General features: G+C 39.0%; 1 protein-coding gene across 1 annotated transcript; it reads right to left on the bottom strand.

Annotated features, from left to right (window-relative positions):
• Positions 1–6707: 6707 nt before the first annotated feature.
• Positions 6708–35162, bottom strand: MTAP (methylthioadenosine phosphorylase). Its single transcript, XM_026035847.1, has 8 exons — positions 35139–35162; positions 29191–29277; positions 26083–26141; positions 22557–22724; positions 16717–16819; positions 12886–13125; positions 11312–11434; positions 6708–7270 (listed from the first exon to the last, which is right to left on the bottom strand). Exons 1-8 carry the CDS (start codon positions 35160–35162, stop codon positions 7232–7234), a joined length of 843 nt encoding a protein of 280 aa, XP_025891632.1. The 3' UTR covers positions 6708–7231.
• Between the last annotated feature and the right edge of the window lie 18387 nt (positions 35163–53549).

Raw genomic sequence — 53549 nt, 5'->3', positions numbered from 1 at the left:
GGAAAGGAAAGGAAAGGAAAGGAAAGGAAAGGAAAGGAAAGGAAAGGAAAGGAAAGGAAAGGAAAGGAAAGGAAAGGAAAGGAAAGGAAAGGAAAAAGGAACCGTTTCCCAGGGGTTTCGGCGGCCTCGCGGGGCGGGAGGGTCGGCCCCACGCGTGGGGTGCAGCTGCTGTCAGGGCACGCGGGGGGAGCCGGGGACGCGGCCTCTCCCCACGCGGGACCCCGCGGGCCTCCCCGCTGCCCGGGACGGGGCCCCGGAACGAGCAGCGCAGACCCCGGCGCGTTGAATCCCGCTCCCCTCCTCAAAATAAACAAACACATAATAACTTAGAAATCACCTTTAATCCTCTTTCCCAGGGACTGCTCTTGGCGTCGCGGGGCTCTTCTTCCTTGTACCTGTCCTGCCGTCCCTGCTGTTTATTTATTTATTTATTTATTTATTTATTTATTTATTTATTTATTTATTTACTTACTTATTTAAAAACTCGGAGAGCGGCTTTAGACTTCGGGACCCGCCCCCGAAAGGAGCGTTCCCCGCCTTTGCTCCTGTTTTCTAATCTGCATTTTCATCCCAAGGAACAAATGCCCCAGAGAAGGAAGGGTTTAAATAGACGAATTTCAGACAAACTACTTTCCATGAGTAACTGAGAGTAGTGCTCAGAATTGGACATTCTTTTGTGCATTTTGGAGCCATCAAAGCTCATATTTAGAAAGTTAGACATTAAAGGTAGATTCAGGGACCGAATTAAATGYGGTCATTTTGGAGGAGGGTGGAATAAATGAGTGAATGAATCTTGTCAAAGATATTTAACAAACTGAGCAATGCTCCTTACTGCAGGCACCATTAATAGCAAATGAATGGAAGAATTTGCATTGCTTAGGAATACTAGGAAAAGGTTTTCCTTGCAGTAGCCCTTTAAAAGTCCAGTTGGACAGACACGAAAAAACATTGACACATTTTTATCTCATAAAAAGCTGCATAAAAAGATAATTTCTTCACATGCTTTCCCTCCTGTAATAAATGATCAGTGTTTAAACAAGGGCACCAGCATCATTATGTGCTACAAAGCACGTATCCAGTTTTGTGTGAGTGGCAGCATCTCAACTATTTGACTACATGCTTTCCTTTGTGATGGAATGCATCATCTTGATTATTGTTATTATTATTAAAAAAGTTCAGCTATATAAACACTTGTGAGGGGAGAAAGGTGTTGTTGTTGTTGTTCTTTTTATTATTATTATAAATTACTCTAGAAAATAAATACTTGAAAACACAACTCCAAACTTTGGGACAAGCACCATTTCCTTAAGGCTCACCTGCACTTATAAAAGTTGGTTGTGTCTGCAGGCTACATACACCATGCTCACAAGTACTTGCATGCTTCACAGAAGTGAAAAATGTACAGTACTTTACAAAACAAAGTCATCACTTCATATTGTTTGGTCTAAGTTTTGGAAAAAGACTAGTGCAGCCATCACTAGCACATCAAATAGGTGTCAAGCACCATGTGCTGCTGGAGGAAAACAGGAGCAGGTAAGAAGAAAATTAGAAAATCAAAGTGATGAAGAAGCCACAATCCAACGGACCTTGTCCTGGGGAGAGGAGCTCTGAGGWCAAAATGATTTTGGAAAGCTAAAGACAAAGATTTCCACTGACTTGAATGCAACCAACGAAATTCAGGTTTTAGAGTCAAATTAAGAGATTTCCCAATATCAGATCCTTCCACCTTTGCAAGAGGAATGGTTTGGTGGGAAACTAACAATGCAGTGGTCTTCATGTTTCCTGCCACAGGTATTTCATTTATTGCAAGCATCACCTTTGGTTCTTTGTGCTACTAAGCCTAGAAATGGAAATTTGTGACTGAAGTTAATTATTCTCTCTTTTAGAGGTATAAGTAGAAACTTCATTCTTTTTAGCTCATTTTGTTCCTTTGAGCAATATATTATACACCACAGATGTCAAGATATCCTTCAGATTTCCACTGCCCATTTCTTTTCTGAGAGTGCATTTGAAGGTATTTTTTTCCTGGCAGCAATACAAATTGTTTCACCAAGTGTCAAGTAAGTATTGTGCAGGAAATACAATACTTTGAGGAATATTAATCTAAGACAGGATATTTGGAAGTGCTGAGAAAACTAATCACCTATTGAGAAGAGACTGGAAGTACACTAGCCAACAAGTTGAGTCACAAAAGTAATTAGCTGAAGTTGTGAGTTGACTCACACTAAATGAGTGTGAGTCAACAATATCTTCCATAAAATCTCTGTATGCAATGGCTAAAATGCATGGTGTTAATTGAAAAAGTAACATCTTCTTTAATTTATGAAATTTATTCCAAATAAATTTGAAAGAATCTAGATTTTCTAATATTATCACTGATACTGTAAGGCATTTATCTTATACTGCCCTTCTACTTGTATTCATACCTGCCTAAAGATTCTGAAAGTCAGGTACATATTCAGCAAAAGGCAGAAGAGCAATAATGTTATTCCTTGTATYTTGCCTTCACTGAAACAAGTTTGCAAAAACAAAAAGCAATAGAAAATACTGGCTTAGAAAATACTGCAATTTCTTATTTACATGCTATATTTTTTCCTCTTCAAGTGAAAGGATAAACTTAGTGTTACCTCACACAAAGTAATATATACATATATGCAGATATAGTATGAAATGTACTAAAATTATAGTAAGAATTGTAATGGTTCTGTAATAATTCTGCACTTTTTTTTTAAAAAGATGTTCCTGTAGAGACTATTAATTATTAATGAATCCAGGCTTGCTTAAAGCCCAGGCAAAACTGCCTTGCTTACTTTGCAGTTCAGAATAGCCCTTGACCTCTCACGGCAGGTTTCTCATGGCTGAGTCAACCTTCTAAATTCATGCAGCTGGGTGGTATGATGCAGAATGGAAAATGTATTGTTTCCAAGTACGGCTGATCACATATAATTTCACAAGCAATCCGAGTCAATTTAGACTAAAGATACTAAAATAATTCATACATAATTACCAAAAAAAAAAAAAAAAAACCCACTTTCATAAGTTAAGTAGTAAATGTTAATTTCATGTTGTGCCCTGTCCTAAGTACTGTGATGAAAGTGGGTCGAGGAAGCAAACACTGAGAGTTAAGTCAGTTTCCATCCCCAGAGGGCAGATCCTGTCAAGCACTGAGGCACCTCCTAAATGAATTTCTCCTCTAACTGACAAGCACTCAGCTGGTTTCGATAAACAGAATATTCTCTCACATCAGTTACAATTCTGAGAATCCCAACTGCCTTCAGATCTGTTTTGAATAGTAATGTAAATAATACAGTTTTACTGATGTCACATGCCACCTGTAGTCATGCTGAGACATGCTTCAGTTTTGTTAGCATGACTGTTAAGACGGTGGTTGTGTTTTAGTGAAAATGAGTTATGAGTTGGCAAACTTGTGCTAGCAGAGCAGATCTGTTCTAAGCAGCATGGGAAGATGATTTAAAGACAGAGGCAGGAAGAGAGGGGACAGAAAGGGAGAGAAGGGCAGATCTGACTGCCTATCTTGTCCTGTACCTGGACTCACAATGCACCACACTAAGCACACACTGGAGGGACACTCAGTGCAAGCTGAAGTGCAGAACTCCTCCAAAGCAAATGTCTTTAAATCCAAGAAGAGCTGAGGTGCATCTGAACAACAGCTGGGAAGCTGAGCCAGGCACAACAGCATCTCCACGTTAGAGAGAGCAAACCTTAGACACAAGTAAACGTGGGGTGCTGGCTTGGAACCTGGGCCAGGTATGTCTGGGATCGAGTGCTGCCAAGCGCAGAGCCCACAGCGTCTTTGGTTAAAGCGGAAAGACATCTGTTCCTGTGGTGTGTGTGCCAAGAGCAAGCAGAAGTCTGAGAGGAACAATCCACCRAGAGCTCCTGCGAGTGGGTGTACTGCTTCCTCTTGCATTTGCCATTTGCATATTGAATGGTAACCCTTCTGCCTCTGGCCTGTCTAGTTCCGGACAGTTTATTCAGGAGCAATCTACATTATTCCCTTTGGTGTCCAATGGAAAATTTTACAAGGAGTCTGCTGGATCCGAGTTTTTCATTTCCCAATCCAGTGCTACACTGTCATAACTTTTGCTATATGGAAGTGTGCTCCATACACACTCACTTTGCTCCCCTTCATGTATATAGGGAAGATATTAAGATTTTCAATTATTAATTTCTAACACCCACATTGCTTCCCAGCTGCATTCCTCTTCCTCAGCTCCATATTGCAGGTAAGCATGATGAAGTAGAGCTATTCCTCAGCAGCACCTGCTTGCTCTAGGAGTGACCTCCTCCCCTCTGGATCCCTGGAAGTACTCAAGCCCACAAAACGGAAGGATTGAAAAGTGCAATGTTAAGCTTCATTAGCTAACACTTCACTTGGCTTTTCACAGGTCTGAACCATCTCCCATGAGACAGGCAATTCACTCTCACAACAACTGCTTCAGCTGCTTCAGTTCTCACTTTTATTTATTTATTTATTTACTTATTTATTTATATACACACACACATATATAAGTAGCTGTGTTGAAGCCTTTATTGTTTAGATGAGGTTTAAAATGTAATGCTTGGGGGGAAATACACAAATATAAATCYTAAAGGTCTCAAAAGGTCTTGCTAAACCCTTCGTTTTTCAAAATGGATTAATATCTGTCTTAAAAGATATAGATGTAAAGCTACAGATGTTAAGTATATAATGGTTTAATAGAGGGAAGGCAAAAAAGTTTCTGTAAGAGGAGCAATGACATCAACCTTAATTTGCATTTATTTTGGATTCTATGTTGAAAATGAGGCAACTACAAAAATTTAACATCATATATCCTGGTAAGTCATTAAACAGGCCAATACACTCCTATAACACTCTTGATTTTGATGTTATGAAACAGAAGCAATACAAATACTATCCACCAGAAGAAAACATTCCAAATCTATCATAGCAGATGGACTGAGAAATGGTTGTAGAAGACAGGAACATCATGGCAAGACAGACAAAAGTGAAGGAAGTAATTTCCATGAATCAAGTCTTTTGTGCGTCACTATCCCTTGTCAAGACAAGGGCATTCCTAGTCTGCCCACTGCCTCAATTCTCCTGTCYGTTTACTTGAGCGTTACCTTCAATTTTCATCTTCTTTTTCCCTCTCATACATACTATATCCTATTAATAAATTCAATGCTTTTCTTACGATTGCTTAGAAAGATGATTAAAACAAAGTATCTGCCATTTCTTTACACGATTAAACACAAAGAATCTGTTTTATCTTGTCAGCTTCCATCTTCATCCTACAGATAAAAGGTAGCCATACATTCCAAGGAGTATAAAATCTATGCTGAGCTTTGTAAAATACATACCACATACTAGCACTGCGTTACTCACTATTCTATCTTCACTCCACACGAGACGCCCATTGGATGAGACAACTCAGTACGTCAGATATCTCTAGATGGTACAAGAGGGCATCACCTACCCCTGCACGTGCAGGTGAGGAATTCAGAAYAGGAAGGTTCTGAACCTTGTGCTGTACTTTCCTGTGCATTGGAAGCACTCAGCAGACAGTATAAAAACACTGATCTTTCAATTTATCTACTTATGTCACTGAAATAATTGTAAAAAGTCAATAGGGATTGAAAATGGAAGCTCAGAAACAGCTTCTTCTGAGACTACTTGACTTTGAACTTAGTAGCTTCCCTTTCAGGCTCCCTAGAATACTTTAAAGGCTGGCCAGCTATCTGTTTTAGCTAGATATTAAGGACAATAAGAATCACATTACACCTTCAGCCATGCCCTCTGCAGCTTCAAAGACTGGCTGCAACAATTTAAACTTGCTAAAAAAAAACAGAACATACATAAAACTGGCTAARCTATTTTTTTTTCTCCCAGTACCTCAAAGGCAGCTACAGTCTTTTCCTAAGTGCTCAAGCACAGAGCTTTTCAGAGTAAAAGAGTTGGGTCTCTTAACAGGGAAGGCTTGCAAGAGAAAAGGCTGTTATCTCTTTTTTTTGGTGCGTGTCACCATRTTTTAAAATCTTTCAGCCTTTTGAAATCTTCAGCACATAGGACTATGTTTACAAACTCTCATACCAATTTACTCCCAGAATGGTAAAAGAACTGCCAGATGCCAGACACCCAAAACTCAGTCAATGAATAATAATCAGGAGTAAATAAAAAATCCATTTCCACACAATTTGGAGAAGAATAAGTTTCATTTGTTTTATTTTCATTGAAGATGAATGGTATTCATGAATGAAATGCATACAAAGTGATCAAGTACATTCATCAGCTAAAAAAACTAAGGACAGAACTGTTCATTTCAACATAACAAAAAAAAAAAAAAAAAAAGAAAAAAAAAGAAAAACAACAGTCACGGTTCTTTTAGTAGGATTCCTACAAGACAGCAGAAATATTATTAATAAAAGAAAAGTATCAGCAGAAAAAAAAAAAGGCCAGCACAGCGTTCAAGAACTGACATTACCTTCAGTCACAAACACCAATTTTCAAGCACAAATTTGACTCAACTCTCACCTATTTTAATTACATTATTCATCATTACACATTTGTTGTGAAAGAACCGCTGCAATTTACTAAACCAAATTTGTTTGCACAAAACCAAAGCTCACATTCTATATAAATGAAAAAAAGTATTTGAAATAAAAAACAATGTATAAAAATATTATATTTTGGAATTTATTTCCATTCATTATATATGTACTCAATATGTTCTGAAGCGGAGAGAAGCCACCATCCTTCCTGAAGGAAAAGCACAGAGGCAGAAATAGCAAAGCAGCTAAGCATCTGCAGAGTTGCTTTCTTTGTACTTTATGAAGCTGCAGTAGAGTGTTATCTAGCCCTTTCTTTTATGAATCAATTAAAAGATATCCTGGGTAATACATACTGACCTCATGAACCATGCAGTAGCAAGATTCTAACTTGTTATGGACCACTGTCTGATCCAGTTATGCAGTAAAATCACTTCAAATTCAAAAGATGTATTTGAAAATCTAACTTTAGACATCTCATTAAKTACGTCATGGTTGTCTTACAAAAAATGTCTTTCACAATACTATCAGTCACAATTTTTTATCATTGTTTTCATTATCAGTCACAGGAAGCATTCTTCCATGCTTGTAACATTTCTTGAAGATATTTTAATCTCTATATATTCAAAAGTGGGTCCACTCTTCTTTCCGAGTGCCCAAACTTCCGAGTTCATCCAGGCTGTTAGTGCTTTGGCAGGATGACTGAACACTGCACGGTTGTCTGAAACACAGAAACAAAGCAGATGAGTGCTCCAATACAGGGCCTTTCCTGTGTGAAGGCAGGCTACATAGCTTCCATATAGGCTAAAAATAGCTACACCTGACAGCACAAGGATAGTATCTCCAACTCCTCCCAGTTCCACAGAAGTCAAGCAGGGAGCACATACCTTCCCTGCAGTACATGATGACTAACTGTTTTCAGAAATCTCTGAAAATAATGGTGTTTACAAAGGTAATTTTTGTATTTTCTTTCACCCATTTTTAAGTACAGTTGTCACAGCTGTTTCTCTAAAGTGCATTSGTCAGGAGCAAATGAAATGCTCAGAATGTGCAGCGACATGCAACATTAGAGTAGGACACATTAAAGGGTGAGACCAGATAAATTTTCATTCAGCCTTTTTGGGAGTCTCTCAGCCTGCAARGACCATGGTATATGTATAGTCCAGTTGAAGTGGATCCTTGATGAAAATCCCCTCTCCACCTGATCCAGTTCACTCTAATCACACAAACAGGTTCACTGATATCACTGAGATTGTCTCAAGGAAGAAAATTACTCAAGAATGTAAGATCAGAGCTCTGCATGCATAAATTATGAATTTACATCAGGCATGGAAAATGTTAACTTTCTACTGGAAAGTTAGTGAGGCAGGAACAAGTTAATTTTCAATATGTTAGTTACCAAATATATTACATTTGAGGTATGGAGAGGCTGAAGAGTGCTAAAACATACCCTAAGGTTAACTTAATCAGTCCAAAGCATTCACCTCACACAGCTCCATCCTAAGAGTATATCTTTATTCTTTGTACCAGAGCTCTGACAAGCATCMCTTCACTCCGGCTGGTATGCAAGGTTAAAAAAGGCAGGTGGTGACAGCAGGACYGTTCACAATGGCAAGATAGCTAAACCAACCTCCTGATATTTCTATTTGGTTTCCTGAGATGGATCATCCTTGTGTTTGGAGGATGCTATCTTCAAAAGTCTGTAAGCATGCCTTAACTCCTTTGCCCTTCCCATGAGACGCTACCTAATTCCAAATGGCTAATTTGTTTAATTCCAAATCTGCTCACCTCAAACTCAGGTTTGGCCTTTGCTGTTTGCCTTCCTCACTCCCTGCACGACTGCAAATGCCATTATCTCATGACCACWATAATCAAGACTGCCAGTGATTACAAATTCTCTAAACACTTTTCCTGGACAAGGAACAGCAGATCCAGCCATGCATCAACTATGGTTGGCCTCTCAAGAAGTTTCCCTGATACCACCTAGAAATTACCAAGGATTACCTTGGATGAGGAGATTACCCTCTGTTTCTTCAAAAGACACTCAAGCCCAACTTTGTCATGTCCTATTCTGAAAAAGCATTATAGCCTGACATACCTCAGAATGGCAGGCTGAGGGCACATGCTGAACCTTTATAGAGGATTGCTAAAAATCCTTCTTTCYTTTTTTCAAAGCTCATGCAACCCGAGCCTGGACAATGGTCTTTTTTATAAAGCAGTGATGTTACATAACACCAGGAGACCCTGACCTACAGATATTCTGGCAGTTAAAAATAGTAATACTCAAAATATACTTAAACTGGTACAATCCAGATTAAAAAAAAAAAAAAAAAAAAAAAAGAGTGAAACAGAATGGATGGCAGTCAGCCTAAATATAAAAAAAACACTCTTGGCCACTTTTGCACTGAAGATGCAAAAGGATGTCCTGAGAAATGCTGAAGGGCTACTTTTCATATATAGAAAAGTCTTTTATATGAAGGACTATATACCACTATACTAGAACTACTGTGAACTTCAGAAAGGACACTGTGCATGTGGACAAGTGCACAACTCTGAGTGATAAGAGAGATAAAACACTGCTGTGAAAAAGGCCTGGCACAAAAGGTCTGGCAGCACCTTCTCTCCTCTCTGGTCAAGTTTCTCCAGTCACAGTAGCTAGACTAAAGAGATAAAAAAYGAAAGTTCTGATCTTGAGGAACTTGAAGGTTTCACATGCTTCCCCATACAAGAAACACAGACCCTGACGGAGGCCCTTTTGAGCTGCCCAACCTCATCCTGGGCATTGTTTGGGGTGGTTTTACTTTGTCATTGCCCCAGGTATACCAGCTCCTCCTTGGAGCTCTTGCTCCTCCTCATCTCTTCTCCTGCCTACACTGTCTTAAACAGTGGCCAGGGAGATGAAGGAAGGCTTAGTCTTAATGAAAGAACAGTAATATTACAAACCCAGGGCCAGCGCTTTCCATTCAAAAGCTCTCTCAATTTCTATAATGAAGACAACAAGCATATGATAGAAAGCAAAGGGTACTGATTACTGAAGCACACACGGAAGAACTTTGGAGGTAGATCTTTCAGTCCCTACGCAGAGGGAAAAGTGCCTAAGGATATCTGAGAAAGTTCTTTTCAAGGCAGCACAACCACAGGAGGTGAGGAGTATCCAGTGCATTTTAAAAATTATTTATTTGAAGTCTGATAGTTTCCTTTCTTTTCCTTCTTTCTTTGAATACAACCAGGCATCTGTTTTAAATATAAGGTGTGGCCCAGGCCTCTGAAAAATATTTTCTGGAGATTACAGAAAGAATATGACTCTGCTGTCTCCTTTATTTGTTCATGTCTCACCTTCAGGTAAAGACTGCAAAGCCATCTGTCTCTCCCAAATAATAGCAGTGKGGACTAAAAACAACTAATTGCTGTTCCAGACAACTGTGTGAGGAAGGGTGATRAACATGCAATCCAAGGTTTTCCTAAGAAAAGTAGGTTTTCTAAAGAAAGATCAGGAAAGACATATTTCAAGGATTTTGAYTGGAAACCCATGACCTGTTCAAGTTCAAAGCTACTTAAACTGATTTGCGGTGATCTTTCCATAATGCTTCTTGGATTTCTGTACATTTCTTGGATTATTGTCTAAATTGGATGAGACAAGAGTCACTTATAAGAGAATCATACCATAAATAATATGGAAAATGTGATCAAAATCCAAAGATACAAATAAATTCAGGGACATATTTTCAGGTATATAACTGATGATATAACTTATGTCTTTCTTCATCTTTCCTAATCACTCAAGCTTCAGTAAAGAAAGTGTTTTTCAACATCTTTTATAAAGAAAAGGATAAAGAAGGAACCTGTGAGTGAAGACAGTCATCAGATATTCTTTTTTTTCTCAGTTTTCTTCCTCCTTTGTAGACTAAGAACATTCTTCTACTCACATAGCTCTTTGTGGACGACTTTTGTCTGATTTCTGTCCCTCACATTACAATTCTCTTTCTCCTTGCTTTTGCCTTTGCTGAACAAACCCAATGACATCATTAGTTCCTTTGACTCTGCCTGTTATTGTCCTCTTGGTAGTGGCTACTTGCAGCAGAAAGCTCGGAAAGAAGTGGGATAGAGATCCAAACTATTTAACATTGTTCTTTTCCTCTACACTACTGGTGAAAAGGAATCTCAGGCATTCCTGTGAAACAGAGGTGATATAAAACACATACACAAACTCTGTCTCCGAAAAAAACCTGCTGAAAAGTTCCCTCATGAAGATACTTGGTAGGAATTTTTTCTTCCCATTTTTTTTTCAGGGACCTCAGGTCTGAAAGTGACCAAGAGAACACAATTCTAAAAAAATTTAAACTGATTAATATCAGTAACTTGCAAATAGTTCTTCAACTACCATACATTCAAAGGAGCACAACGTTTTTGTCTTTTAGTCTTCTCCATTTGGCTCTACATTGTTTTAAAACACAGGCTAAGACTGAAAAGAGGAATATGTTACTGTTTCAGTTATCAGTTCATTACCCATAATACAGACGTGTTGTGTATTTGGAGTAGCTTTTTTGGAGTAGGTGTAATATTGAGGCTTGATCTCTGCAATGAAGCTTTTAAGGCCATTAATGATTTTTTTTTTTTGCCCATCTTGAATTATGGTGGATTTTTTAACACATACAGTATACTCTAAAAAGTTACATTTTAAGTAGAAACATCTTGAAACACCTGCCTATACTATGTACATACATATACTTTCCCTCAATACTAGTCATGCTCATATACTTACTTTCAGGATGTGCAGGGTGTCTGACCACTCCATGGAAGCTATCTGAGGTATAGCAGTAAGCAGTATGCTAGTAGCCTTATTTGCATTCTCTTTCAACGTCTTTAAAACCTTATCCACTGAAACCTAAAAATACAAGAAAACTGCAGTGTATCTCAAATTTGATGACCCATGTTTTAAATCCCCAATGAAATGTACATCACGGACCTAGCTGTAAATGCAAAGTTGAAGTATAAACAAAACAAGTGGGTATTTTAAACTATCACTTTTTTTTTTCTAGTAAAAACCTTTTTTTTTTTAAAAAATCTTTTCTGGTTGTGTGTTTGGTTACATTTTATTGCTAGAGTCCAATTCTGTAAATTTGTTTTCAAAAAAATCTCCATAGAACTTTTCATCTGCACACATTAGAAGAGAAGTCACTGTTTAAGAGATATCATGTCTAGCAATATGCATACATTACATAATAATAAGAAGAAACAAAACCAAACACAAATGGATATGCTGAAAAAAATCAAGAGCTGACTAAACATAAAAAATATTCTTGGAAATGCTGATCAAATTTATTCAGAATTTTAATTGCAAAGAAATCCCCCGTGCTGCTCTCAATGAGGCACAGATAGGTTTACATAAAATGCCACATGGGGCCCTTTAATACCGTGACAGTGCAGACATATGTGGATTAGTTTTAAAGAGACACTTCTTGCTCACTTTGCTTTCTTGTAAACTAATGAATATTTAGAGGATTAACTCTTTTTTTATATTGGATATTCAAAAATTCAGCTGGAGAATAATAAATAATAATAGAGCCATGCTGTATCTGGTAAAACACATTTCCATAATATCCAAGTAATTTATGGTCTGAGCAGGTCCCAAAACAATTCTTGTCACTTGTACTATTTATCTGTGTTTTTACTTTAAATCAGTGCTCTTACTTTAAATCAGTGCTCTAACAGACAAACCTGTAATGTAAAAAATTAGAGGAAAGTTTGAGACGATATCTGACTAATTGAAGGCTAATTAAATAATACCATACAGGGATGCTACAGGTGGAAAACTTTTGACAAATACCCTAAAAACTATGAGGTGAGAGTTTTATAAAGTTACTTAGGCAATTCAGCGTTTTAAGCAGCTGCCTGCCTCCATTGTCTCAAGTGCCAAAACTGCCTTGCCGTTTCCTATGACTAAGATTTAATTGGCAACTTTCATAAATATTCTGCTACTAATATGTATTTCATGAGAAAAAAAGAAAAAGAAAAAGAAAAAGAAAAAGAAAAAGAAAAAGAAAAAGAAAAAGAAAAAGAAAAAGAAAAAGAAAAAGAACTAGAAAAGGTATATGCTTCCACAAAGCTGCCAAACAATATAACTAGAACAGTTTGTAAAAATTAATGAGGTAGCAATGTCTGATTTTGTTCGTGCTTTCATAATTGTTAATCCAGAGTAATTCAGTGATACTGGTCTATGCAATACTGGTCTATGCAAGGCTAGGTTTAGTCTAACACATGATCTCCACAGACAGTTACAGGTTMTCATCCAGATCCCTCCAAACAAGACTCAGAGAAATAGCCAGTTTCACTTACTGCTTCTTCATGCTCTTTCCAGCAGTCGTAATCTGTTGCCATAGCAATACTTGCATAACTCAGTCCAGCTTCTTTCGCAAGAATCACCTCAGGAACTGTGGTCATGTTGATGACATCAGCTCCCCAGCTGCGAAACATCAGGCTTTCTGCTCGAGAACTGAAACGTGGGCCTTCAATTGTGATCATTGTTCCCTTGGAATGACATGGAAGACCAAGCTTCTTGGCAATCTCAATAAGAACCTACAAAACATGTTAAGGTCAATAAAAGCAAATCATTTTCCCTTACTGCTACAGAATTAAGAAGTAATTAATCCTCCTTGCCTAATGCATTGCTTTTGCATCCCACCAAAAAAAAAAAAAAAAAAAAAAAAAAAGCTTTTTCCTGTAGAAAATTTAACCTTATACTTATCAGTTAGGCTGCATGTCTATAGCTGTCCAAAAATAAAAAAGTTTCAATTTCCTGATCCAATAAAAGAATTAAATAGTTTCTAGTAGAAATGATGTCAAATTCATCTTATTTTGTTCATTTGGATTACTATTTTCAGCTTTCAGAGGAGACTGAAAAGCAAGCAGTGAGTACATTTTGACTTTACTTACATTAAGAGTAATTTACTAGATGTAAGCATCACCAAACACTACGTGGGCACAAAGTGGGAAATTTAGCTTCTGAAAGTCTACTAGATTGAAAACTTTACAAGTATATGCTTGAAAAAGTATTTTGGATWTTTTTTAAGAAAAAATATTATCTCCTTGTCAGCCAGGACAAAATATTATCTCCTTGTTATCAGCAACTAAGCATATACTTTACACATACCAGCTGTTTGGTATTACTCCATTCAGTCCCAACCAGGACTATGCATCTGAGTGAATCATTGTGTCTTCTCTTGGTAAACAGCTTTGGTCTTAACAGTTGATACAGTAGGAATACAATTAGTAATGGTGTGTGTGAACACAATACTGCTCTGAGAAGGTAATATCCCCAAAAACGGTAGCAAGGAAAAGGGAAGTAACAATGATGACAACTGCTTAAGGTGACCATCAGCTGGCTTCACAGTAATGACAGGACTGCTAAGACATGTTTGAGAAGTACTCCACATGAAAAACAGTATAAAAGAAGCATGAAAATTCGTAGCAGTAGAGACCTTGGTAGCATAAGCACAGTCAAAACCTATTCTGACACTGCCAAAAATTGCCTTGCCAGCACCATGAACTCCACCTGGTCCTGCTGCAGCAGCCTTGCCATCAAACACTGCAGGAAGCAGTGCTTCAGCTACTAGGTACAACATAGAGTGCAGCAAGTAATGACCAAGCCTTGGGTGTCCTATGTGATCTTGTGGGCATCAGTGGATTGTAAGCAACAGCACAGCTACCTATGATGCTGTAGCACCGACATTTCCCACAGACGTCTGTAAATGGGTAAACCTGCGCTCCTSAGAGCAGGTGGGTGTTCTCCTAACCCACCCACATTGGGCAACAGCATTTGTGCACGCAGCTGTGCAACAACACACATGGTGGTGAGAAATCTGAACTTTTCAGAGTTAATTTTAATAAGATGTTTAGAAATTTGTAGGTGTTTATAGAATGTTAGCAAGTGCCTAATGTGTTTTTTTACTGATACAAATTCTCAGTGTGTAATCTATCAATTGCCAGTCAATTCCTTATTACTAATAAAACAATACATGTCTTAAATACCCACCTGATGAAYGCTTATGGGCTGAGCCTGATCGTCCTGTCATATTTACAAAAGCTCAGCTTTACTCCCTATAAAATGTTCCAGCGGGCTCTATTTTCTTAAAGTAGTAACAACCAAAATAGCCTATTTTATTCAAAGCAATTATGATTACTAGAAAAAAAGATAAACTACTTTCAGATATACTTACAGTGTGTAAATCAAATAGAACACCTTCGCAAATTTTCATAAACATCACAAAATATGGAACTTTCAGATATTTGTCATGCAAATTCCTTAGTTATTCTGTCACAGTAATAATTTTGGCTTTGATTGCATTTATCTATGATATTTCCTTCAAGACAATCTAGACTAAAATGGTCACAGCAATTTTCAGGGTCAGGTCAGGGAAAATGTTATAATTCAGTTTTTTATCTGATACTTTCAAATGAAGTGAAAGGAAGTTTCAGYCCCTCCAGGAGCTCAACAACATATGTTGTTTAAAACATCTGTTGGGTTGATTAGAATGTACAGGCTAATGACATAATGATCACATGCGAGATTGGGAAGTACCTAAATGTTTGTTCTCTATTTTAAAATGTGCATTTCTCTGCTACTGTTACAAAAAAAAAAAAAGATTCTTGAGGAGCTCTGTCTCTAGCTACTTAATAATCAAATGAAAACCAGCTTTTGTATGCTTCATTCAACCTCAGGAAATGGCTTATGCTTGACTTGCCTTTTTTTTTTCCCCTTTTTCTTTTAAAGTAAGAGAGAAACGCCTAGTATGAAGAACAGCCAATCATTTCAGTAACAACATTCTTTTTTTAATCCTTTGCAGAAGGTGTACAGCAAGTACCTGGTAAGCTCTTTGTACTTATCGTAACATGGCATCAGGCTTATTATCAGCAAGGTAATATATGACATCTGCTTCCATGTTAACACTGTGGAGGTATTCATTGTGTAGTTTCATTGAAAAGACAAGGTATTTTGCACAGTTTGCTGTCCAATGATAGGATAGGAAAGTGCAGGCATATATAATGCAGGCATATAATATGCAGTGGTCTGTTTCCTCCTCAACTTGGCAAAACAGTATAGAATACTAGTGCACTGAAATGTCATTCTGCTTGCAGTGCTGACAGACACCTGCAAGCAAACCATGTTGTGTCTAGCTAACTAAAACAAATCATTTACAACAACAATGAACTGGTCATTAGGAGCCAAACAGCTTATGAGTACTGACATTCTTAACAGACTCTGGGTCTGTTATGTGCTTCATGATTCATCTTTTTCACCTGTTCAGTCTTGCAATCAACTGCARAGACAGGAGTTCTTTTGGATGGATAGGACTATTACTTAAAAGATTCCTGTGTCCCTTGAGAGTGTTGTACCCTACATTCCACAACAGTACAAAACACTAAATTCCATCTTCACCTTCCTTTTGCTCAGCTATAAGGATATACTGTTTCACTGAGATGGTATATTTAATTACAGATATGCTCCTCCCAAAGCTTACAAAGGTGTTGAAAAGCAGAACAGTATTTCACTCTTTTTAGTCTAAGTGTTAGTAAACCCTGAAAATCTTGAAGCAACAGAAACAGCCATAGGATTTAAGAACAAAAGATCTGCTGTAAGCTGGCTTTTTTCCATCTTTAATATCCCTTAAATAAAGCCTTCACTCCTCCAAGACCAACCACTACACAAAAGCATAAATGCAATAATGACCCTTTTGTGAATGCTTTARTATTACTTCTAATTCTTTATATTTTAAGTGTGTACAGTGCCCTGCAGTAGGTGAAATTCCATTAAAAAAAAATTATCCCTTAATTCTGTCTCCTTATTATATCCACATTGCTGTTCTCACTGCTTGCTACCTGATAAATAGAGATCTGTGGCACTTCTAAGAAGTTCCTGGAAAATCTAAGAGGATGCTAATTGCCTTCTTAGAGCCTTCTGTATATTTATTTTAAGAAGATAGCTCTTACAATCACATGATCTCTTACTTCTGAAGCCTTCAAAATGTTACATTTTTATTTAACACCATAAAGTGTCTGTGAAATATGACTGAAGGGGTGGAGAGTGCCTCTGTATTCTGACAGTTCACAGCTATAACATGGCATTTAAAAAAAAAAAACTTTTAAAATATTTCTAGAAAATTCATTTACCCCTCTGGTTCTTGTGCAGAATGGTTCTGCCATAGGAATATGACACACTCCTGAAAGAGAAGAACACTGCCCATCATAAAATGTAGAATGTCTTCTATTAGTCCTGGAAAAGAAGAACATGTGCTTAGAGACGAAGGAGAGGAGCAAAGAGAAAAGAAGGTGACAAAATCAGAGGTCAAAGAGGTGATCCTGTAAAGGAATGAAAATATGGTATGATATTAATGTACTATCCTTTATTCATTATCCTGTTTTGCCTCTGCGTAGACCTTCCAAAACTGAGGTCAAGAGCATAAAATTGTTATTCCAGTAGCATATTACCAATTTATTAGGGAATACCAACTCTTGGCTAGATGCTGAAAAACTGACATGTTCTTTAGTACCAGAAACAGACATATTATGCTGTAAATCTTTATGAAGGACAATAGATAAATGTAATCGTGGTATAAGTAATCTCTGAATAAAGAGTGCAGTGAGCTTCCAGGAAGGGAAGGAATTAAGTCTGACTAGTCCACAAAACTACTCAAAACAGAGCTACTTCATCATATTACAAACAGACAATTTGTTCATTAGTTGTTATATTATTATGTATCTGCCCAGTAAGGGACTAAGCAGTATCACGATTTAGCCTAATTGTCTGAATTGTCAATTGTCAATTTGACAATTGTCTAAATTGAAACCAAATGTACAGAGCAAAATTTCTGCTCACAAAACTTGCTCACAAAGCTCCCCATCCATGTCATCAGCAAATATTTATATGAGATTTTAAATACATGTTGCACATTAAAGTAGGTTTGGAAAAAGTAGCAATACTGTTGCCTTTGGGATGAGATTATAAAGAAGGGAAATAAACTGACAAATTAAAAATATATGCATAACGGGATAACTGWTGATAAAATCCACCAAAACACTAATATTATTTCTGCCTTCACAGGATACTGAAGAGCCGCAAATAAAATCCACCTGATACTAGATCCTTTTATACGTTAAGTGTCTGCTAATGAATTACGTAGAATTGAAGGAAATGGAAAAAGTCATAATCCATTTCCTGCTATACAATATTTCACATATTGTTAGTTAGGTGCTTTCACTTGGAAAGGTCCTGAAGAAAGATCACTCATCTATGACTTACTTTCTAGTTTTAAATTGTCTATATTCTTTGAAGAGAATTACCACAGCACTAATAAAGAAATTCTGCTATATTTAGTAGAAACTGTGCTGGAAAACAAGGATGAGACCTATAACTTCTCGTGCAGTCACCCACTTGTGCAGTCACCTCCCTTCTTCACAGAATGTTTCACTTTTGCAGAGGCCACTGTGATTTGACACGTGGCCACCTACTTTCAGAATGCTGCTAGGCCTAGGGTGGACCTAAGTGGAAGRTTTGAACCAGACTCTCCTCCTCTGGGTCTTGTCCTTTCTGTAGTCCTGTCATTTTAGTCAGGAGTGGCCACCCTGATCTGTTCTGCTGGCCTGTCAGCAAGGTAAAAGGCAACAGCACTAATCTTTTCACAACTGCTATACTGCTATTTGTCGCCAAAAGAATGAACCTTACAGAATCCACATCTGCTTTCTTTGCCTTGTGTTCAGACCAGGAGGAGACAGAGTTCTTGACGAGCTGCCTGCACCATTCAATACAGCAAAGAACCATAGGAGACCCTGTGAAGACTCCTCGTGTTGCAGGAGTTTTGAAGTCTTCTCCATGTACCCTGAATGGCTTTTTTTACAAAATCATCAGTGAACAAGAAATGTGGAGATTAACAATCACTGTTCAAAAAGAATCTGCTCTGAAAGCTTAAAGATGTGAGAAGTCATTAAGTATCTGCACAGAAACCAAGCCTGTCTGCTAGCCTGATCCTGATGGCACAGTGGAGATGAAAAAATACCTCTGGGAAAGCATGAAGTGTGCACATGTACTTTCTTTTATGCAAAAAAAGTGTATACTAAACTCAAGCAGATGGTTTATCTGTACTGTAAGTAAACTCTTGTACTGTTCCGTAGTTCTGCTACTGCTGTGTTTCCCTTATCCACTTTTCATTACAGTGAATTAAAAATTGCATGTACTAAAATTTTGAAGAAACGAGCTGTACTAAAATTTTGAAGAAACTATGTTCTCTCCTCGTGGCAAAAGACAGACTTTTTGTCAGTCTAACAGTAAGGTTACACAAGTATTCCATTATCTTACAGAATTACAAGCTTTTCTTGCCACAACAATTGTAGCTGGTGCTGGGAAACAAAATCTAGATAAAATAAGTGATCAAATAAATTCATTTCACTCTGCGATTAACAGTCCTTTGCTACAGGCATCACCCTACCCTTTCTTTCAGCAGTGCTGAAATACCAGAAGTTAATGTAGTAATATAAGGACTGCATGAAAATTCACACCTGCATTGAAAGACTGTCGATCTTTCTCCCTTCAGGGACACTGGAAGAAAATTCACCCACCTTCAGAACTCTGCTAACATAGTGTATTAATATTACAGTAACTGTAATGGTATGACAATAAATTAAAATGACAAAGCTGGCAGCTGTTATAGAATTCATCATTTTCTGTATCTTGTTCACTGAGCTGAATCTATCTTACTAGTTTAATTTTCCTAGCAAACCTCAGCAGCAAACAAAACAGAAACTTATAAAAAGCTCCCAGGCAGTTTGATACAGCCAGATGACTAACAGCACAATATGTTTACAGGAGCTCATCAATGCTCCCAGTCATTATTTTTTCTAGCAGTTTGTTTCAAAGAAGGGGATAACTGCTGTTCCCTATAATGGCACTGTGGTTACCTTGAGATTCTCAGAGTATGGTAAATACAACCCAATTGTTTTGGTACTTATTTAACAAAATAKAACCATCCATGTTTACACACAAATAGATAACTGTAAAGAATAGTAATTTAAATACAKAGATACTTTATATGTGAAATTAGACACTTGAAAGTAGTGCTAAATACATGCAAAGTTAAAACTCTCAAAAGTTTTTAAATGCTGTGATTCTAGTTTTGCATAGTTTGTGTTGCCTGATCATAAATCATATGTCATAAACTACACAGAGATGCTACAAAATTCCACATTTTTGAGATCTACATAATAAATGCTGTAGTGCACATTCCCTTCAGGAGAAATATGAGGACTACGGCGCGTCAGTTCTAGCCCTCCTCCCACTCTCATTCACTGTTTCTACCTGTTGCCTCATACCTAAGACGCATGCTCCTGCTAAGAATAAGAGTGCATGGATTCACAAAATTTACGTTGGCACCCCCAAAGCACTAATTTTAGTGTCAGCCTAAGTAAATCCTTTCCACATAGACCCACACCTCTTTCCTACACAGAGCACTGTACTGATTTAATGATTAAACGCAATACAGAAGCAAGGATATCTTTGAACAACTCATTGGTTTTGTGGGTTAACCAGCACTTTTTTTTTTTTTTTTTTTAAGGCTCCTTACCTTATATACATTGATCTGGCACTAAAACGTATTTCAGAAAAATTGCATCATCCTCAAACTTGAGTGGACAATTCATGTAACTTGTCCCATGAAAATATCCATCTCTCAGCAGTACTGTCTGCTGGATGACAACATTTTATAACGTATAATGCAATCACTTTTGCAGACAGTATACATGTGAAAGAGGAACATACAGGCCCTGACCTTGAAATACTTATCTAAAACACACTCACAAAAAACATTGGAAAAAAGATGCATCATAAAAATTGAATTGTATGAAGGAATTGACTGTTATGACTTGCTATTTTTCTGAATTACTATTTAGAAAGAACAGGGAGAGCTAGTAGAGTTCAAAATTTAGATTATCTATAATTTTCCATTTTGAAATATCCTTGCACATTTTTCTGAGAAGGTGCTTGGCTTCCTGTGAAGCTGTGAAATGAGTCCCCACATGTTCCACTCTCCTGCGTGGGAATGAGAACTTACTTGCACAAAAGAATCACTGTTCTTTTATGAACTATGTCACAGCTGCCTGTTGGCCATCTGCACACACTTTAAATGAAGACATTATGTAAATATTGCCTGTTCTTTCTATCCCTTCACTCCTCTTCACATAAATACATAACTAGTATTTTCTACAACTCTTTCTTTTTTCCTTGAAAGGCACATGTTCTTAAAACCCAAACTCAGCCCAGCTGACTATTTCCTTTCCGGCTCACAGGTTATGATGCAATCACAAGTACTGAGAAATGTAAAGGTAAGGGAGGAGACTAACTACACTCAGAAGTAATTGCTAGTTCTGACATTTTAGATGATGAGTGATACCAAATTTCACATCCATGTTCTTCTCCTGTCTCAGTCAATGCTTTTCTGCCTGAGCTTGGCAAGAGTTATTTTCTCTCAACTTCCACCCTGCATCTGCAGCAGATAAAAACTCTCCTTTCATCCCAAATGTTTTTTGTTTAAAACTGCAGACTGTTGGGGCAGAGGCTATTTTTTTAACCGAGCATAAAATCCATGGTTTAGCACAGTTAAGTTTCAATGCTATCATCCTTGGGGCCTACCATGTGACAATACTGTCAAAATAACTGACATTTTACTAACACAATTATTCAGATTATGTATCAAAATCTTTTTATTATATTTCTTTCTCCCACAGAATGCAATTGTTAATAAAATTACTAATTTACAAATACTGGTGGCAGAATAAAGACAAATATGACTGAGTCTCTAAAAACATTGATCAGAGTATTTTTAGTTTCAACAGAAGGACCACTGTCAGGAGCAAATCTACTCTCCACCCACAAATCAAGTCTAGTATAACCAACCAAGACAGGAAGCAGTTTATATGGGGCTTGTTCCTGTATGGTGCTTACTCATTTAGATACCTCTATTCAGATAGTACACTTTTACAAGAAAAACATTCGGTTTATAGAAAAAAAAAAGTAAGTAAGTAAGCAAGTCAAAACCTGAACTGTACTGCAGAAAATAACCTGGATATACAACATTCAGGGCCAATTGGCAATCAAACATTATCAGCAGAATAATGAATAATGAAATCAGAAAGAAGACTTGCAAACCATTTCAAATATTAAAAAAAGGATGAAACACCCAAAAAAGACTTCCATATATAGCATATGTATAATATYAATATTAAATCCACTTGTAAAAATTTACAACTACATTGTTGAATTATTTCATATAACTGAGTCACTTTTAATGTTATTTTTAGTAGCAGGGTTCCTGTTTGCTTGGATATTTCTAACCATTAGACAACCAAGGAGAGGGAAACAGTTGGCAGTAAACAGCACTTCTTTTGGAAAAGCTTTATGTCGTTTAGAGAATCACAAGGTTTGGCATCTCTCCTCGTTCTAAACCAACTTTCCTTCTTCCGTTACTGTGTTTCATCAGAAGATTCTTCTGCAGAGCCTCTCTATTGCTGTTTATCTCTTCTTATTTTGCTCCTTTTATACTGGGTGGTTTCCTGCAACTCTCCATTGTGTTTCAGATTCTTCTTAAAAATGTTAAGTGGCCTGTGCTTTTTACTCATGTTCCTCCTGAATCTATTAGGATGGGAGATCTCTCCCACTCTCCAGAGGACTACTCCAAAGAGTACTGCACTTTACCTTATTGCAGATGATTCTTCAACATCTGGTATTTTCCATGTATATTAGAATTGCACTACTTACAATCTCATTCATAGTACCTATTACATTTTCTCATACAAGTATTTTTTTTGCCAGAAGAATTGAGGTTATCACTTAATTACACACAAACACACAAAAAGAAATAAAAAGAGGGATGGACACTGTTACTGCATGATTTAATTCTCCCTTTTTTCTTTTTTCCTCCCCAAAGAAAAACAAGAGAGTAAAAGTTCAGATGTTGCTCACGTACCTGTCAATGAATTGGTCAATCATGACAAGATCTCCAGGTTGTATTTCTTCTCGTAATGAACCGCAGGCAGTAGTTACTAAAACATGGGAGCAATTCTCTTGTTTTAGTGCCCAGATATTGGCACGGTAATTCACATTTGATGGCATAATTGTATGATGCCTTCCATGCCTGCAGAGATAAAAGTGAAAAGAGTGCAAAATAAAACAGAATTCCAGGAAATGTGATCTCCCTAAAAACACTGGAAAAGGAACTTCAGCAACTTAAAATTTGCCTGTTTTCCCGGATATATTATGGATCTCTCAATATTTTGTTTGTAATTGATTGGCATGAACTTTTGTAATTTTCATTTTGAAGGAAAATTCAAGGATCCAAAACTTGAAATTCAAAATAAATCTGGGAAATATAACACAAATACACTTTARCACATTAAAGGCATAAAATACATTTTTCAATACATTTTTCACAGCTTCATAGATTTTGAAAACCCAGACTTGATATTAACTCTTTCACATATTATAGCAGATTTATAATCAGCTCTCTAGATTTGCTGTTCAAAAGTGCTGCTTTCTGCCCTTCTGCTTAGGAAAGACTGATACAACATAAGAAACAAAAAACAGGAAAAACCCACTGTTTTAATCTATACTCTTTCCAAAGAAAACAGTGCAATTGCAGATTTTTTTTTATTTGCTCTTAAAATGATCTAACAACACTTTCCTAAATGATAATGACAGTATCTTATGGTAGTATTCTTGTATTTTTTTTTAACAGCACAGAAAATATTCAATTACACAAGTACATTTCGATTTATCTCTGTCATCATCATTGCATCAGATGATGAACTGAAAGTCAAGCAGTATTCTGTGATTTTTTTCCACCTCTAACACCATAAAGATGAAGTAAAAAGGCCCTACACTTCTAAAATAAAATAGGAATCAGCAGTATTCTGTGAAATGGCTTGTTAAAAATCAGTCTCTCCACTCCTACAGCACTGCTGGTAGAAACACAAGTATTCAAACTTCTTCTGACCTGATTATCTTCCTCTGATCATAAATGTCAGAACACTCCTCAGACTCCCTTCTATTCTCCCAGATCAACAGAGAAATCATTTTGCTCCCTCTGCTGGAAATTACTGGTATATAGTCTTTGACAGTATCAAAATACATTGGATAAGAGCACACAGAACAGCACTACTCAGATTAGCTATAGCAATGACAGAATACAAGAGAGTTAAGATTTTGCATCTGTTGTCAAACATACATACATAAAAAAAAAAAAAAAACAGTGGTATTCTCGACTACAATATAAGTCTAGGTAATCTCTATTCACACCTCTAAGGCAACTTGTTCTGTACTAACAAAGATACAGAAGGAAGCATGATGAGACACACCCGAGTTTCATTCTTATGCTTAAGTTGTACAGGGTTATCTTGAGATCATCTGACCTAAAAATGCTGACAGAGGCCCTTTGCAAAAACTTCTGCATGAGATGCCAAAGTTAAACAACATATTTCTCCCCCTGGAGGAGAAAATTCTCAGAGGAATTTTCTTATTGGGAGCCTTGAAGTGAGAGAATGAAGAGGAGATGTCAGAGGTGATGACTTGACTATGGAGGAAGATACAGAAGAACTGTAACAACAGTTACAGAGGTGCCAGGCAAATTTAAGTTTTCCCAGACTACCATGACAAGTGATTTGAAAGCATCATCATCTCTCTTTTTGTCACATAAAAAGAAAGGTAAATCTCCTTAACAGAGCTCCATGTTGCCAATATTTTCCACCACCCTAAGTGAACCATCAGCTGTACTAAGTTTATGCCACAGCATTACCCACTACAAAAACCCTGGAAGGACAAAGTAGGAGAGGTTGGAAGCTGTGACGACTCTCCCTATGACTCAATAATATATCTCAATATGACAACTCTCCCTACAACTCAATAATAGTATGACTCAGTAATATATCTGCATTTGAGGTCTACATTCTTTGCATGGAGCCAGTACTAGAAAGAATACAGGAAAGTATTCCTTACCAGAAAGAAAATGCATGGGCCAGGAACATACAAGATAAGAAAAACAAAACAGAGAGTAGTTGCGGAGGTGGTAGCAGTCAGCAGCCTAAGGGAAAAATACTGGTATGAAAAGTAACAGAGCCCTCAGTGTAGCAGCAGCAAGTACCAGCCTCACCTTGTRTCTGCACCAAAGCACAAAAAGCCCCTGAGTCCAGGAACAACCTTTAGTCTCATGACAGCACCCTCAGTCCCTCCCTGAGCTATTCAGAAAGTGTGCTTGTTCCTGGATGCCAGCCCAGGCAGGAATAAGGCCAGCCCTGTTCCTGGATGGCCTTCAGAATTATGCCTGGGGACTCATCTCCAGGCCCACTCCAGTCCTGTCTACTGAAAAGAGCATGACTTTACAGCCTCTTCTCTGACCCTGTGTTCTTCTGTTCCTGCTTAGACTCCTTGGATGGATCTTGAACCTGTTATGTCATCAGTTTGGCTTGTCTGGAACTGTCATTATCCCTCTCACCATCACCTATCTGGATAGCCTATAATATGCAGATGCTGTGAGCTATGCCCTGGCTTGTGATGGCACTGCCGGAGCTATGGTTACCTTCAGCTCCTAGCTCATCTTTCCAACTCGAGCAGTCCTCCCTGTGCCCACACAAAATGTTATAAAACGTTATAAAAAAAAAAAGGATAAAACACAGAATCATCATATGGTGGCAACTATAAWATACAAATATCAGTCTGTTTAAGGCTGCTGTAGTGGCTAATCGTTCCCTACCTAGCTGCTGACTGCCTGATATAATGATTGCTTAATAACTCATGAAATGACCTTTCAGATATGGTGAGCATTCTCTTATTTAGTCTAGAAGCACAACAGTCCTAGACACCTCCTGTTCCATTAGCCAGTATGAAATTTTCATGCACTCTCTTGCAAATCCTGATTGGAATTGTCTCTTCAGCACACAGTTAGAGATAYCTGAACACAGATCACCCAGTGAAGCTGAATTAAAGAAATTACACAGTTACATTTTAAGACATGCAGACTTCTAAGTGATAAGAGTAGCAGCCAAAAGCCTAACTAATCAAACAGAAATGAAAGTGGCTACACTGGTGCTGTATGTAAAGTTAATGTGAAAACTGACATTTTTCAAGTTTCACAATAGAAATTAGCCATCAAAGTATGCAGGCAGATTACTGAGTTTATCAAGTGCCACCTATCTGCGACTGGAACAGGCAAACTTGTGGACTGCCACTCCTACCATAGCAACATCCTTCAATGTATTTTTTCCTTTCCAAACCTAGATGGTATAGCTAATACTGTCCGTCCCTGGAGTACTAAATTTGTTCAGGTAGTATTCCAGAATATTTCACTGTTCTTTGCCATAAACCACACAGAACAAGATATCAGAGTAAAAAAAATAAACCACTTAGTGTAAAAAGAAAACGCTTTTGAGAAAAATATTTTTTCCCGTGACATAAAGTTACAAATATATATAAAAAAATTATTCCTTAAAATATTTATTTACCTTGCCAACAGCACACAGTCCACATTTTTTATCTTTCCCAATATCAAAGCATCTGATGGCTGCAAAACAAACAAACAATGAGTTACAAGCCTTAGGCATGCTGGAAACCTTAACAGCTACATATAAATACACATTATATTCTGAAAGAAAATACTGGTTACCACTATAATCTCAACATTTTATTCATCTTAGAAGAAACCTGTGATGTGATGCGGCAGATTAATGAGAGAGTCTGAAACCAGTACATTATTTACTTGACACAAAAATGATGATCACAATTTAGCTATGTTCATTAGCTTTAAAACTGCAAACTTCAACTTAAAATAGTATTTCCAATAATGCTACATGAACATGAAAACAAAAACATGCACACATTACCTTTAAATAATTTAGCATGTCTCATTCTCTGCAGTTAATTTTAGTTGTTTCTTGCAAGATAGGTGTCATTCCTTACTGAAAGTCCCCATGACCAATATATCATGTCTATTCCCTTAGCATTTCCCATCCACTTCCACATCCCCTTTCTACCACAACTCATGTTCCAGACCCCTTCCAAATTAACCTTTTGCTTGTCCACCTAGCACTTCCTGATAAACTCCATTTTTTGCTGCAGATGGAAACCTCACTTTTATTGTTTTGGCAGTGTGAGCCCTCTGATATGACAGGGAGCAACCAGCTGCAGAAGCAGAGTGGTATTTGGCCAGCCCCAGAATGGGAAGGCAGCCTGCACACTCCTCTTATATGAGCACATGCATTGCTCCTGCAGACCTGCATAATTAATCAGCCTGGAGCAAGGGCATCGAGCCTTCAGCTGCTATGTTGGGAGATATGCTCTGACTTGGAGGATGGATACATTAAGGCGTGTACAGTCTGTGGCCTGCGTGGCAATTACAAAGTCATCAAATGCCTTGAGACCATAGATACTGTTTTGTTGGCTGTATTTTGTTCCTGAGGTAAACATATAAGGGATATGAAATATATAATGCCTCTAGCTTTTTGTCTTCAAAACTTAGTGTTAAAGAAATGCAAGTCCTCTTTAAGAAATGCTGAGCTGTGCTGGTGCTGAACACTGCTGCAGCTGGATATATTGCTTCTCCTGCCCAAATCAGAAGGCAAGCATATCACTACTTATTTCAGTGCAGAACAAACTTTGTGACAGTCTGAAGCCATTTCTGTGCCAGTCACTCCTTCCATACCAAGTAAATTTGCAAGTGACCGGAAAGACTCACACATTCACATTTAGAAAGGTCTCATTCCTTTGCTGCTTGATATAGTTTTATTTGCTTGATATAGTTTTATTTGTATTTGCTGCTTGATATAGTTTTATTTGTATTTTACTGCTAACTACAAGCTTTCGGTTGTTATTTAATTTTGCAACTGTAACTTTCATTAGGCATATTAAAATTTGCAGAAATTTGGAATAACTGAAGTGAGACTTGAGCCCACTACAGGTGCATTTTATCACTTTCCACTAACCAATGCAAGAGTTCTTTTTTGGTAGTTTTTAATGTGGTGTGTCTTTCAAGCATTATAATTACTCAACTGGGCAAGTTTAAATACTGCTAGACAGATTTTACATATACCTTCCAGGGAATTTACTTTTAGAACTATATATTGTGATTTTTTTTTTTTTGTAAAATCTCCATTTTACTGTTGACATTTAAATGTTTAATCTATTTGCCTTATTTTATGTACACAACTTTGAATCAGATGTGCCAAGACAGATCTTATGACTCAATGTTGCAAAATGGACAGTGAAACAAAGAATCAAGTATGATAACAATAAACAAATATCCTTTTTGCTTGTAACATAAAAATTAAACATTGTTTATGCAGAGGGTTAAAAAAAGCTTTGTTTGTTACCTAAAGGTATGACTAAAACAGATATTAAATAGGTCTTACTAGAATTTTCTAGAATATAAAGATTTTGCTGATTTGGGGAAAGGAATATCAGAACCTGGTTCTGCTTGCCAGAAAATAAAATATCTAATCAAAATTAGATTCTAAACATATTAAGTTTTATTAGCAGCTTCAATATTCCATGACGATGATAAATGCTCTTGCAAGCAACTTCCCTCTCCTGCAGAAGAAACAATATTTTACAGTTTTGGAGATTGAATACCAAAAGCATTTTGTTTATTTTCCACTGAATATTGACTCTTCATCCCAATTTTTGGTAGAATGTAAATGGTGGAAGGAGAGAGAGAAAAGAATGTCTTTTTTTTTTTAAATAAAGGTGATTTGCTATACTTCCATTAAAATTATCAATGTAATCCGAAAGATCATAGGAGGACTCATAAAAAGAAATGCATACATTTTTGTATTATTTTTTTCCTTAAAATTTTCCAGATTTCCATTATTCAGATAGTAATTCTAAAGGACTCGTCCTCTTCTGGCTTTATGACACGACATAATATCCGAGATCCAAGTTCTCCTATAAATATTCTGTGTTAAATAGAACCTGTCTCCACTTCGATTTCCCACCTATAGAACCATCTTTATCTTGTTCATGTTCCTACTGCAGGCTTTCTGAAGGAGAATTTGTTTTTCACTGCACATTAGGCACAGTGTTTAGAGCACATAAATCTAGTCTCTATGCCCTTTTGCCAAGGAAGAAGGCTGAAATAATGTGAAGAAGAGCTGATCAAGAACACCTGTGCCACATAAACAGCCACTGGGCTTCATCTTCAAATCATTTTCAAATGATTCATTTACAGGTACAACTTTACATACATGGATATGTAAAGAGATATGTAAAGTTTGGATATGTACATGGATATGTAAAGTTTTCTGTCACGTAAAAAGTCTCCCAGAACAGTTTGACATATATTGCAGGCTATTGAATAGCACCAGTTTGAAAGAGTGACTTATTCCACCTTAGACTTTTTACACCCAATGTAAAAAGGAAGCGAACTACAGTCTCTTTGGCACTTCATCACTCATTAGACCTTGTTTCACAAACAGGCAAGCAGAAAATGAGCATCAATAAAAGAGAAATAGTCTTGCGCATGTCAATTTAATACAAAAGACTTGCCTGCAAATTCTTGAAGGGCAAAAATGTCTTTAAAAACACAGAAAGCTTTAGTAATAAAAACAGATTATACAGACCTTGCCATATGGAGTATCAACATATTTTTCTGTTCTTCCTTCTAAAATATCTGGATCATCCAGGCCAGTTCCACCAATAATTCCAATCTTAAATGAAAAAAAAAAGTATATTAGATCTCTTGAGATTAAAATCCACTTAACAACTAAGTGAAAAAATAACTAGGCAGTAACAACATATGATTTCTACTTGTTATGCATTTAGACTACTGATCAACATAGAATCACAGAATCACAGAATATTCAAGGTTGGAAGGGACCTCTAGAGATCATCTAGTCCAATCTTCCTGCTCAAGCAGGCACACCCAGAACACGGGGCACAGGGYGGCATCCAGGCGGGTTGGGAAGATCTCCAGAGAAGGAGACTCCACAGCCTCCCTGGGCAGCCTGTGCCAGGGCTCCATCACCCTCACAGGGAAGAAGTTCTTCCACATATGCCTGTGTTGCAACTTGTACTCATTACCCCTTGTCCTGTCACTGGCCACCATCAAAAAAAGTTTGCCCCCTTCCTCCCTACATTCTCCCTTCAGGTACTAAACAGGCCCAGCTCCCTTATCTCTCCTCATATGAGAGATGCTCCAGTCCCTTAATCATCTTTGTCGCTCTCCGCTGGACCCTCTCTAGAAGCTCCACATCCCTCCTGTCCTGGGGAGCCCAGAGCTGCCCCCAGTGCTCCAGGTTTGGCCTCCCCAGAGCTGAGCAGAGGGGCAGGATCCCCTCCCTGCCCCTGCTGCCAACATCCTCCTCATGCAGCCAGGAGCCCATTGGCCTTCTTGGCCACGAGGGCACTGCTGCCTCCTGGCTAACTTGGTGTCCACCAGGACTCCCAGGTCCCTCTCCGTGGAGGTGCTCTCCAGCAGGTCAGCCCCTAATCTGTACTGATGCCTGGGGTTATTCCTCCCCAGGTGCAGGACCCTGCACTTGTCCTTATTGAACCCCAGCAGGTTCCTCTCTGCCCAACTCTCCAGCCTGTCCAGATCCCTCTGAATGGCAGCGCAGCCCTCYGGAGTGTCGGCCACTCCATCCAGCTTGGTGTCGTCCACAAACTTGCTCAGGGTGCACTCTGTGCCCTCGTCCATGTGAACAAGTTGAACARCACYRGGYCCAGCACTGACCCCTGGGGGACACCACTGGCCACAGGCCTCCAACTGGACTCRGCCCCATTTATGACCACCCTCTGAGCTCTGCCATCCARCCAGCCCTCGATCCACCGCACCGTGCACTCGTCTAGTCCACTGTCCCAGAGCTTCCGTATGAGGATGTTATGGGAGACAGTGTCAAAAGCCTTGCTGAAGTCAAGGTAGACAACATCCACGGCTCTCCCCTCGTCCAGCCAGCCTGTCATCCCATCATAGAAGGCTATGAGGTTCGTCAGACATGACTTCCCCTTGGTGAATCCATGCTGGCTGCTCTTCAACACCTTCTTCTCCTTCATATGCCTGGAGATTCTCTCTAGGATGAACCGCTCCATCACCTTTCCAGGGACAGAGGTGAGGCTGACHGGCCTGTAATTGCCCGGCTCCTCCCTCTTGCCCTTTTTGAAGACTGGAGTGACGTTGGCTCTCTTCCAGTCCTCGGGCACCTCCCCTGCTCTCCAGGACCTCTCGAAGATGATGGAGAGAGGYTGAGCAATAACCTCGGCCAATTCCTCAGCACTCTTGGGTGCATCCCATCTGGGCCCATAGATTTTTGAGTGGCCAGTTTGCCTAAGTGATCCCTAACCCAATCCTTCTCAACCCGCAGAAGGTCTTCCTCTAGCCCATTTACATCTCTTCTACTTGAACCCTGCAGTTCACGGGGAGTGGCCTTAGCAGTAAAGAGAGGCAAAGAAGGCATTTAGTAACTCTGCCTTCTCAGCATCCTCCGAGAGGGGCCTCCAAGGACCCTTCCCCATTCAGCAGTGCACTAACATTTTCCCTCATCTTCCAGTTGCTGTTGACATACTTACAGAAACCCTTCCTGTTGTCCCTGACATGCCTCGCCAACTCTAATTCCACCCGGGCTTTGGCCTTCCTCATTTCGTATCTGCATTCTCTGACGATGTGCCTGTATTCTTCCCACGTGGCCTGTCCCTTCTTCCACAAGCTGTACACTCTTTTATTCTCATTCACTTTGCCTAGCAGTTCCTTACCCATCCAGACAGGTCTTCTGTCCCCATTACTCGACTTCTTTCTTGTGGGAATGCACTGATCCTGAGCTTGCAGGAAGTGGCGCTTGAATAAGAGCCAGCTCTCCTGGACTCTCTTTCCTTCTAGGACCCTGACCCAGGGGACTGCTCCAAGGCGCTCCCTGAAGAGGTCAAAGTTGTCTCTCTTGAAGTCCAGGGTAGCTATCCTACTTCTTGCTCAGYTTCCTCCACGCAGGATCGTGAATTCTAACATCTTGTAGTCACTGCAGCCCAGACTGCCCCCAACCCTCACATTTCCCACTACATTTACCATAAACCTAGGAGTGTTTCTGAGAAAAGAAAGCCATATGCCATTTTAAATTGTCATACTTAATTTAATGTTTTACTTCACATTAGCACTACAATTCTCTTTAAGCACACCAAATTTTAAAGCACACAGAAAAGGTACCAGTAACTGCCAATTCATCACATTCCCAGTATAAAAGTAATGAGTGCTGTTTGGGAATACCTCTCTAACTAGTGAGAAACATTCACACAAGTGTCTGATATGGAGACAGTTCAGTGGTATCTTTGCACGCACAAATCAAAGGAATCTGCTGAGAAGTGCTGTAAGCATTGCAAGCTTTCTTGTCAGTATTGCAGATAGGTTCTCTTGTAAGAAGGTACAAGTGCTCTATCTGCACTAGTACCATTAATTTTCTCCTGCGTTAGATATAACTTCAGATTTTGTTCAACACATAAGCAAAGTGGGAACATGAATGGATTCTTGCTTCTGCTACTTTTTAGGAAGTCTTTCCTGGTAACTACTTCTCTTTCAAATGTTTATGAAACTGACCAACAGTTTCAAAGCAGGGGGGGAAAAAAAAAAAAAAAAAAAAAAAAAAAAAAAGGAAAAGCAGAGGGCCAAGCAAAAAGCCAGTTTAATTGCATGTATCTTATTTACTTAGAAAACTAGGCTAAAAGACCTACAGTATGCTTTGATACAACTCACACAGTCTAACCATCAAGTGAACCACAAATACCACGAATTTGTCATGCTTTAGTAATTACTGATTTCTTGTTCTTGCTCATGGCTGACCTGTTTTAGTTCTTCTGAAAAAAAAGAATCAATCATATTCTCACTGCATCTAAGCTTACTTATGACTTCATATTCCAGAAAAACAAAACAAAACAAAAAACCTGAATTTTCTTGTTTCTACGGGAAAACATATTGCTTTTGTCTTTCTACAAAATGTCTTTTCCATCTTCAGTAAGTCAATACAAAACTTTCTATGGACTTCTGTATACTTCTATCTCTTTCACCTTTTACAATCCCAAGCTTCAAAATGACATGTAAAAACAATATTATCATTCATCACACACATGGAAAACGCTACTGTTTTTTTTTTCAGTGCAACTATCTGTTGAGAAAATGTCTCCATATTAAACGAAATAATTTATGGTTTGGTTTCACTTCTGAAGCTGTTTTGACATAAGGTGCCATCACATGGTTAAAGATTTTTACTTTTATAAAAAAAATATATTGCAAGAAAAAAATTAAAAACGTAACTCCCTCCCCACATTCCTTATACTGCCTCTTAGGTTTCACTTTCATAAAGACTTCATTGGTTCCACTGATATATTTCAGTCGGCTCAYTGAACACCTAGTCTCAATGCGTAGAGGATGTGTGGCCTTATTCTCAAGCCAAATACTGCTCTATGGGAAAGCTTTCCACAGCAGAGTTACTGAAGTGCCATACACTGAGGAAGTTTTAACTGATATCCTGTTTCCTTTTGCTACCCCCCTGTGGTGCATCAGGAGTACTGCAAAGAAAAGCACCAGTTTCATATACCGAATCCTGAACTTATTCAAGCACTGCATAAGACTTTGAGAACTACTTTTTTTCTTCAGTGGTACTGATGGATCTGCCTGTTGTTCCTTGTGCTGCTTATTTATCACAACTATTCATAGACTGCCTGTGAAAAAACACGTGAAGACTCTGTAAATTTTAGGATGAACAATGATTTGTCCTGAAAATTCTACCGAAGCATGCAATGGGTATTTGTCACTTTTTCTCTTGTCTCAAAGCTATGCTAAAAGTTTTGCTGTCTGAAATACCAGCAATGGGCTTGCAAAGTATTCACATCCCCCAGGACAGAACCTATAACATCAGAATAAAAGCTAGAATCCAACTGCTAAAATAGCACCCCATTTTTTTTTCATTTTCCCCTTCCTGTAAAGCACCTCACCTGCAGCCTGCTCAGCCTTCAGGCCACTTTAGGCAACACTGACTGTGCACAGGGAATGGTACTGATGAGTACAGAAATGTCAGGCTTGCTATAATTAACAAGGGAAGAACTCCACTGGAAGAAAAGCCTGACAAGCACTGATTCACTCATTTATGCAATTGCTTCTCCAGACTGGGAAGTCTACACTTCGCCTACACTACGCCTGGAGGTGGCAGCAACAGCCACGATACTTTTTCTGTACAAGAGCCTGATTAGTTTTCCTCCTGCTTACTTACCTGATCCTCAGTAACATCAGCTGAACCTGCAGGCTGGAGTCCTAGAAAATCCAATTCTATAGTAAACTCTGCTTTATAGACCTTCTAGTGAATTATCAAAATGAAGAGTTGCTCGAGAGCCAGGGTGGCGATATCCTGCCAAGAGGACTGAGGTCTGCCCCCACAGAGCAGCACAGGCTTTGAAGGCAAGGAGAGGCTGACCAGGGAAAGAGCCTCATCCTCCCTCAACAAGCAAAGAAAAATGATGTCTCAGAGAGACCTCATGCCAGTAAGATGCAGGGCTTTGTGTTCCATCCCCAAGCATCCCACAAGGGGCACGAGAGGTTGCATCTGGGCTACAAACTCCACTGATTTTTACAGGTAATCAGGAATATGGGTTAAGTGAAGACAGGAGGTTGTGGAACTAAGGTTGCCATCATTAATACGGTGCATCTTAAATGCTGCCATGGGGAACAAATCTAAACCAGTCTGATAATTATCACATTCTGAAAAAGAAAATATTAAACTTTATCCTGTGGAAGTCTAAGTACTATTCACATCTAAGTTTATTCCTTTCTTYACCTGCTGTTGTCAAGTACAAGACACAATTCTGAGTTCACACTTGAGCTGCATCACTAAACACTCACAAAAACAGAACAGTCAGAATTATCTCAAGTCTTTGTGCTGCATTCTTCCCTTTTATTCGTGAATAACAGAAAGAGGGAGACCATGTCATTAAAAAAGCTTTTACTCAGGAGGGCACAAAAAGCAAAGTGTAATCAACTTTCAGCTGAAAGTTTACAAAACCAGAATTTGAGCATACTTGGTCTGCTCAGCCATGACTCAGCATGTGCTTTTTAACTTAAAAAAAATTGGGATTGCCAAATTCTTGTTGACTTGATCACGCAAGCGGAGTGACCTSAGGGCGGCGGGTCCGGTCGCTGCGGCGGGTTTCGCGGCAGAGCAGCAGGGCCCCGCGGGCCGCCCCGCCGCATGGCCGCGCCGCATGGCCGCATGGCTGCGGCATGGCGGCCCACGCGCGCACCGACATGGCGGCCGCGCCGCGGCGCCGGCCCAGCGGAGGGGAGGCTCTTCCCGCCCGCGGCGCCTCAGAGAGGGCAGCGCCGCCGCGGGGCGGGCCCGGAGGCGGCGCGGGGAAAAASACGGGAAGGGAAACGCGGGGAAGCGAAGGCAAAGCGCCGCGCTCGGCACGCGGCGAGCCGCGCCGCCCTCCCTCTCCCGCCGCCCGCCCCGGGCTGGGATCGGAGGCGGCGGTAGCGGACGCCGCCCCCGCAGCGCCTCGGCCCCTTGCACGGCTCTTGGTCGCGGTCCAACCTTACCTTCACCGCCGCGGCAGCGGCCATTTTAACAGCGGGGTCGGAAGCGGGAGCAGCGCGGGGCGGTGTCGGCCGCTGCCAGCCCGCCCAGCAAGGGCCGTCCCTGCGGGCGGCCGAGCCTTACCTTCACCGCCGCGGCAGCGGCCATTTTAACAGCGGGGTCGGAAGCGGGAGCAGCGCGGGGCGGCGTCGGCCGCTGCCAGCCCGCCCAGCAAGGGCCGTCCCTGCGGGCGGCCGAGCGGCGCGGGCCGCGCGGGGCGCCCCGGAGCGACGGGCGGCAGCGGCAGCCGTTGGGCGCGCGGGTGACCGTTAGCCGTTGGGCGCGCGAGGCACGGGGGACCGTTGGGGACGCAAGGGAGCGTTGGAGATGCGGGGGATCTTTGGGGATGTAGGGCGCCGTTAGGGACGTGGGGGGTTATTAACTGCCTCGGGTTCCTGGACTGACCTTCCTAAGGAGCCTAAAGCTTTCTGTAAACTTTTATAAACCACCTGTCTCTATATACACACACGTATAAGTCTATGTAAGCGTTTGCATATTCCGTATCTAGGTATTTCATATGTAAATCAGATCACAGAAAAAAAATGATCAAAAGACACTCCTTACTGTGAATTAGTAATGACAGAAATACTTTAGACTGGGAAATTTTGTGCAGAAAATTCAAAGGAAACTTTACTACATGCATTTTTAGAAGACAGCTTACCTAATCCACAGTTTTGGCACATTCAGATAGTATTTACTACTGTATGAATGTGAGATGAACCACATTCATACTCAAAACCAGAAGGACTAGAAATGTTGAATTCTTGCAGACAAGCTAAGTACATTTTCAAATTTAATATGATTCTTATTTCATTTTAGCAGTAAAAAGACCCAATAATAAAAACCTGTATCAGTTTTGCATTTATTTTTGAACTCATGTGGTTGTAAGCCAGCAGCCAGAGAAGTCCCATCATCCATGCCAGCTGGTAACCTAGCTGGCAGGATGATGACCTAACCACATATGTATTGAAGCCTTTGAAAGGATCCAAGTGTTCTGTAACGGGTAAGAATTACTGCTTTGTGAAATAAACATTTTAAAATGCTTGCTTTCTTGATGACAATGTCCTTTTGGTAAGTCATTTTTGAATACTTCACAAAGTCATAGAACTAAAAGGTGGAATCTGGTTCAGAGGCACTTATCAATAAACTAATGTGGAAGTTTTTAAGCTAGCATTTATCACTGTGGGCTGCTGCTGCTATCATTATCTGTGTTTTGAAGAATAATCATTTTTCTCCAACATTCAGGTAAAATTAGAAGCAGGCAGTCAAAAAGAAAAAAATATTGATTTCAAGATGGATATACACATACATAAAACAACACTAGTTACAGGTTACTAGAGGTGTASAGTTTTCAGTTTACATTTTCGTTTATGACATGACAGAAGTCCTTGAAATAAAACGACAGCTTTGCAGTTTCCCAGAGGGCATACTTTTTATTTCATGTTGTAAATGATGGAATGTAAATCTATTTATTTGAACAAAAATTAAGGTCATCCAGTGATGTTTAATTTCAGTTTAATAAAAATGAGAGAAATATGCAGTGAATTTGAGTCTTCATTTTCTCTCTTTTGCCGTTGTTGTGGCTCATTGGCAGTTGTTTCATGAGAGAGACATGGTAAGTGCATACATAGCAAATAACTGAAAACTCTGGCCTTGTAAAAAGTTTTGACTGCAAGGTCTGGCAATTTAAAGTCCCTGCAGCTACTGAACGGATTTGGTAGAGTTGTTTAGTCCAGGCCAAATGAACACGTAACATTCCTGTTGATGTAGTATGTACCTAAACTATACGTAGGTATGTTAGTTAAGTATCTGTAGAAAAAAAAATTGTCCTTAAGAAGATAATTCTTCACAGTGCAAACCGAGCTGTGGAGAAGCTCAGACAACATTGTGGTCAGAGAATGAAAACATAAGAAGTCCTGTATTTAACAAATTTTATCAAACTCTTTTGTGGATTTAAATAATTTGAAAACTCTCCAATATAATGATAATTGTAATGATAATCAACCTTAACTACTTTAAAGGAAGGTTCAGATGAGCTAGAGAGTATTTTGCAAATGCTTTGAAGATGAAAAACACTATATCAAGTCTAAAAGTGTTATTATTTTCCATTATAACAAAAATAGCTGTGAAGAAATAATGGTGCTGTGTACACATTTCTGAACTTTGAATTGTTCTTTATAAAGCTACTTGAAAGAAAAAAATCAATCACATTAAAGAGAGGGGAAAATAAAGACTTGATCCAAGTCAAATTTACCTTTCACACTCATTGACCTGAATCTCAGTGTCAGGAGTTCCCATTATGCTGCATTATTAGTTGACTTGGCTGTTTACTCATACCGTTTATTTCAATAGCAGTGTGGGATCACACGTCAAGGGAGACCATTCTTTATACGTGCCCATAGCAGCCGTGCCTTGAGACAAGGAAGAAGCCGGTATTCACCATGTGCAGGCCTATTCTTGCACAGTATGTGTAAATCAACTGTATGTGTAAATCAAGTATGTGTAAATCAACTGTTTTCTCCTGTATACAGAAGCATTTTGCTGGACCCAGTCCTCAAGGTGATCGTTAAAAATTTCAGCTGACTTCTGGGAAAAGGGGATGAAGAATTTTGTAGTCTAACACCAAATCACATTAGTGATTACAAATAATGATTTTTAAGCATAAAGAGCTTCAAGGATGCTCTGTGGATGCATCTAAACAGCCTGTTCAGAAATATTTGAAAAGCTTATGTTTCTAGCTCGTTGTTACTATGGGTTGTGTAGAGTTTGTTGTTCCACAGCCTGTCCTGTGGAGGCGACGTGTCCATTAACACCCTCAAAGCAACCAGTAAGGGCTGACCAGGTTATTTCAGGTTATGTTCAAGCGACCCTCGTCAGTAGCTTAAGGGAGGACAAGTGACTCTGCTGTGGGACTCCTTTTAACAACTCCTACTGCTCCATCTATTTGTAAAGTGAACAGCTGGCTTTTCCCTCATTTGCAAGTATTGTTGAGTGTCTTCAAGTGACCATTTTGGCAATTCACCATTGGCAGGAACTAACTTTCCCAGCATGGTTTTGTGTCTAGCAGAAATCATGAAATTAACTTCGTCTTTAAAGCTGTTCTGTGTTCCTTGAACACTAAATAGCCTCATGAGCTTCAGCTTGCACAGCCGGGACTGGCAGAGCACCCTATTCACGAAAGCGCTCACAGAATTTAGCTAGCTAGCTATAGCGTGGCTGCTGGAGTTTGATCAGTCCTGATTCGCAACATGCTTTTACTTCTCATCTTTTAACTGATGCATCTGCTTTAGCTTTACGCGCATCATGTGAAGGCTGCAAGGGTAGGAATGAAAAATTCATTTTCATGAAAATGAAAAATTAATGTAATTTTTCCATTGAATAGCCTAGAGGTGGAGTTCTTTGGAGCCAGGGCAGCCCGAGTTTACACACAGCTGTGCTTTGCCTGCATGCTGCCTTGCTGTGTTTCCCTTGGCTCCGCTCAGCCTGTGCTTCCTACAGGTACGTGGGCGCTCACCCCGTCAGTCCGTGACCGAGCTGCCGCRGCGGGGGCCGAGGCCTGGCGACTCACGGGGACGCTGACGCACGCGGCTCCCCTCCTTGCTGCAGGGGGGCACGGGCCTGAGCGTGAGCCCGGTGCGTCAGCGAGCTGCTCTGTGCCCTCCCACGCACTCTTGCTGCAAGCTATGGCCAGCGAGCTGCGGGACCGGGGCCAGATGCTCACCCCRTGCTTGTCTCTGCCTGCTCCCCTTACGTAGGCCCATGGCAGTTTTACTGCTGTAGAGCTAGGCCCCTCGTCCAGCAGGTCCTTTGTAGAGGTGAATATGGGAGTATTTATAAGGCTTCATTTGTGAGTGTGTTGGTACCTCTAGCCAACATCTGGCYGTGCTGTGCCAGGTAAAGCCCACATCGCACTTTCATGTGAGCTTTTTGCAGACAGAACTTATGTCCATCACCAATGTGATTTAGTTCTGGTAGGAAAATAACTCCTTTTCCATGTATGAACCATTGTTTTGCTAATGTAACCTGTGTGTCTACAACAGTTAAGCCCTGCCGKATGTACCATCTCCCAACTTATAGCTCTTAATAGCAATTAAAAATTACCCCATGCATGTTACCTGAAAAAGGGTGGTGGTGAGGGTGAGAGGCAGTTCTCTTTTAAATTGCTGTCTTCTAAAATAAKAAAACTTATGCGTGAGCTAGGAAGATGACAACTTAAAAAGAGCTTTAATTCAATAAATACTGTAAAATATTACAAAATCACAGAATGGTTGAGGTTGGAAGGGACCCCTAGACATCATCTAGTCCAGCTCCCTGCTCCAGCAGGGACACCCAGAGCACGGGGCACAGGGCGGCATCCAGGCAGGTTTTGAAGACCTCCAGAGAAGGAGACTCCACAGCCTCCCTGGGCAGCCTGTTTTAGGGCTCTGTCACCCAAAATATTGAGAGTGAGGAAAAATATTTAAAAGTTTACATTTAATTTGGCCTCATTATAGAATGACTGACACACTGCAATAAGAGGAGCAAAATAATATAAAAAAGTGTGTGCAGTTCTGGGCTCCCCAGTGCAAGAGGGATCTGGAGCTTCTAGAGAGGGTCCAGCAGTGGGCAGCAAAGAAGATTAAGGGACTGGAGCATCTCTCGTATGAGGAGAGACTGAGTGAGTTGGGCCTGTTTAGCCTGGAGAAGAGAAGGCTGAGAGGGGATCTGATTAACATGTATAAGTTCATGAAGGGGGAATGTAGGGAAGAAGGGGACAAGCTATTCTCAGCGGTGACCAGTGACAGTACAAGGGGCAATGGGTACAAACTGAAACACAGGCAGTTCCATCTGCATGTGAGGAAGAACTTCTTTACTGTGAGGGTGCCAGAGCCCTGGCACAGGCTGCCCAGGGAGGTTGTGGAGTCTCCTTCTCTGGAGATCTTCCCAACCCGCCTGGATGCCGCCCTGTGCCACGTGCTCTGGGTGTCCCTGCTGGAGCAGGGGGCTGGACTAGGTGATCTCTAGGAGTCCCTTCCAACCTCAACCATTCTGTGATTCTGTGAAAACCTCCAAACYGGACATTCCAGGTTTCAAAGGGTTTAAGTCTGCTGATACCCCTTATGTGTATGGCRTTTATCTTATTATAGCTGAGAAATACACCATATTTTTAAAGTATTTCTCCTAGGAGTACCTGGGTAAGATAGGAAAAATATTTATGGATGATAGACTAAGGGCTTGATAAAGCCCGGTGTTGAAATGCCAGAGACCTCATCTGGAACTCTGCCTTCGTGATCTTGGTGATCAGGTACATGGTGAGGGTTGTGCACCTCAGAGTGAGACCGAGAGCGTCATTATAAATGAGGCTAATGGGAAAGTTCTGTCTTGTCTCTGCTACCAAGTGAGTCCCTCAGTGAAGATAATGGGTGAATAAAGCATAAGTCCACGGAACACTTCTCCCATGTCTGCAAAGAGAAGCAGAGGATACTTCCAGAAAGCCTTTTCCAGGAAAATTTTCTTCATCCCACGCAGGAAGGGAGTACAGCGGTGCATCCTCTGAATTCCCATCCAGCCATTCCTCAGACTGAGTCACAAGGCAAGAAAATACCTGATCATAGCAGGGAATCTGTATCCAGTGATCATGTCACAGGAGGAGGTTTCAGGGGCTGACATTTTGCCAGTGATGAAAAGTATAGCTGATTTCCAGCATGGGGGTGAACTTCACTCTTGGTCTCCGTGCGCAGAGGCTTAAGAAAGAGCTCTAAGATGAAAATCACAGTGCTACTTGGAAGCAACTGGGATCAGCATTTCTTTTTTTTTCTTTTTTTTTTTAAAGCTCTAATAAATAAAACATGATTAACAGTGATCATGAACATAATTATTGTGCAGAATGTCTCTTCTGGTACTGTTGCCATCAATACTTGTTGCACAAGGAAAATCTGTAGTGTAGTTAMCAATGATGACAGTGCTACACAGCTGCTCCATATACATTGGAAGACTGTGCTTCAAAGAACTCCTATTTTTATGCAGATCTAAACAGATAAAGAGGAAAAGAGGCAGAAAGGGAAATGTCCTAAGCTATCTAAACAGTGAAAATACTAAAACTGAATTTAGGTTTCCTGATTCCCAACTACATATTTCTTTCACTGAACCAGAGAATAAATTACAGATACCAAACTTCCTTAAGAAACAATAAGTTTTACTGGTCCAAAGGCTACTTTTGAGCTTGCTTCCATTCAGAAATGAAAGTGATGCTAATTTTCAGTCATTGTCTCCCAGTCTCCTAACAGCTCAAGCATCTGTGCTCATCAGTTTTAAAAAAAAGGACTTTGTCAAAGCTTTCCAACTCTCCTCGGGACAGCGCTTAGGGAAAGCAGAGGGAACAGGAAAAAAATTATGATCATCTATCAGTATCTGTGAAATGAAATCGTAATAGTTTTAGGCACTTGAAGAACTCAGAAGGAAATGTTTAACTGGTTTGTTATCACTATGCAGTCACCACTGCTCTTTTAAAAATTGCCATATTTCCCGTTTTCTGATTTACTGAGTAGGTTTATTAAAAACTGTTTTTTAATTTGAAATTTCAATAGTTATCTTTTTATTATGATAATAATTAATATAAATCTTTTGATGAATGATTGGTAAGAGTTACATTGGAATAACTTGTTTGTCTTGTTACTAGCATGCATTATTTGAATTATTTGAATTATTTAACAAGTTTTCACAAACTGTCAAAAACTGTTAGTGATATAAAGCCCTGTAGCAATAAAGGAGCTTTTTCTCTTAATAGTTCTGTCATAAAGAAAAAAACATAGACCTACCTAGAGGAAACCCTGTATTGCATAGCCTTGTAGGTGTGTTCACAGTGGGCCTGTTTGGATTTGTGGAAAATTAAGAGATGTACAGTCTGAGAGATCACATGATTCAAGGGTTTCTCTTGGTATGGTTGATTCAGGATGTGCCTTGGTTTATTCATTTAGCTAGGAACAAATTTAGGAACAAAATTGTTCCCCAAGGATAACAAATGGAACTGGAATATTTTGCTAAAAGAAGAAGCCTTTTAAGAAGAAGACTTACTGGAGAACTGCTCACACTGCAACTGATGGCATGATTGCTTAACTAATTTATGCTATAGCAAGGAAGGTTGACTGGRAGAATGATGGACAGTTGGCAGGATAACAAAATAAACAGAATTTAATGTGTGGGCAGGCTATGTGACACAGTGCTATCCCATGCTGCGTGGGTGCAAATGCTGATGACCTGAATGCATTGCCTTCAGTTGTCAAGAAAAAGGAGCTTGTTAATTCGTAGGAGGCAAATGGGATATTTCAAAATTTCTTGGCAAAGACCTTCTGACTCAGTGGGAATGGAGTAACTTTAATCCCATGTGAAGGCCATCGGTAAGTGCTCTTTTACCTTCAGTGTTATTAAGAGCRGTCCAATAGACATTCCTTATTTTTAGGTGAAAGGAATCTCAAGATAATGGCTTTTTATATAAAATACAGAAGATAATGACCATGAAAAAGAAATAAATAAAAAAAGAGCAGATTACACAGGAACCATATTTAGCGATTTTAGCCTGTTTATCTAATCTACTTTTCAGCTGATATCTGTGCTTGTCATTAAGATACGGGACACTTGAGGTGAGAGATACCTCTCACATTCCAAAAGAAGGATACCTAATATGATGGAAAACATTCATTTACAGGATGAAATCAGAGGACAATGTGAAAGAAAATGGAAAATCTTGAAATTAATTCTCATTTCTTGTTGTTTCAACACATAAGCTTAGACTCAGAGGAAAAAAATCCTTAGGCACAAGGAGGGCAGCATTATCACATTTCCTGACTTTTTTTTTAAATCATGTTTTATTTATTTTTAAATATATAATTTCCTTACTTCTATTGTACAGTTTGGCACACTTACTTGTATATTCTTCCCATTTTCTTTTCTTTCTAAATTTCTCCTTTGTCAGTCTCATTCTGTCTTCCCACTTGCCTTTTGAATACCTTCATATTTGCTTTCTTTTTAAGTTTCAGGGAAAGAAAAGAAGAAAAAAAAAAAGCTCAAGAAAAGCACAGAAAGCCATCTTTTATAACTTTTTTTTTTTTTTTTTTTTTTAACCATTTCCTTTCACTGTACTGCCTTCTGCTTCCACTATGGTGGAACATCTGTGCAGGAAGCCTTCTCTGAAACTCCACACTGCAATAAATTTTAGTTTGGATTGTTCACTGAAACAAGTTCCTGCATCTTTGTYGTTAATTTGTGTACTAATGCAATGTTGACACTTGGTATTTTGTGTCTAAATAAACAGACACTGTTCTCTGTTGAAAGCAAATGACATGCTGTCATTCAACTGGCCTTTCCAGTCTAGGAGAATGTTTCTTGTTAGATATATTATTTTCTAATTAGCATGAACAAATAGAGTTGGCATGCCATTGAAATACACTGTCTGCCCACTCAGCTATCAACCATTTAATAATATCACAACATCATACTAAACACCATATGTAGTTGGATACTAATCAGTATTTTCTGACAGAAGGCTGTAAAATTAATAAAATAAATGTGGCTAAGAGTACATGTTTTGACCACATTTATGATTAGGGAGAGTATAGAAGAGAAAATCTTATTTCCTCAAAAGGCAATTGAATTTTAAATTTCATTTTGTTATTTCAGCTGTTTTCTTTCAGTCATGACCAAGAAAAACACTCTAGTGACTTTTAATACAATAATAATAATAAAAAGAACAAAAGATAAAGTCTTTACTTAGTTTTAAAAATGAAGATGTCTCTGGTCAAAATATTCCTTGTTGTAASGGTGATACAAAAAGTGTTAAAAACCTTTCATTGTTATATTACCAATAAATGCTATCATTTTATTTTGGTATGTTAGAAAAACTGCTCTAGAGAAGGGAACTTATTAGATGTGATAGATGACAACATTTCAGGAAATCTGAGGTAATTATTGAGCAAACCCAATGGTTATAAAATATGGAACAAATGTACCTTAAGTAGTTATCTGGCTTGTAATTTGCCAACTGGCTAAATCTAAGATCATTAAAGAAAAGGGGATACCTAATTGTTGCGTAGCTGGTGATATATGTTGAGGGTTTTACAAAATATAAACCACAACTGCCTAGTGTTAGTAGCCCATTTAAATAAATATAGTCCATTTAAATAAACTACTTAGTATTAGCAACCCATTTAAATAAATGTAACAAATTAGTAACAAATAAATGTTAACCTACACATTGCTTAATAATGCTCAAGTGATTGCATTGTTTATACTAAAATGATGGTTTATTACAGACTCTAAAGACAATCACATTCAATACATAAAAATAATTGCATATTTGTTCAAACAAATRCAGCTCATAACTGCCATTCACTTTTAAAGCCAGGTTAGATTATTAAGATCAGCAGCTTTATTTACATTTGCAAAGCACTAAATGTATTTAGGGAAAGAGGTGGCTTACAGTAAAGAACTTAGAGTAGTTCTTTACTTCTCTGTGCACAAATACAGTGTAAATGCCATGGTAAAGACTGCTGTATCAGAGGGGTATCAGGCAGCCTATTTTCTTTAATATATAGTTTGGTCTCATGCATGTATAATGGGGATACAGAAACTATTCTTATTATGAGACTAGTTTTATGCAAACAAAGAGCAACAGTATTACATTAGTCATTTTAAATACAGTCCACTAGCTGCTTATAGAAGCTAAGACTGGAGCAGTGAAAAACACTCCATTTCACCTTTCAATTGAAGATACTTAACATTTAAGTGAAATTTTAGTTAAAAAGAGAGGAATTATTAGCAAAATGGGGATCTATTTCTCCAAAACTTGATAATCTTTTCATGTAAGGTGTATTATGGTCCAAAGAATCTGCATGTTTAAAATAGAAATCTGAGAGAGAATTGCCTTAAAGTTTTTTTCCACAAACTCCCCTGGTCCTCCCCTAAAACTTCCACAAATATATCGTATTTTAAAACCTTTGGCTTCATTAGTATTAGTATTCATTTAGTAGTATTAGTTTATCATTAGTAGTATTAATTTTGTAAGATTGTGTAATGGAAAATAATCAACACTCTTATAGAGTTTCTTTGATTTGGTATCTCAAGCAGTAGATGATAAAGTTATTTTAAATTCAGAACTGAATCATTTCTTCATTTACACATATTTGTCGTGCATTACTTCTATTCTAGGCTAATGACTGTAAAAAGTCATTGTTCTTTATATATTGTTCTGGAATTATGGACATCTACAAGTTGGAGGTTTGATGTAAACTATTTTTTTAGGTTATGTAGCAGTTGTCAAACCTTTGATAAAAGACATATTGTTTTTGTTTCCTTGTCAAACAGTACAAACAATTGTTTTGTATGACAAGTCAGTATTAAATTTACATCAGTTTTAAACATGGAAGAAGTAATTTTAAAAGTTTATTGATAAATTACTTTTCACAGGGAAAAAAAATCTGTAAAATAGAACTTCACTTCCTTCAGGCATGGCAGGTTTCACTTCCTTCAGGCATGGCAGGTATAAATGCTATCTACTGCATAATTTTACAGGTACTTGGCTCAGATGTATAGGTAGTGACATATTTAGAAAGTATGGGTTGATAAAATGGGAATTGTGTTGATTTTACACAATCATTAACGGCGTAAAGGTGGTACGCCGGTGCTTGATGCTGGTAAAGGACTGAATAAAGCACTAGTAGAAAGCTTTTTAAGACAGTCAATTTCAGATTTAAAAGCCAATGCATTAARATGATATCTCTTCTCCTAAACATAAACACACAAAATATCCACAAGTGTAGTTACAAAACTATGTGCAAGAAGACTTGAGTCAACACTACTGCAAGTGGTGAAAGACTTCTTAATGTCTTCTGTGCAAATTTTACACTTACCTCTCTAGAGTTAAATGTACTTTACACCATGAAATCATCATTTTCCTCAAGAGAAAAAAAAAGATTTATTTCAGGGAGACATTTATGAGAAAGCATTAATGAACTACAATTATGCTATAATGGGCTATTACAGACATAGAAAAAAAGACCAAATTTCTTACTTTTGAAAAAYATACCTTATTACAGCAACAAAGGTCTGAAGCATGTGTGCAGTTCAATATCTAAACAACAAAATATTTAAGGATATGCTTAACTTTTAGAATTCTGTATGTTTGGTTTGTTTTTTTCTTCTGTTTTTTTTTTCTTCATATTTTCCTAGTCTAGTTTTTATGGGGTATACTTTCCAGAAAAAAAGKTGGGTTTTTTTGTTTATTTGTTTGTTTGTTTGTTTTTTGTGAGAATGGCTTGGAGAGCTAGAAAGTCTTATTGAAAAAAAAAAAGACAATCACTTTTAATAGGAAAATGAAAATATAAATATTTAATTAGATCCCCAAACAGAAATATTCTAGTGAAAAGATTGGAATTTATGGAGGTTGTTTTCTGGAGATTATAGTCTGGGTTGTTAATGTGCCCATTCCCCTTTATAGCTTACATTTCCCAAATGAATTAATTATCCTCAGGAGTTTACAGTTTTTCCACAAGAGGGAGGTAGCCGTGCAAATTCTAGTGCCAGCTAGGAGTGTGGCTCTCAGAGGGAATGAAAGCTGTGAGATGGTGGCTAAATTAAAGCTTCTACAAGGCACCAGGACTAAACAGGAAATTTTCAGTTTTAGGACAAATAGGGGTGAAAAAGCAGACAGTTTGGGGGAAAACTTACAGTTCTTTCTTTTATAGTTTCTTTGAGGAGACTGAGGAATAAAAAGGGGGTAAGAAATCTTTAATTATGAATATATTGGAAAAAGGTGTATTATATATAATATATACTGTATATTTTAGTAGGTACCAACAATCAGCTAGGCTCCTCGAAACTTTGTTCCTCTTCATACAAGGATCTTCATTGACTGCAGCTTAGAAAAACATTAATTCCAGAGCTTAGAGAACATGAAGAAACAATATATGGGCACTGGAAGAAATTAGTAGGTCAGGTATTTTCTCTGTGTAAAAATGCCTGGAGGGGAGCATTGTCCACTAAGTTTTTSTTTTGTTGTCATTACTGAAAACTACTGATCTACACAAGGCGCATCGCTTGCAGGTGGCTGAAGCGAGGCCTGGAGACCAGGGCGAGAGGAGCCAGATACGCAACCATGAAATATGTCCTGGTTGGGACGAGATGTTCCACAAGGTCCCACACCCGAGCGCACCTCCCCGCAGCCCCCTCTCGCCTACCAGTCACCATAACCACGTTCATGGATCTCAGCTCTCCAGTAGATGTTCTGCCCCACGTAGCTGTGACTCAGCAGATCCCGACCGATGGCAATTTACAGCAGATATGCTGTGTGCATGTATAACAACAGCAGGAACAAATGAGTGGCTTGGACACGAATCCAGCTCCATAAAGAACATACATTGGGGCAGAGGCAGCCTAATTAGTCATCTAATCGTGCTTCCATCCCTGGAGCATGAATTTGAGCATGTAAATATTATGGCTGATAAAAAACTTCCAAAAAAGGTCCAAAAACCTTCCAATAAAACCTTCCAAAGCTTTGTTTTGAATTTTAAATAAGATCATTGGAATAATATTCGGTAACAAAAATCATTCAAAGTGTGCTTTCCTCAAGAGTTACAAGAAAATGTTGTCTTCTTCCTTCCTCACTTCAGAAATACACATATCAGTCTTCAACTGGGGATGAAATGGGACAAAAATACATTGTGATGAAGAAACTAGTACAAGTTATGTAGTTACAGCTCAGAAAGTAGCAGATCTCTGCCTGGTTCATTATCAATACTTATTTGGGAAAGAAGGAATTCATCTCACCTTAAATGGTCCATAATATGTCATATAGTATTGAAGGCTCACAAATGTAAATTGGTGTCTATTGTAAATATCTCATTGYTATATTTCACTAGAAACATGATTAGACATTAATGTTTAAGTGAAATACAAATASAGTGTCATATGGTCCATTTAATCATTGCTGCATAATGTACTAATTCCGCACATATCASTTGTAAGTCAGTTTCGAGATGCCAGGTACCTCTAAACTCCAATAAATTTTTAAGAAAATAGGACTTTAGCTGCTTAGACAATTAGTCAAACTATCACAATTTATGTGATAGTTCAAAGAGAAGTCTCTGAAAAAAGAACTGATGAAAAAAAAGACACTGATGTTTCTTTAGCTCTGCAATCTATTCAAAATAAAAGCTGCTAAAAGTTTTGGTTTCTCTGGCTTATTCTCTAAGAGTTCAGATCACTACTGTAGAAAGGATTTGACTTCCAGGTAGGTCAGAAGTCATTAACAGTTATCTTATATTTGTCACCAGCCCCGCTGACACCAAGTGATACAGAGGAAGAGATAATATAAAGGGATAATCACTTGTAAGAGAAAACTCAAAGATACAAGGGTTCTCACCCTTAAAGTGAGGGGAAAAGGGACCACTGAGCCAAGATAAGGCATTAATATAACTTTCCTAACCCGTAATAAATAGATTTAGTATTGTCTGTGGCAAGAGAAAGACTAGCTGTGTTATTGCCCCAGCATAATTATAAAGCCTGAGTGTATTTGCAAGACGACAGCAAAGATGCTGACATGTGCTATCATGAACAGATTTAGCAAACTGCTGGTTTAACATAATTAGTAGGACGTAGGGTAGGTCATGCAACAGCAGCAGGGATTAGCAGCTAAAGGACAAGCAGTGTAGGCAGCAGYCTCCAAGTCCGTTTCAGGGAAGGGACTCCCTGGGGAAAGCTGCTTGGTGAGGACACAGTGAAGGCAGGACACAGTGACTGGTTATGTTTGGGTTATCTCCAGAGTGACTCAGAGGAGCTATGGATCTGTCTGGAAAAATACGGAAGCGACACTCAAAGGGCCGGAGGTCAGAACATGTTAGAGGACAAAGGGATGGCTCAAAGATGATGTAAGTGGTCAGCAGAATTCCAGGGCTGAAGACCCGAAKTGTGAGAAGTGGCTGCTATGGAGGCAATCACCCTTCCCAGAGCGCCCATGTGGACCCTCAGGGCCAAGAAAGGGGTCTGGCAGACTTGGACACGTTGGGAGATGCCCAGGATTTGGCAGAGGTTATGCCATGACCATAACGCTGTACTGCTGACACTTCCATGACTGATAACTGCTGAGCTTGTTGCAGTTACCCACTGCCTTTGCCATGGCCATTTCATAGTTACCTTGCAATGTGCCTCTAAACCATAACTCTAGCTGCTATTGCCACACTTGAAGTGCTACCTTACAAGTGTATAAACTGACAAATCACCTAAACGCTTAAAAAATGTTATTTTCACCTGACATAGTCACGGTCTTTTTCCATGCTTCTGCCTCCCTGCTATCAGGATTCCTCTTGCTATCCGTATATGATAGTTGTTTTCCAGGCCAAGTTGTATAAAAATATCTGATGGTGCCTTCTCCACCCATCCCTAGAGGCATCTATAAATTATATCCCCTTTACTATGTCAGCATGTGGAGTGACATTTCAGCATGCCAGAGTGGGACAACAGTTTATAAACAAGTTCTGCTTTTCCAAAATGCCCCAGGTGGTCTAAAAAAGGAGATGTAAAACCATCAACCTGAAGAAAATTATGAAATGAAAAAAGCTAATGGAAAAAGGWGCGCCTTGAATACCAGAGATGGACCTATTGTTTTGTCTTGTTGCATGTTACATTTACCAATTATTTCTAAATACCTAGAAAATCTTGTTTTGATGGAGGAGTTACAAATACTGGCGAACACCAGACTCAGATGTTTCTTCTATGGACAGGTGTGTTATTTGCTCTAATCTCTATAGACAGCTTCTTGATGCATAAAGACAATTTAAAAAATTACTTTTTTTTTTACAATTTTCCAAATGTGGAAAATTCTCTAAGTGATGGATAGATTTAATAGATCTCAGTGGCTTGACTGAATGACTCTTAACCTATCTGATTTCTGGGATGGTTATTTGGAAGCTATTGCATTGATCTTGTAGCATCCTGAGGCTTTCCAGAGAACAGTCCTGATTCTGACAACACAATTATCACAGATTATAAGAGAAAAGGAAAGTCAAGTGACTCACAGACTGCCTCAGAGAATAAGGCCAACGCCTGAACTATTCCACAACCAACACTCAGAGTTTTGGCTACAAAAATTTGGCTTCAACACAATAATGGAGCAATCAATTGCTAAAAATATATGTCCCCAGCCTGCTTGAAGAAAATCCAGCCTTTTGGGGTGTCCTCCATCCTTTATCTTTAGGTGGTAAAAAAGAGAGGAGAAAGTCTTGGTATTTTTGAGTGCTTGAGAAAAAAGTCTAGAAAGCTCATGGCAAAACCTTTTGATTTATTCAACAAGTATTCCTCTGTGCTTCTCGTGGATATCATTTTAGCATTTACATAATCTCTCTAGTTCCTTAGAGAAGGAAAGACTTTAAAGACTAAGTTAACCTTCCCTGCATTCTTAGGGCTTTACTCTCCTCATAAGCAATGTAAAAGTCAAGAGAAAATATTGAATATTGAATGAACTCTACACTGGTAATTACAGTATACAATAGATGCTACAGCAGTAGGAATTCCTGCCTGAGCAACTTTCATCTGGTGAGAAAGAAAAAYTAAAATGATTTTAAAGGAATCTGGAAAATATAAAACAAAAGAACAATTCCTCCTCTCCCACTCCTCAGAGAAAAAAGATACAGAAAATGGAAAAATGTAAAAGGGGAGAATCTAAGCCACCTGGAGATGAATAATGTATTTATTTCTACCAATAGATTAAAAACAAAAAAAGGCAAASACATTTTAGGGATAATTTCGGTTTCATCATGCAAAGGTCTTTGTGAGCTTGGGACTCTTTCAGTCAAGAACCACACAATCCATAAAAAAAGAGCCAGCTTCCAGATGTATCCAACCAACATCTGGCACAAGTTTAGGGAATGGCTGTGACTTCATGATAAGCAGCTACAAAACAGGGGACTGCCGGACCTCTTTGCTTCCCTTTTTCCAAGGGAGACTGTGGTGGTCAAGCCTCTCCAGGGCGCAGCCATACTACGCAAGATTTATCTGCTTCTCCCCAACAAACCATTAACTTCAAGGATGCTCTGTGCCAAGATTAGCAGAAAAGACTAGGTTGAACCTTAAAGAGTAACTTAACTGGTGTAGTTAAAAAAGGTAGATAGATCCTTTTGATTTGGAAGAACATTGTTTTAAAATTAAAATAGTKGAGGATTTATAAACTGCCGATATCAAGTTTCTCTCCCAAATACAGAYGATGTTAAGGAGTCTCCTCTTCCTTTAATTAAAGCCCAAAACATGACTGTCTATTTACCAAGGGTCTTGTTCCAAATATATCTAATTTCTGTGAAGTTATTTATCCTGCAGCTTACCACCAATGTATTGAATGAGTTTAAAGCATATATAATTGTATTTATCAGGTTGAGTAAATTTAAAAAATGTAACATGCTTAACTTCTATATACTGCTTATACTGGAAACATATATATATATATTCAATAATCAGAGGAATCATTAGTCCTAATTCCTACTACTCCTACTAATGAACTTAGTACTAATTCCTACTTYGGAACGAATTATATGAATATCATAGTGACTACAGACAAGTAGAGTGGGTGACAGGAGCAGAGAATAAAATTTACACTACTGGTTGTTTAGAAAGGTTGCTACATGTTCCTTCTACCAGTATCTTTTGGCCATGTGCATGCAGCATATGTCTGTATCTGCACACGGATAAGAATAGTCTTTTAGGCAGAGGGCTATCCTTGTGCACTATTTAATAATCAACCTCTACTCAGGTGATTTAAAGTACCATACCTAGCACATTTGCAGCTCTTTTTTACCTTTAAACTACCTCTCTTTTGATAACAGTGTAACAACATGAGCCTGGAATAAAGTTTATTTCCTTCCTTATCTCTTTTTCCATGCTGAACCTTTTTGACATTGGCTTAACAGAGAGAAGGAGCCAGAAGCAGTGTTGGATACAAATATATAAAACTGTGYAGCTTGCAGGATGGAGCCTCAGTCACCAATATCCCTGGCCTTCCTCAGCTCATGACAAATATCCTCTACTTAGATGCCTGTCAGTATTTCCCGGCTTTCCTGGAGAAGCTGTCTCCAAAGTTCCTATAGTCGTTCTTATAGAAGATTATCTGTTGTGAGAACAACCTCAGCATTTTTACTCTCCATGAATTAATTAACTTACTGAAGCTAAGGTTTCAGGCTGAAGTTTCTCCTGCAGCAGAATACTTACCTGTCTCTATCATCACAAAACATATATGATAACATGTAACTCCTGCACATCTCTACTGGAAAACAGACCCAAATCTCCCTCCAGTGAGTGTGCAAAGGAGTATAGCTTTGAGGTGAGAGACTAGGGATAGCCATGACATTTCATATCTGTGTGAATTTGACCCATACTCATTCTGAAAAAAGAAATGGAGGGGATTGGAAGAAAAGTGGTCTGTGTTTTTCCATGTCTTTATGTCTAGAGGAAGAGTATCAAATTCTCCAAGTGGAGTATGGAGAGGAGAGCACAAGTCAGAGGCAGATTCTGCCATCTGAGCCACATAAACAGTAGGCAAAGTGACTGGGAAAAGGGTGCTCAACCCTCAGAGGTGATTATTCTCTTAAAAACTGTTCTTAAAATGGGATGCACTAGTGATGTCAGTACAGCTGCTGCATACAGCAAAAATGTGAGGCACTAATGGGCTGAAAAATTCCTATTTTTAAGCCTGTATTTATATGTCATCTGGATGCGTATCTGGCTGCAAAATATATTCTGAGCTTTGTTTATACTTTTTACTAGGTGCTGCCTCAGAGCGTGATTCCAACAGCACGATGACTGCAGATAAATAAAACTGATGACAAGAACTGAGCCCATGATAGAGATTTGGATCTGTTCAAAGCAGGAATACTTGGGAATACATGAAGGAGTGGAGAGGGAGGGAGCAAAAGCGGGGACACTTATGTTATAAGAAAACTTCCTCTTTTCCAGAAGCTCTTGATCACGGGATTTACAGGCTGTTTATCACTCGATAAATTCCACCCATTGCTGCTACTGCATTACAAATATCAGTTCTTTAGCAGAGCCCAAGCCACTCTGGGTATTGCATCCTGCTGTTAGACTACTGCTTCAGACAAGTCACACTGTGAATAGCACAGGGGCTCAAGCCCATTTCCAAAGGCTTGGTATGCTATGTCCTGTTTTTCTCCTCTACACAGTCTTCCCTGTTCTCCCACCCAGGGACACCTCCTGTCCCAATGGGACCCTTGCTGTGAACAAGCAGAGGTCAGGCATGAGGGCATGGTTGGAGATGTGAAGGTGGGGGGTAACCTTGGCTGCAGTGACCACGAGCTGGTGGAGTTCAGGATCCAACGAGGAGGAGGCAGGGCAGTAAGTAG

Source organism: Nothoprocta perdicaria, unplaced genomic scaffold, assembly GCF_003342845.1.
Source record: "Nothoprocta perdicaria isolate Ctin4 unplaced genomic scaffold, notPer1 scaffold_168, whole genome shotgun sequence".
Lineage (NCBI taxonomy): Eukaryota > Metazoa > Chordata > Aves > Tinamiformes > Tinamidae > Nothoprocta > Nothoprocta perdicaria.
This window is presented reverse-complemented; position numbering and strand designations above follow the sequence as displayed.

What these genes read in the sequence shown, in the direction of transcription:
- MTAP (XM_026035847.1), bottom strand. Translation starts at nt 35,162, where the DNA reads ATGGCCGCTGCCGCGGCGGTGAAG. An exon ending in TCTGCACAAGAACCAGAGGG is followed by an intron (nt 13,126 to 16,716) that starts GTAAATGAATTT and finishes CATGTTTTGTAG; the next exon opens with GTTCTTATTGAGATTGCCAA. An exon ending in GGAAAGAGCATGAAGAAGCA is followed by an intron (nt 11,435 to 12,885) that starts GTAAGTGAAACT and finishes TTGTATTTTTAG; the next exon opens with GTTTCAGTGGATAAGGTTTT.